This window comes from Amia ocellicauda, chromosome 17, assembly GCF_036373705.1.
Source record: "Amia ocellicauda isolate fAmiCal2 chromosome 17, fAmiCal2.hap1, whole genome shotgun sequence".
In the NCBI taxonomy this organism is placed as follows: Eukaryota; Metazoa; Chordata; class Actinopteri; order Amiiformes; family Amiidae; genus Amia; species Amia ocellicauda.
Window position 1 is genome coordinate 17,245,359 of NC_089866.1, and position 64,823 is coordinate 17,310,181.

At 38.7% G+C, this 64,823-nt stretch overlaps 2 protein-coding genes across 2 annotated transcripts in view; both read left to right on the plus strand.

Annotated features, from left to right (window-relative positions):
* The window catches only part of susd2 (sushi domain containing 2), a 19,127-nt gene extending 19,074 nt beyond the window's left edge, over window positions 1–53 (plus strand). The window contains exon 15 of the mRNA XM_066689497.1: window positions 1–53. This exon is cut by the window's left edge and continues 1,175 nt beyond it. The gene's annotated coding sequence lies outside the window, so the exon portion shown is untranslated.
* A 14,311-nt stretch (window positions 54–14,364) lies between these two features.
* kremen1 (kringle containing transmembrane protein 1) lies at window positions 14,365–60,668 on the plus strand. Its single transcript, XM_066689276.1, has 9 exons — window positions 14,365–14,761; window positions 35,452–35,614; window positions 41,626–41,717; window positions 52,677–52,801; window positions 53,164–53,317; window positions 54,056–54,388; window positions 56,299–56,466; window positions 57,337–57,421; window positions 57,567–60,668. The coding sequence occupies exons 1-9, from the start codon at window positions 14,686–14,688 to the stop codon at window positions 57,721–57,723; spliced, it is 1,353 nt and encodes a 450-aa protein (XP_066545373.1). The 5' UTR covers window positions 14,365–14,685; the 3' UTR covers window positions 57,724–60,668.
* Window positions 60,669–64,823: the final 4,155 nt, after the last annotated feature.

The window sequence follows — 64,823 nt, forward strand, 5'->3', positions numbered from 1 at the left end:
GTGATTGAAGACGTGTTGAGTGCTAATCATGAAATAAATTCCTGTTCAAATAACTGAAATGTTTTACCCAAGTCCATCCTTAAATCAAATCCAAACATAAACCAAAACGGGGCTCAGTCCATAAAGGTAAGAATTCAAAGAGTTATGGTTCATGGTTCATGTTAGCAGTTAATGTCTAGGTCATGTTTCTTGCATTACAGTTGGTCTTTCCATTATATTTGTTAAAGGTATAGACAGGTTGTATGAGGGTGGCATGTATTGGTCAGGGATGAATTTGATTTGGTTGTATTATGAGAAGAGATATTTCCCAGTGTCTTTGTTGCAAGTGTTGATTTGTTACCTTTTTATTTAATGTAGTATTTACAATTCTGTGTGCTTAAGTATTTATATATATTTGTGAAGAATATATTTTTTCTTGTATGATTGGAAGTACACCGATCAGCCATAACATTATGACCACTGACAGATGAAGTGAATAACACTGATAATCTCGTTATCATGGCACCTGTCAGTGGGTGGGATATATTAGGCAGCAAGTGAACATTTTGTCCTCAAAGTTGATGTGTTAGAAGCAGGAAAAATGGGCAAGCGTAAGGATCTGAGCGACTTTGACAAGGGCCAGATTGTGATGGCTAGACGACTGGGTCAGAGCATCTCCAAAACTGCAGCTCTTGTGGGGTGTTCCCGGTCTGCAGTGGTCAGGACCTATCAAAAGTGGTCCAAGGAAGGAAAAGCGGTGAACCGGCGACAGGGTCATGAGCGGCCAAGGCTCACTGATGCACGTGGGGAGTGAAGGCTGGCCCATGTGGTCCGATCCAACAGACGAGCTACTGTAGCTCAAATTGCTGAAAAAGTTCATGCTGGTTCTAATAGAAAGGTGTCAGAGCACACAGTGCATCGCAGTTTGTTGCGTATGGGGCTGCGTAGCCGCAGACCGGTCAGGGTGCCCATGCTGACCCCTGTCCACTGCCGAAAGCACCTACAATGAGCACGTGAGCATCAGAACTGGACCACGGAGCAATGGTAGAAGGTGGCCTGGTCTGATGAATCACGAGTTCAAGGTGTTGAATCGAGCATCTGTGGGATGTGCTGGACAAACAAGTCCGATCCATGGAGGCCCCACCTCGCAACTTACAGGAGTTAAAGGATCTGCTGCTAACGTCTTGGTGCCAGATACCACAGCACACCTTCAGAGGTCTAGTGGAGTCCATGCCTTGACGGGTCAGGGCTGTTTTGGTGGCAAAAGGGGGACCTACACAATATTAGGCAGGTGGTCATAATGTTATGGCTGATTGGTGTATATTTCACTGTAGAAAGAGGAAATTTTACTTCGGTGGGAGATGGGTTACATACACTCACCTAAAGGATTATTAGGAACACCATACTAATACTGTGTTTGACCCCCTTTCGCCTTCAGAACTGCCTTAATTCTACGTGGCATTGATTCAACAAGGTGCTGAAAGCATTCTTTAGAAATGTTGGCCCATATTGATAGGATAGCATCTTGCAGTTGATGGAGATTTGTGGGATGCACATCCAGGGCACGAAGCTCCCGTTCCACCACATCCCAAAGATGCTCTATTGGGTTGAGATCTGGTGACTGTGGGGGCCAGTTTAGTACAGTGAACTCATTGTCATGTTCAAGAAACCAATTTGAAATGATTCAACCTTTGTGACATGGTGCATTATCCTGCTGGAAGTAGCCATCAGAGGATGGGTACATGGTGGTCATAAAGGGATGGACATGGTCAGAAACAATGCTCAGGTAGGCCGTGGCATTTAAACGATGCCCAATTGGCACTAAGGGGCCTAAAGTGTGCCAAGAAAACATCCCCCACACCATTACACCACCACCACCAGCCTGCACAGTGGTAACAAGGCATGACGGATCCATGTTCTCATTCTGTTTACGCCAAATTCTGACTCTACCATCTGAATGTCTCAACAGAAATCGAGACTCATCAGACCAGGCAACATTTTTCCAGTCTTCAACTGTCCAATTTTGGTGAGCTTGTGCAAATTGTAGCCTCTTTTTCCTATTTGTAGTGGAGATGAGTGGTACCCGGTGGGGTCTTCTGCTGTTGTAGCCCATCCGCCTCAAGGTTGTACGTGTTGTGGCTTCACAAATGCTTTGCTGCATACCTCGGTTGTAACGAGTGGTTATTTCAGTCAAAGTTGCTCTTCTATCAGCTTGAATCAGTCGGCCCATTCTCCTCTGACCTCTAGCATCAACAAGGCATTTTCGCCCACAGGACTGCCGCATACTGGATGTTTTTCTCTTTTCACACCATTCTTTGTAAACCCTAGAAATGGTTGTGCGTGAAAATCCCAGTAACTGAGCAGATTGTGAAATACTCAGACCGGCCCGTCTGGCACCAACAACCATGCCACGCTCAAAATTGCTTAAATCACCTTTCTTTCCCATTCAGACATTCAGTTTGGAGTTCAGGAGATTGTCTTGACCAGGACCACACCCCTAAATGCATTCAAGCAACTGCCATGTGATTGGTTGGTTAGATAATTGCATTAATGAAAAATTGAACAGGTGTTCCTAATAATCCTTTAGGTGAGTGTATATGAGATAGTGTTTGAACCTCAGACCAGGCACAAGTTCATTGCTATAGAGAGAAAGATACCTGGAAAATGTGCATCGTCAGTTGCATCCGTGAGGCAGTAGAGGGACAGCTGAGAGCAGAGCATGGGCTCCAGTCATAGGTTAATTATTTGTGTGGAAAATTAAATCAATAAATAGCTGTTTTTTTTGCAAGCTGTAGAAGGTAAATAAAACAAAGGAACAGAAAACCACTGCTGATCTCTGCTGCAGATAGGTGATTGGCAGAATGCAACACTGCACAATAATTGAAATCATCTGTCTGGTTAAACAGGACATTGAAGATATGGAGAAGGGAAAGCAATGGACCATACCTCCCAATTTCAGAAAACTGGTTCTTCTAACATTGCTTTCAGCTCACGGGCCCGGAGTTTTTAATACATTTTTACAAATAGGATGAGGATGCAAATCGAACGTGATAATGAAGGAATAAAGATCTGCACAGCAAAGATGGCTTTTAGAGATTATTGTTATTGCACTTTCAAATTCATCGGCATCCATGTTATTCTAGAATTTAGATTTCAAATATCTCATTAGAGATCTTTGCAAATACTGGTGTTTCATCTCCTACTCAGGGGGCAGTAGTGAGTAGAAATAAAGACATCAAAATCTACAAATCAATATTCCGGATTGAAAAAATGAAAGGCAATTATTCTATTCCAGCATTCAGGTCATGCTCAGAATTGAATGTAATCTTGCATTTAACTGCTTTGTTAAATACAAAAAGTGAGGGAAAGTAATGATCAAGCAGATATAGTTTGGTTGGCTGTTGGAGCTGTTGTGAGTACTTGTTCAGAACTGCAGTGTTTACAAATGCTTTATCCTACAGCCCTGTCATTAGTGCGATTCTGCTCAAACACTTGTTAATGCTCACTGTTTTGTAGCAGCCTGCCTGCTTAAAGGGAATTTCCAATCAAAAGACCATTTCATCCTTTTATTATAGTAGGATTAAAAATGCATCATTGGTTAGCTTTGACCAAATCTTTGTTTTATTAGTGTGGGATTTTCAGAGTCGTAGAAACAGCTGAACAGGTGAGACAGTTTTGTTTTTTGTTGTTTTGCTTAAGCAAGAGAAAAATATATGAAGTTTGATAACTTAAATATAACATCTGCAAACTTTGCATTTGAATATGTTACACACTTTCGATGTTGATATCTGTAACTTCGCATGGTCATTTACTTCAAAGATAACATTAGATGACTATACATAACAGAAGAGATTTTGCTATACATCTTGTATGACATGAAATATGTGAAATATATGAAACTCAAACCACATGTTTATAATTTATAATTTTAAATACACATTGCTGTGGCGGGTCTTTACATTTCCCACTATGAAATGCTTCAATAATCCATTCTGACGTCTGATGTTGTGCTCATCTAGACACACATGTCCAGCATCAGTTTATATATGATTCTGTAGATGACCTAATCATTTTCCCCAAATGTCTTATTCAGATACCACTAAACTGTATATTGTTTATATTCTACTTTCTTTTTAGTAATGAACTTTTCACTTTAATTTAAATTGTCATCTGTTAATAACTACCAAAGCCCAATCTCAAGTTTCTTACGCCAAAACACAGTCTAGTATAATACACAAAATGGCACATTGTACATTCCTGAATCACAGATGTTCTCTTATTCTTTGCCCACAGTGTGAACTATTTAAATCCCTATCAATCAGACCATTCATGTGAGAGAGCCAAGTATCTATGGAAATTAAGTTAAAGGCGGCGAATAATAAATTCTTCAAGAATTCTTACAAACCCAATCCAGACATAATGCATGTCACAAATATAAGCAAGGCCTCGTGATGCTGCAAATGAAAAACACATGGCAAGACCAACTGTTCCTTTACTTCAATATGATTGTGTTGAAATCATATTTGCTGACTGCTTTACTTTAATAATGTTAGAGAATTTGCTTGAAAAAGTGGGTGGGATAAAAAACTGTTGATGCCTATGCCAACAATATTAATGTTTTTTTGTTTTGTTTATCTTTTTTATGCAAAGCATACATGTATTATAAAAACAACCAGGAAAATGCAATTCTCCGCCTGACTTCCCAATACAAACTCAAAATACTGTAAAGAAAATGTAGATGAATATATGGTCCTTTGGGCGGTTTGGTGACAAGATCAAATTCTGCTTTATCTACTGAGTAATTTGCTTGTCTTTGGGATTCTTTGAAAGCCTTTTGTTGCTTCAGGACATATGCAGTACCTACTGAACTGTATAGCTGTTTTTCGTTAAATATTTATTGCCTTTAACTCCGCTTCAAGTCAGCAGACAAGTATGGCTCCTTAATTTAATTAAATTATATCAGGTTCCTTTATCCCTGATCTCATATGATAGCTTTGTCATGCTATTGCGTATCTCTGTTTGCAACATTTTGCCAATACAAACAGCGCTTTTGTTTTGCATAGCTTTCAAATGTTTCATTTCACTTATTTTAACAACAAGCTCTTTGAACGCTGCTTGCTCCGGCTAATGGTGATCAAGCTTGTTTTTCAGAGCGAATTGGCCACACATCCACTGATTCATGTTGATAGCAAAGTACTGTTATTAGCACATTGAGTGTACTTAAGTGCTTTTAAAAGCTGTTGAGGTTTGTAAAGAAGTGTTCCAGAAAGGGGACGGTCAAATCCACTGAGTACGTTTCTTCCTTAAAAGACTTTGTTCCTTCTATTACAGATAATGCACAGTGGATTTGGACTAGCTGTGACACTTCTGAATACCGTTATGCTAGGGGTGGTTTTGAAATAGAGTTTGGCGAAATGTGCAGGTTTGAGAATACACACCTTTTTACTGTGCTGAGAAATCGGCAGTTAATTAGGCCAGTAAAATACACAGAGTAAACACACTTTGCTTTCATCAGCCAAATAATACAGACATAAAGCTAACCATAATATTTGTAGAGAAAGAAGAGCTTAGCATAAAGTTATAGGCTGGGTTGTTATTCAAGTAGGAAAGATGAATCTCTTTGAAAAATACTATACGCTCAATTAAATACCATTCATGACTCAATGCATGCAGCAGAAAGTACTTTTAAAAAGCTTACCAATAACTAGTACATTATTTTCAGACAACAGGAAGGTCAAAAAGATGAATTTACTCAACCTGCAAAATGTTTACCACTTCTCAGAAAACACTACATTATTTATTTTACTCTAAGACGTTTGACACACGTTCACATCAATGTTTGTTCTACAATCAATTAACAAAATGTACATTTATTTTTTACACCTAATTCATGATATTCAGGGGCCAAACTTCACAGAATGAGGTTTGTAAGATTAAAAAGAAAGAAAGAAAGAAAGAAAGAAAGAGATCGGGAGCTGGTTAACTTTGGTGTGTCCTTCTGTTAGTGTTTTTGTTTAGTGGAATACACGCTTCAAGGTTTTATTATTGCATAATGCACAGGAAATGTGAATCACACATTATATTTGTTTTACAATGGGATTTCAGTCGGTGGCTGGCTGACAGGTTCATCAATAATACCCTATGCAGAGTTTTAGGTAATCGGGGGGGGATGACATAACCATTTTCGATCTGTGACGGATCACCGATTTGTCCCAGCATGGGCCTATTTTCCAGCCAGTTGATATCAGAATAGCAGTTGGAAAAAGTAAAGGTTTTCTCTCTTATCGTTTTTTATTCTTCACAAAGAATTTTGCCCAAATCTGAATAAAAAAATGTCCTCTTGTGCTTGAAATGGACACTAAAAATGAATAATAGTTTAATCTCTCCTACTCTGGTAATGTGTTTTTCAACATTTTCAACACGTCATACGATAAGAAACGTTGAATTGTGCATTAATCATGTTTAAGTTGATTGTATCCGATGTGGCTGCTTTTCGTGATGCAATGAACAAGCCAGCCTTCTGAAAAGTGGTGTTGAAATCAGAAAGTATTGTCTTTATCCAGAAGTGTATGGTGCCTGGATCGTCTGTTTCAGTTTCCTTTTATTCACTCTTCAAGCTGCATTTTGCCTTTAATCTACAATTTCAGTATATTTCGTTTCTTATAAAAATAAGTATTAAAAAACATTTACACACTGTCTATCATTTAAATGTGGTTTTCATCAAGTTTCATGCTTCAGAAAACATTTTTTGTTTAATGAAATGTGCCATTATGCAGTCACTCTTTGACATCATTTTCAATACCTTTTTAACAATTTTTTGTGTGTATCTTCATGTTTTTGACATTTACATAATAATATAATAAAGAGATTTGCCCCATTTCTTCACACTGTCCTCATCAGACCCCATGATTTGCTAAAAACCCACAGTTTGTTTATTTTTTTTTAAAAGGCTGAGAAAGCCCAGGGCGATAAAAGAAACAGATTTTTTTTAGCATGCTACGAGAACGCTAAAGCTGTTGCCCTTTCCAGTAGAATGACTTGTGCAGATAATTCATTTCCAGAAACCAAACCGTTGTGTAAACCATAAGCGAACATTTTCAGATAAGAGCGATAGACTTGCAGATATTCCTGGCGGATATTTTGAGATGGTGTTTTCCAACTGATAAATATTTTTGTTTGACAAGCTGTTGTTTTGTTTGTAGACTGCAGTTTATAGTTTCTGTATTGCTTACAGCCAAACTGTTGCTGTCTACCATTAAAGAATCAACTTAGTAAGATGAGTCACGCATCCTGGTTATGGTCTGTTCAAATCCCAGCCATCGCAAACTTGGTGGGAGTGGATTTACCACATGCCAGTCAGAGATAACCTTGGGCTCGGTACTTTGGCATCATCTTCTGTCAAGGTTCACTTCGGGAAAAGAGGCTAGACAGTGAGAGCACGGGTCACTATTAACGTATGTTCGATCACCCCTCACTGCTGCGTGATTCATGTGACCTGGTTTTATAGCAAACTTTTCAAATCCGTAGATGGAAAAAGGTTAAAATGATCCACTCTAAGGAATTGTAAGGTCAGAACCTACATGAAGTAAAATACACATTCTTTAATTTAATTAAAGCATGGCACTTTAATTACCGCAGAAAAGACTGGGCCACAGCCAGATACATAAATTGAGTTATTAGGAACACCACAGCTCCAACGAATACCTGGGTGGCTGCCTGTTGACAATTTATTTATTTTATTTTGGTTTCCTACGCTGTGATAAACATCTTCCATGCTATAATTGACGAGAGATTTCAGTGCAGTTAGACACTCTACAGGTTTCCCCGTAATATTACAAAATGCTTTGTTTCTATAGTCTTGTACACTAAGGTCTACAGCACAGAAAATGACTGTACTTACTTGTTGTAGGGACACCTTTAAAAAATGGGAGTAGTGCCTGCTTGCTGGCTGTCTAATCGCTTTTGCAAGCATCAAAGAAATAAGTGTAAATGAATTGCCTCTGGCATGCAGGTCTGTCATTATCGAGAACAGCTCCTATAAACATGCAGTGTGTTGCCAGGGCCACCTAGGTGATCCTTGTTTGCATATGTCTGTGAATTTGTAGGAAATAGTCAGTGCATGTTGTGGAGGAATATATTTTATGATACTGACTCAGGAAGCATGTGATGTGTCATTTTAGTTTTAGTTTTAGTCATTTCCAATTAATTTCCAATACTAACATCTCTTACATGGCATGCCTGGGCAGGTCTTTTTAATAACATGTTACACAAAATTACTATATCATAACCCCATCCCCATTTAAAGTGCATTAACCCTTTTACACTCAAAACTGTGCAGGTCAGTCATTCAAAAGTAATTATTTTAAATAACAAATGTAATATTTTTCGTTCATAAATGTATATTGGTAACTGACAGAACCATCATGACAATTCATCATTTTGGTTGTTGACCACTAATCCTATTTGTATAAACATTTAAATATAACAGTTACAGCTGCTTAACCATGATATAATATATCTTCGTTTTGGGCTAAAGAAAATGCAGTCTTCGTGGATATTGTAAACGGTATTCATGCTACATAAATTGTGGGTCGTTAGTTTGAAGTGCATGCTTAATTGGGATTTGATACATCTGTGGTGTTCTCCTCTAATCTCTGTCAGCGCGTCTCAGAGAATGACAGTCCCCTGAGGGGACTATAGGCACCTTCATCATGAAATTGTTTTGAAAGAAATGCCGAAGGGCTACGTCAGTCCCCACACATCAGACAATCTTCCCTACAGGTCAAAATCACATTTCCATGACAAAATGCCCAATGGACTCAATTCTGTATTTTCTCAAACCAGTATACAGATTCCCTGCTGAATGAAGGCGATCTCCCTGAACAGCTGTACTGAATTATATTGCTCTCAGAAGTGAATTAAACCTCACCAGCCAGCCCACAACAAGACGTATTGATTTCGATGCCAAACTGTTCTAGATTAAACTGGGAGATACAAAATCCAAACTCTTTAATATAATCATATCTTTGATTTGTTTCTTCTCGAATGTGAAATTCGGCATTCTGGGGGCTGGGAGCAGGGGGTGGGAGGAGGGTAAGATAGTGTAATTGGCTGAGTGAAACCATTTAACCATTTTAAAGTCTTTTGAACTGTGCTCTTAACCCTGCTGTCTTTAATTTGTATTTGTACTGGAGATTTACTGGAAGGCAGCATGAATAACACAGAAACGTGTCCATTTTGGTAGCAAGAATGTTCTAAAACAGCATATTCATCTCCCATTGTCTATAAAACCACATAGACCCCATCCCTCTACATTTCTACAGTTATTTTGAGCTAGTCAGTGTTCAGCAAAAGACAGGAATTGTGTTTAAGTGGGTAATAAGATTCTATTAATTGTTTCCTGACCTGACTAAAGACCCTGGAACACGCAGACAAGAATGTTGCCGTGTTGACCTTCTGCTCCATCGGCTTGTGTGTTCACATCAGTTCATTGCCAATCAGATTTGACACGAAGGCTTACAGAGACCTGTTGACATAATACTAAATATTGCTGCTATATTATACCTCCTTCAAACTCCATTTGAGTGAGATGGTTTGCATACATAAATATCAGCAAAAGGAATTGACACTACGCTATTGTGTACTGTCTATGCTCTACACCGAAACCAAATTATAGTGCAAAGATTTGCAAAAACTGTATTTGTAATAGTATTTTATAAACCAACATACACTTCATGTATGTAAGTTAACTCAGCAGTCACAAAACTCTACCCTCAACGAATGTCTCCCTTTTCTGGGGATGCCAAGCCGAACCCCAGAGAAAAACAAATGAAACCCTTGAATGTAATCCTTAAATATCATTATAGTACAATGTTTTGCTAAATATCACTGTAAAAAAAAGCTTGTGTAACTGTAAGTACGTTCTTACTTGTACCTGTATCAAATAATTGTTTCTAACAGTTTCTAAGGTGACAGTGGAGCAGTTTCAGACTTGCAAAAATAATCCGGAGTTTCACAGTTTACAGTGGATGGAATATGTTGCACCTGCCTGAGAAGCACAGATGTTTGCAGATGTGTGCCTTTCCCCTTGTCCTACCCAGACTGCCTCTTGGCTTGGCCTTAAAGTCAAAAGGAAACTGATGAGCAATAAAGTTAAATGTAGCATTCCACAGGGTGTCAACATTCACTAAGTAAAGACCACAGACGTAGGACTAACGTGAATAATCCTGAGGCTAAAGGGGATGATTTATAGAAGTAGTTTTAGGCACGTGATCCTTTTCTAGACAAGAACAAAGGAAACTTTGGGGAAATTTGACTAAAATTACAACGGGGGTCAATACAGTCACTTCCCAGTCACAACTTCAAATGAACTGGATAGACCAGACCAGACAGCATATAGTATGGAAACTGTGCGAAGACAGATTTATGAGACAACCCCTTATGGGTTTTTTTTAACACCGAGAGAGTGGCAGATGTAGGAAACATGCTGATGATGACTCACTGGGATCCTTCAAGAACTGGCTTGATAAAGTGGTGTTAGACATCAGAGCAAGTTCTCTTTCCCCAGATCATATTGTGTCATGCTGTTAGCAAAGTCAGGAATACAGGTGTGTGCATGAATAAATCCTTTGTAATGCACCCTTTAATTAACAGAACGTTTAGTATAATTTAGTGAAACATCTGTACCAACTTCTAAGTTTTAAGGAGAACCAAGATTGTGCCTTAGCATTGAACAATATATGAAAAAACACTCTTATAATGAGCAGATAATCGCTTTTATGTTTTTCTTCAAGTCCTCTTGCTAATAATCCCATAGTCAGCACCCATCTCCTCTTATTCCTTTTGACGTGCTGCCCTGGAGTAAATGAACAGGGGCAGGTTGGACCAGATGGCATGGAGGAAATCAAAATAAACATGGAGAAGTGGGTCACAAAAGAACAACACAGCATGCGGAGGCAATCAGATACCATTGAAGGTGAAACCTGATTAAGGAACAGCCTGTTTTGAAGTGGGTGTATATATAATATTTCCACAGGAAAAGGCCCGGATGCGATACCACAGGGCCCTGTAGACGTTGCCATTTTTAATTTGTCAGTCAGAATGCTACAATGCAATCTGTAGCTAATTACCGGACGCAAATGGAAATCAAATGGCTTTCACCTCTATAAACACTTTAATGTAGAATCCAAACTTCGGTTTTACTTCAACAAAAGCAACCCTAGAGGAAAACGCAGACTGGATGAAGAAAACCCATCTGGGAAACAACTGCCTCAATAACTTTATCTGCGGAGGGTTACAGTTTTTGCATTAGCACAGTGAAGAGAAGAAAAAGACACATTGGGCACCAGGAAAGTTATATACCACATAAGAATGCACTTACCCAGACGTGTTCAGACACATTTGGGAGGCAGATACACTGTATATTTGTTTTGTAAGTAAGAAATGTCCCTGTCTGTGCAGCAGAACTTTTGACATTAAGCAGGAATGTGCCTCTGTGCTGAAAGTCGAAATGTGATGAAGTTTGAATCTCCTCTTCTAAGTGACATTCCTCACAGTGGAAAAGAACACATTTGAGGTATGGTGGTTCCTCACATAAGTAATGAACATTTAAATGAGTTCATATTTTCTGGATTTTTCCATTCTTTCCTAATTGCTCCCTCTACTACTTTGATCTGGCTGATTACTGTGCTGTTTTTGCTGAATATATTACTACATTACTATTCGCGATGCAAACTACGGCGGACCAAAGAGGTTTTAACGTCTGATTGTGAGGGCATGTGAAGGAAGTTCGAAACTCAAGAAGTCGGAAAGCCCACTGGTGCACTGTGAAGTACTTTCTGCCAATCAACTTTGTGATTCTTTTCATAAGCTTTTTTTCTGATGTGGAAGAGTTAAGCAGGAAAGCAAATTATCTTAAAATCACACATGCGCACTCACACACATATTAATATATGCCACGAGTAAGAATTGCAATAACAGGACAATACAAATTACATACTTCCCCTTTCAAATCATGAAAGCTGAGGCCACCTAAAGGCGAATTACGAACATGCCCAGAAGACTCCCAGGTGGCTCTTACAAGTAAAACCCCCCAACACACACACACACAGTGCAGGTCAGTCCAGAAAACACTGATTTGAATCTGAACTTTGTTATTAGACAGCTGTAACTCAGTTTCCACAAGATAGTTCTGACGGTTGTGAAGGTTTGAAGTCAGGTAGGGCTTCCTTGATCCCTGGACTGGGTGGACAGTTGGGAGCTAACCCTTAGACAATGAAAAGGACCTCTGACAAGCAAAGAAAGTGTTGAAGGGTGTCTTCACCGTGCCTGCAAATTCCCCAATTTCAGCAACAATATCGACAACCCAGTTTCTTGCTGACCGACATGGCACTCTAAGCTCAGAGATGTAAAACTTGAATGGTAAAGTACTTTGTCTGTGATGGGATAAAAATGAAAATAAAAATACGTAATGTGTGAAACCACCCGCCATTCTCTCACAGTCATTCTTGTAAGCGTGTTTTAAAAAAGCACTGAAGTGGATTTGGGTTTTTACGGGAGTCAAATGTTTAGTTTATTTCCCCCCTCAAGGGCTCTGTTACATAAGAGCAGTGGGAATACCTGAGCATATTTTATTCAGTGCGATTCAATTTTCATCAGGCTTTAAAACATTTTCCTTTGTCGTCATTTATGTGGCCGTCTGTTCTTTGTATATTTTTAAAAAGTACATCAGTGGAAACAGGCCTCAAGCTAGCACATCCCTCAGAGGTCAGTGGAAAAGAAAGCACTCTCCTGAAACAAAGAATTTGAATAAATACATTAGGCCTAAATATATAAATCATGTTCTTAGCAAAGCTATGTTATGAGCTTTTTCATAACTCCAGAAATACTGTGCATGTATTAATATTCAAGGTATTTTTTATTATATGGAGCTACTGGTAATGTTTTTCAATTACTGCTTTCTGACTTCTTACAGAACTCAATTCCAGAACAATGAACAGCAGCCCAACAAAAGGCCAATTCCTGTCTGTGTTGATTTTTTCACAATATGTCCTCCTACTAGTCTGTGTTTTGACAGGTTATTAGTTCTGTGTCAAGAGAGGAACGTAAAAAAACAAGGAGGCTATTATTAGATTCTTTAAGGTTATTAATATTTTGTTAGCAAACATGTTATAAAGGCATGCCATTCATTTAAAGAAAGTTGAGTCAGTGGAACCATATTTTAACATTTATTTATTTTAAGATCAAGTTAGAAACACATTACAGTGATTTGTATATTTCTACATTGTCAAGCATTTATTTAAACACTTATGTTGAGTGTGTATCTCTCCAATATTGTCCTACCGCAGCATTTCCCAGAATAATTATTAAATGTCTCTTATGACTCTTTGAATTCATGAACCATGCACTTATAACACCAAAATGACCACAAGAGGGCATCGTATCTGATTTAAACCTTTCCTCAGAGCTCCACAAATTGCTTTTAAAATCCCAAAACACTGTAATTGTGCCGCTTTATTATAATTCATTACCTCACGCAAGGCTCTGATAAATGGGATTCTTCTGATTGTATACAATGAAAGCTGCACCCTGTATTGTGATCATACGTAAATCAAATCAAATCAAATCAAATATGCAATTGGTCACATCACAATTGCAGTTTATGAAATCACAAACCAGGGAACAAAAGTGCATGTTATCCAAGCCGAATACGATTGTCCACGTTTGATTTGGCATGACACTTTGGGGGGATTTGCATGACACGAAACTAAAAAAGTAAATGCTTTCAGTCAGATGTGGGATCAATTAGATCATGTCTTATGTCACTGAAGGACCGTTTCTGAGACCATTGCTGCAGTAGGTTCATCCTTAGCATGGAAAGTAGCTAAGGTGGGCTACTGAGTTGTGCAAAGCAGCTGTTCTTCTCATAAAAAAACATTATTTTCTACCTCTAATTAAAAGCAACACTATTTCCACTATTACACCAGTCAATGTAGGTCCCAAATCTGCATTTTGCAGCCTCAAAAACGACCTAATTTCCACCAACATCAGACAGCACTACATACAGTCTCCTACACAGCCCATGCATTGACGCAACGATCAGATTGGGACCATATGCGATCAGTCATGCAAACAGCAGAAACACAAACCGTACAGCGCAGACCGTGCACACACAAACATACAAGAAACAGACAACATGTGAAAGTGATGGACATGCTCAAGCAGCCCAGTATGTGAAATGCGGTCAAAAACGGAAATCCCTGCTTTCCTCAGACTGACACCCATGTGCACGCCTGTAACGTTGAAGCTATGACCCCCCCCCCCCGCCACACACACACACACACACACACACACACACACCAATAGCGCTAAAGCCAGTTTGACAGCCAGATCCCCCCCATTAATACCACCAGCGAGCACCCCGCTCTCTCTCCAGTCTCAGTCCGATCTCACAGGTTGAAGCTATTGCCCCGATTTCCTGTCACATGATCCGCAATAGGATCCCCGCTGCACTATCTGTGCTGTCTGTGCGCTGCAGATCTGCCGTGTAGGGAGAGATCAGACGCTGCCGGGGAGGCTTTAACTCCAGTCACTCGCAACTTGACTTTGCACATCGGCGTCCAAACCCCGTCTCATCCCTGCTCCGGACCCCAGGGACACAGATCCCCCCTGTCGCCGGCGCACAGCGGCTGCTTCTCCGGTCCGGCGATGGACTCTTTGACAGTGGCCGTGCTGTTCTGGGGAGGATTTCTCTCCGCCACAACTTGTGCTCAGTTTCAGACGGGTAAGTTGTCCCGATCGCACTTTCTGCTGCTGCGGAGCGGGGTCCCGGTGTTCAGTGTTTTGCCCACGATCGGCGCTTCGGCTCGGTAGACGGTGGGGAAACTTTTCTGGACACATTGTTGCCCAGGTCGGTGACAGCGCTTCGGGGACGCGTTGACGAGAGGACCGACACAATGACACAATGACACAATGACACAATGACACAACGCAAGAGAAGTGTCACATGTGGGGCATTGGTGTCCACCATCGAGAGCAGCGATGGATGTAGACGGGGTTTAATTTGATATTATATTTTTGGATGGGATGTGCTTATTGCGCTCTTGTGGTTCTCTATTACGTCCGCGCTGTGTACTGATAATGGTAGTCGCAGTTCAAGTTAGCTCGCACATTTACGGGGGTGGGTTTTTAAGACATTATGCCGTGTATAACATATTGTATATATATATATATATATATATATATATATATATATATATATTAAGCACATCTATATCTGTCTTCTCTTATCTTTGCAAGCTGTGCATGCTGTGCATACAGACCGGGATAGTTAGGTGATGCAGGACGCAGATCTGATAGATATGCAGTGATCAAACTGGGATAATTTAGATTTTAACGCACATTTTTACTAATGCTTTGGTATACCATGCAACTTTCACTGCTTGTGATAGGGAAACTGGGAGCTGATTGCATTTTATAACGCATGGCTTCGCAATTCATTTGCAACAAGTTGCCTTTTATTAAGCTATACAGGTGACAGTATATTAGCATTCATTACAATTTGACCCCGTTGCTGCAAAGGTACCCCTCCGTCCTCTGCTTTCCACAGCCCACATGTCATCTTCAATGCATCTTTTGTTGCTAGTGAATCGCAGAGAGCTCGGATATAGTCTGTCCAAATTGCACATATGGAGCGGCATGTCTTTCCTAAAAAACGAGGCTTATTTCGAGAAGAAAGAAATGGTGCATTTAAATATTTAATAACGACCACATAAACCAAACTGCTCTTGCTGTAATTTGTGTTGTGTTTCATGTTTAAAAAGCAAATCCCCATGCTATGGTTTTTAATTTTTTGGTTCTTAATTATAGCCTTTGATTCAAATGAGAGGTTTCGCCATCTGGGCCGTGCCTAAGTGCTGCCATCTGTACCTATGTATTAACGATGTATTTAAAGCTACGGCATTTAGTTTTTAATGCTTATATATATATATATATATATATATATATATATATATATATATATATATATATATATTTCTCTGCAAGACTGTGAGGCTGCACAAGTTTCAGAGGACAACAAAGATCTGTGTTTCTGTGACAGCTAAGGATGCATTCAAACATGGCCAATGTAGTTTTCTGTTTAAAATCTTGTACAGCTGTGCTAACTTTAGATACAGATATTTCTTGGTTGGTTGATTTGCTTCCTTGTATTGTAGTTGTTGTTGTATCACTAGTGCAAAATAGTTGTCGTTTCTGATCATACATGATACATATCGTTAAAGCGACTGCACAAAAAACGTTGGACAAAGTCATATGAGTGAGAAAATAGATACAACTATACTATATATTTATAAATGCACATACTTAATAACATAATATTCTGTAAGACATCCACTAGAGCTAGTTAGATATATCTTTCTGTTTGGTAAGATTATTGTACAGTACACATACAATACAATATTGTACATATTATGAGATGCATGACTGTATTCAGAAGCAGCATAGGTTTTGTTTTCTTGAATGTATTCTATTTCCTAATCGGATTTAAACCCTGAATTGCTTGTGCAGTGCATAATTAGATGTGAATTTGTGTCACTTCTGTTTCTGTATTTTTTTTTTAGCCAGTTGTAATTGATGGGTGCATACAAACGTAATTCTATTAGCGAGTCTATTGTGAGATTTGGAGGAGCTTAGTAGGGGATCTAAATATCTTGTACTCTGTTAATTCTTCCTTTTTTAAACCCAAACGGTTTGCATGTGATTTGGCAACTGTTCAGCGTTCAAGTACTGTATTTGCTTTTACTCCAGATGGAAATTTCCAATTAAATCTTTTATTTTTATTAAACTACAGAAGGATTAACCACATATGTGCTGCCATCCAAGATCCTAATGGTAATGCTTTCTGATTAATAAGAGAGGGAAACAGAAAAAGGGCTAAGCTGCAGTAGTCTGGTAAGATAAACTAAGTCTAACCAAACAAGGACTGATTAAAAGATTAAGGATCATATTATACTAAAGTAAGTCATTTCTGCTTGTCCTCAGTGGCCAATCATGTGGAAAATAACTCAGACAAATTTTGAAATATTTTAGATTCCCACTGCTATGAGATAATGTTTCTAGGACCCGTCTGTCTGTCGTCACTTTGTTCAAAGATATAACAAAGTAAAGATCAATTTGGGATTAGGGGTTGTATTGTTAAGGGAGCACTTAATCAACGAAATAATAAACAACAACTGCTCCCTCGTTCTAAGAAACTGTCTTGTTTGTTTTAGGAGCAAAATGAACACAGATAAGATGTTCCAATAGGCAGCACAAACATTGTGAAGGCAAATTAGATTTTAAATTGTTAGATACTTAATTTATAGCTTGTCTTTGTACTATTTGAAGTAGTTGTGTGTCACCTAAAATGCATTTGCATTTGATTTGCATCTCTAAGTCCACCACAGTGGCAGTTACTGATCAGGTAGCCAGGTAGACATGATGATTTTCCAAAGACATAGGGTTTACCTGAAGGATCTGCGTACAAGATTGAGTCAGCAGGCATCCATTTACAATAAGTGCTCCTTCCCCATGTGTACAGGGTAGCAGAAGTGAACAGAGAAATGCATTCCTCTTGCGAAAAGGCCTTCCATGTCTTTATAAGAGGGGTTTTGACCGATCAAGCAGGGAATTGCTTTCTGGTCGTGTGCTGTGAGCCCCCAGAAACAACACCAGGATTCTCTTTCCATGCATCTAGCTTGCTATTGATGGCACCTGTTAAAATATGTGATCAAAAGGCTCAGGGTGATCAAAAGGTGCCGATTCAAAACAGCAGAGCCATTTTTAAGAAGTGTTTGTCAGGTGCATCCTGATTGAGAGCTTTACGGTTTGTGAACAAGCTGGAGTTGCTTATAGTGTTTGGTAGGAGTGAAAATTGCAGTGGATTTTGATGTAGTGGTTATTGCTTTTCGAAGAGGACACCCTGTTCTGCCGATTAGAGATGGCTATCATTTTTGACAAAAGCAGCTATTGCAGTAAATTCTCCATGAAGAGAGTCCCACAGAAGAGCGTCTTGTAAACCTCGCTGTTCAAAGTGCCCTGGAACGCTGTGCTGTCTGTTGAAAAATGAGAAACAACAAAACAATGACTGTTTATGTATCATGTTTGTACCAAGAGGCCCTATATTTCTTTTTTTTTTATTATTGCAGATGCACTTAGTAAATAGTTTTCCAGATGTTACTTTTAATTGCTTTAAGCTTGAGGACTTTAAAGATCACAAGAATCCTTTTTTGTTTCTGTAATCAAAGAACCAAGTCTCTTGAGATATGAAGAACAAAAAAAAATCAAAAAACAAAAATAAAAATCCCAAAATGGGAGCCATAGTCAACCAAGCATTATGCCTAATTAAGGAAATACACGGCTTGAAAGATATTAATGTATGTTTTTAACAGCTGAACATCAGAGAATGCTAAATGTGCAATGGGCAATTGCCTTTCAAAGCACCACAATATGGGCTAAGTGTAAAATGTTTGGGAAAATCTCAAGACACTCCACTCAATTTTCTATCCCTTGATCTCTTGAGCAATTCCCTGCTTCTTTTACAAACAAATAGCAAAAAAAAAAACATGAGAAACATAGCAACAACAAATAGATAAAACTGTTTTGCACAGAAATAGTTTAACACGAGCAAACCGATGCTTATCCGGTTGTATTTATGGTCAGTGATGTGGACACGGCGATCTAGCAGAGGTATCTCGCCGTAAACAAGCCCAATGTTTCTCAGTGGTCAAAGAAAGTAATACCAGCGATGCCTGCTGTCTGACCTTCCGCAAATCCTGTGTTGCTTGGCAGATTGTGACTCAGTTATTTAAATAAAGGGCTTGGCAAAAACATTTTTAAGACACGGCATGAAATTAGAGTATACGGATCATAAATTATAATTTGTTTGGTATGATATATTTATTTCCTTATTTATATGCATACAATTTAATCCTCACCACATAAATCTCAACCTAATGCTGGTCCTGTGAGTTGCTGATATGAAATTAATTCAAAACTAGAGCACCGACTTGCTGCTAACACGAACATGGTCCCAGTCATTCTGAGCTGTTATATGCTACACATTTTCTGTCCCTTTTTTGTGTTTGTGTGTGTGTGTGTGCGTGCGTGTGAGGACAGCCGGCTAATGAAATTGGCTGTGTTCTTTTCTCCAGTGAAAGTCACTTTGAAACTCACAGGCAAGGGGTGTAAAGAGTGATAAATTTCCTCAACTCATAGTGATTTTCTGTTGCTAAAAGCACATTGAGCACTGCAGCTTTTGGCAACCTTTCCTGTCTCACCGTCACTCATCCACTGCAGTGGAATGAACACATTTCATCAAGTGCATCCCAGAAAATCAGAGCTGACAGTGAAATATGACAAATAAATGTAGCAGGAAGAAGGTAGCTAATGCTCTCTGGGAATTCTGGGTAGTCCTCTGCTACAGAGCTCATTTAGTGTTTGATGTAAAGGCCTTTTTCTCAGTGAGATTTATATTCTTCTTTATATTCGGGATGACATAAGCTTTTTCATTGGTTAATTTGCCTATTATTACTCTTCTCTAGTTGTCTAAAATTAGGTAGTAGCGGAGTATTCCAAATCCCATTTGACGTTGCTAAAGTGAATGGTCAATCCAGCCAACCAAGGATTGTGTATCAATGAAAGTTTAAAGTGGACATTGATAAATTGATCTTGGGAAGTGGTTGCACTTTCCTGGGAGATATAGTTTTAGGAGACATTCAGATGGATTTTTGAGGCTGGCAGTAACCTGTTGAAGTAGAAAAAAGCTGCAACTCAGCCTTGAAACAGTGTTTCCATGTTTTCACATCCTGTCTTTTATTGGACATGCCATGTTCCTTCTCCTTTGTTTAAAAGTCTATTGTAAACCCTGGAGTTCCTTGTCATTTAAACAGACCAAGCCCCCCAGGAACATTGGCAGTTTAGATTTATGGGAAATATCCGCCGAATCTGTCTTCAGTTAAACATCATTCTGTTTTTAATTACAACTCATAGTTGCGAATGTCCTCCTGCAGAAAGAGTGCAACGAAAACAGAGATATCTTTGTTTTCTGAGACGACAGATCTTTGGAAAATAATTACAGGCCATCTCACATGAATGTGTGCGACGTACAGGCTGAAGATTAAGGGCAAGGAAGAAGTAGGTCCTCAGTGACAACAGGCAAATGCCAGCAGACCACAGAAATCACAGATGTTAACAGCTTACACAATCACAAGGTCTGTGGCTCATATGTGGCTTTCATAACATTGTGCATTACAGATTTGCCTGTGTGGCATTCATATTTTAGTCCTATGTGAGTTTGTGTTTGTGGTGAAATTGTTCAATTTATAGGCACATCGGGTGCTTATATAATGTACTGGGATTTAGGTTGAAATTGAATCAACAGGATTTGCCCAGGTATAAACCACTGATTTGTGAGGGGTGCTGGGTCTGTGGGAATTCACTGGTATTAGTCCTGGCCCAGGAAATGCTGATCTTAGTGAGGGAACTAAAGACAAGCCTGGCGTTCGTTTGCTCGGACTCGGAGGGCACTGTGATTGTGATTCATTCAACCGATTGAGCCACTATGACAGCTATGTATTAAGCTCGAGTACGGATATTATTTTCATTAGATCTTGGAATCTTTGGTTATTTGGATTCTGCTGAAAATCCACTCAACTTTGGCTTAGCCCAGATTCAAACCAGTAATCTATGGTGTTTCGGGCTCGAAACGGAGGCCTTATCTGGTTGAGTACCCCAGGACCCCTGACTTTTAAGGAATTATTTAGTTTCTTCTCTGTTAAATAACTTTTCGCACTTCCCAAATCATGTTTAGGATAATTGATCAATAAGAGGATCTATAGATAGGGAGAATACATTGATTCTTGTTATCCTCCATTTGGATGCTATTCTACACATCTCTCAAATGTGGTATTTTGTTTCTGTGGTATGGTTGGTTATTTTGGTGTAGATTAATTTAAAAATGGGTCAGTTTGTTCATTGTATTATAAGGATTCTGAAATCGACGCCTACCCTTTCCCATCTTTGACTTATTCCCGATCTGATCACAGGCTTCCAGAGGTAAGATCTTGACTTTCTGGAGTAGCAACCGAGTTATTTTAGATTCTTCATATCAGGCTGAAACTGTGTGCTTGCCAGAGAAGTATGACTTTGATACTATTTACATTGCTCTCCTGTTCTGTCAGTTTTATTTGATCCCATTAGAAGTGTTCTCCCTCTCCTGACACTCTCATTTGCTCCTCGCCGCAGATCATTGACAAGCACCCGGAGGTTTGTGACTGCCGTGCATAATCAGTTTTCTGCCGCAGCCCATATGTAGCATGAATGAATCTTTAATGGAATGCCAAAGTATGTTAACATCGACAGAACAAACATCCATATGGTTCCTGACATACCCATCGACAACATCAATTTTATATAAAGTGTTAAAGGAAAGCGATCCCCTGTCAATGCTCTAGGGATTCAGTGTCTCGGTACTTCCTTACAGTGTCACATTTAAATTTGTTTGGATTAGTGGCAGTGTAGGAAGAGCTGGGGGCTGACCCTCAGGAAAATGAGCAGAGAGAGTTCTGGCTTATGTAGTTCAATTGATTACACAGAGCTGTACGTGCTGTGCTTCTCATTACTGGATAACTGACTGAAATGAAGCAAGACTTTTGCACGGATTTCTGAACAGAATTGGAACTTTTTTGTCTAACTTTTTTGAGCAAAGTTTACCTGGAAGATGGAAATGGACCTCCTCACAATCTTCTGTTAGCTACCAAATTCACACCACATGGCCACATATTTGGGGATGAATCTGGAGAAAGGAAGGAACGATACATTCATCCATATTCAGTTAATAGGTCCCAAAGACTTTGCTTATTAATATGTAAGATGTAGCCAAAAGGGAAATGCAAACATAATATTGTAAACCTTATTGTTTGTGGCTTAAAATAGATCAATGTTTACAATCACAATATGCATTCGCAGGGAATTGAAATAATTGTTGCGCACATTCTAAACTTTAGAAGGAAATTACTGGCTCATTTTAGAAATGTGTCTTAATGCCTTTCTGGGAGGTATTAACGAGCTCTAGTAGATCAGTGCAAATATGTTGAATGTTAAAAAATAAAATAAATGATTAATTCAATAAAGACAACCCTTTGAGGTGGTCCACTTCAGACACTATCATATTCACACAAAAATCCCACACTGTAATGAACCCAAGACATCCTGTTTGATGTGAATGGCAGCCAATCTTCCACTGCAAGGACCCACAAAACATTTCTCCCCATTGACAGCACGCTGAATGATGAGTCTGATATCGTTCGGACTCCAGATTACACCTGAACACAGCCTTGATAATGGATAGTTTAGACAGGTTTTGGCCTGGAACCAACGGGATTAAGCCGATCCATTCACCAGAGTCACTGGCCTTCACACTTGCCTTCAAGCTGTCAAACTCTGTTATTTTATTTAAACTGTGTCCTGTTCGTCTTGGCTTGCAGCATTCAGTTCTCAATCCCTCAATATAAACCACTGGAGCCCTCTGCAGGATTGCCGATGCTGTGATTTGCATGGTTTGAAGACGTCTGGAAACAAATTGCACTCTTCAGACAGAAAATATGAGCGGGGACCATAGGAATCAAAGACACCCATATTTAGCAGTTTAAGATCTCTTGACCTCATCCTTAAAAAAGTCGCGGAGGTTTTAAATACCATCAGGAAACCATTGATATGTTTTCTGTGTACAGCACTATGTTGCATACACAATTATTTGAACTTCTAAACCACCAAAAGGACATTGACAGCTACATAATGCATTAGACATGGAAAATATAAGCAAAGGGACTTGGCTTTTAAAAAACGTATTTGCTGAGATGTAAGGTTTCCTGAAGCACTGTCTGGCAAATTATTTTCTTTCTAGATTGCTATTATGTAGCAGCCATACACTGCAGCCTTGTTGTTACCGTTGACATTTTTGTTGGCTGGGAGATGCATGTAGAAGCAATTTTCAAGTGACATTCAGTTTGAATGTCTGCCTTTTCACTGTCATGACTTGATGTGAAATCATCCCAAAGCTACCAGAAACTGAATATTAAAGCACACACAATTTGATGCAAGTTATTTTTTTGTTTCCAGAATGTGTAATCTGTCCAATTGTATATTTTTACATTAATTGAATTTTTTAATGAGCCTGCCATTTCAAAAATAAATCTTACTGAACATGAATAAGAAATCTGTTGTTGCGCCTGATGGGGAGGCAGTAAAGAGACGGAAAGGCAGCATTGTTGTACGATTACACAATACTTTTGAAAAATACCAGCTCTGATGCATTAACCTTCCACACAAATGTATAAATCACACCCCCATGTTGCTTTTGTCCTTGTGCATGTCTTTGTTCATGAATGACATGCTTCAGACCAAACATATTTCAGTGGTTGATTATATTTGCAACAGATTGGTTTTCAAAGGTTACGACCATGCATGATTTAGTCTCAAACGTGTCACGGCATAATTTGGGAAAATAAGTCTGGGAAAACATATAAAATCTGCAAATTTGAACTGACCAAACTTAAATCTTTTTTCAGCAAACATGTACTTATGTGGTGTTACATATAACTTCAGTTTTAAGAGCCATAACCAGTAACATAATGTCAGGATATTGAATTGCTACTGTGCAAGACATGACCTATTTTGTGAACTTTTTACGTGACAATTCAGCTTGGCAAAAGCAGTGGTTTCCCAGCTCTGCATTTTCTGCCAATCTAGTGGAAAAATGACAAGTTCTCAAAATAAAGAAAAGTAATTTAGTTACATTTCTTCAACCTTGATATGCATCCAGAACCACTTTGTGGCTTGAGAAGCTAATTGTCGCCTTTCCTTTACTCCAATGGTTAAAACACCCACTACTGCTGAAACGTACAGCATCGTTATGCAGAGCAGGATCGAGCATGTCTTAATTATTCTTATTCCACTCACAGGCAGCAGTGTGGAGTAGTGGTTATGGTCACGGGTTCATCCCAGTTAGGGAACACTGCCGTTGTTACCTTTGAGCAAGATACTTTACCTAGATTGCTCCAATACAAAAAAACTGCTGTAAACATGGTCTTATATATTGAAACAATTGTCTAAGAAATATAATAATATTTTGTTTGACCTGTTTATGTTTTTATTGATTGATTGAAATTTGTACTTACAGAACAGTTTAAATCACATGCATGCATTCTGTGATTTAGCAGTGGTAATTTAGCATAATTGATTACGTTTGATTGCGTTACAGCTGAAGACTCCATATATCCGGCCACCCCTTAAGGGATCTTACAGAGGTATCAATACCTTCCCTGCTTTTTATTAGAAGCAATGGGCTCCTGAACTTAAGATAAAAAAAAGAAAAAGAAACAGAAAGAAATGGCAGACGCATGCACTTATGTTTGTGAAATCAGTGAACAAATCCCCAGTAATTGCTATTGGTTTCAAAATTCAAACAAGGTACTTGTTGTGGGTTGGTTCTCTGGGGAGTCAATTGGAGATTCCCACCGTAGCCAAAGAGTTTGGGAGTTTTGTTGCAGAGTGTTCACTTGTTTGTAACAGTAGAGAAGTGGTAGATTAAAAGGAACAGGGCAGAGGACATCTAATTGACTTTCAGGGAATCAGCAAGTCATAGAGACATGCTGGAAACAGAGTTTTCTTTCACTGAAGTATATGCTCTTTAAAACCACTTGAAATCTTTGGACGCTTTTCAAAGAGACTTCATCTTTCATTTATTGATATTTCATGGCAGAACGTCAGGGAAAAGCATTCTTTTCTTGAACATGTTAGTGACCACATAAATGGTTTATTAAAAAAAAGATTATACCATTTTTCCAGTATATATGCTTTTAAGGTTTTTTCATCTTCAGGCTGATTTTGTTTTTCATTCACTTCAGACTATTATTGCAGTTCGGTCCATGTAGCATGAAATAAGAAGTGTAAACGAAGCAACTGTATTATTCTCTATCAAATGTAAAAAGCTACCAGGACATGTATTATTTGTTGAAAATGTAAAATGTTACAATACATTACTGTAATCATAAAAGTATATAATACATACTCAAAAGAATGTGAGTACAGACTTCTTCTGCAATACTGTGTTCTTTGATTTGCGGCTGTTTGTGTTTGTCTGTTTGTTGTATATGACTTGCACATTAGCGCTCAATGGGTTGAAATTCAACCTCGCCAGGTCCAAGATTTTGTTGTCAGCCCGGCATTTGTGGTGAATATCCCAAAGTAACGGATGATTGAGGTCGCGTATTCGATCCTGAATATAGACCAGTTGAAAGCTGATGATTGCTTGTAACCAGACACATTTTCATTCAATGGATCTTTGTAATTGATTCAGTTCTTATGAATAGTAAAGCAATGGCTTCCCATTGACTGAAACCATCTGTCAGTCCACAGCTCACGCTTTTCAAAACCCAGAAGTACATTTAATACATGCGTTCTGACCTGATTGATGATGTATTTTGCCATTGGAGAAACATCAGAGCACGTTTATAAATACTTCAGTTTATTTTATTATTTATCTGTTAGCACTGCTATGAAGTATCTCTTGGTTAGTAATAATGTTCTACACTATGTTTAGCCTAAAACTTAACTTAATTTAATGAGACAATGGTTTTGCTCTTTCATCTGTGCTAATCTCATATATGTTTAATCAATTAACAAAACTGATCAATAGGAACTGCTTTAGGTAATGCTGAGTAAGGCATACTCAGTTTTTTCATGGATTGTAAGATTCATAGACCACAGCAGGTTACTTTGAGGAAGAAAAAAGAGAGACTTAGAGCAAGTAAGATTCCAGAAAACTTTGCCAGTTTATCTTTAACGTTTTTGTATGCTGTGTTTTTCTTCTATATGATATAAATGTACATGTATATACAATACGAAGTTTGCATCAGACAAAAACAATTTGGTAAGATTTACAATGTAAGCCACTTTGTATTGACTATGGAAAAGACATTCACATATCATATCAGATCAAATGTATATAAAATCTGATAGCACCCTGGAATTTGGATAGTTTGCAGATGTTGTTTATAATGCTAGACAAAACAAACATACAGGGTTGATTGTAATCTGTAGGGACGTGCCTCAAAAATGATTCCCATAAACATAACGACTTAAACCATAGCGTGAAGAATTGTGTTTCAAGCAGTACATTTACACATTTTAACATTGAATTATTGAATTTTGCCTGTGATTACTTATTTAAATCTTAACAGCTAGTACAGTACAGAAATGCAAAGAAGAAAAATGCACTGAACGTCACTTCCAATGACTTTTGTTGCAAACTCTTCCATTGTGGCATCTATAAGATTGGGGATACTTTATTATTATTATTATTATTATTATTATTATTATTATTATTATTATCTGTAGAAGTAGTAGTAGTCATAGTAGTAGTAGTAGTAGTAGTAGTATACTTTAAAAGGTAATGGTATCATCTGTCAAAAACAAACATGGTGGAATTTCCGTGTTGTTGGTCTCAATGGAAACTGTGATTTTGCTAGTTAGTATTTATGGACAATGTACTGTAAAAATGTCTCCTCTGTAACTTCTCATTGACCGTGAAAAAATACAGAGGCGTAGGCATGTCACAACAAAATAAACTCCTGCCCAACGCACTCTTGTAATGGGTTCGACTCTTATAAAGAGTGTTGACTTAAAAACTGCAGTTTCTCTACATATTGTCCTCCTCTGGGCCCCACAGTGTTATCTAAAACCCTCATGGCAGGCAATCTATTCTGCATGTCAAGAAAGACGTACACATGCCTCAAATGTACTGTACACTAGCTTTAAACCATGAACAATTAACATTCCTAACGTGCCAATAAACCTGAAAAAAAGGGATCTAAAACAGGTGTGTCGGCACAAAAATAATCATGATAAAAACCCTTAGCAGTTCACCCCTTAGAGGTGTTTTAAGTAATCAGTTAACTTTGATCCAAAGCAGAATTTCTAAATTAATGCGATATCTGTAGTGTATGATCTCTCTCTGTGAACTCTTAGGAAGAAAGTATCTGGATTAACATTAAAGCAGAGCCAGGCCTTTATTGTTCGAACTAAAAGGTTTTCAAAGTCTGATACCTGCCACAGCGTACATCCTGATTTGATGCTGGTTTTATTTGGAGCTTCGTAAGCCACTCCATTTTAACATAACGATGCAGTTATCTATCCCACTGTGAGCTCAGACTACTAGTCTAAAATTATAAAGTAATTATCCATAATAATGAAGAGGCCATAATAATAATACTAATAATAAATGGTTATATATATATATATATATATATATATATATATATATATATATATATATATATATATATATATATATATACACTCACCTAAAGGATTATTAGGAACACCTGTTCAATTTCTCATTAATGCAATTATCTAACCAAACAATCACATGGCAGTTGCTTGAATGCCTTTAGGGGTGTGGTCCTGGTCAAGACAATCTCCTGAACTCCAAACTGAATGTCTGAATGGGAAAGAAAGGTGATTTAAGCAATTTTGAGCGTGGCATGGTTGTTGGTGCCAGACGGGCCGGTCTGAGTATTTCGCAATCTGCTCAGTTACTGGGATTTTCACGCACAACCATTTCTAGGGTTTACAAAGAATGGTGTGAAAAGGGAAAAACATCCAGTATGCGGCAGTCCTGTGGGCGAAAATGCCTTGTTGATGCTAGAGGTCAGAGGAGAATGGGCCGACTGATTCAAGCTGATAGAAGAGCAACTTTGACTGAAATAACCACTCGTTACAACCGAGGTATGCAGCAAAGCATTTGTGAAGCCACAACACGTACAACCTTGAGGCGGATGGGCTACAACAGCAGAAGACCCCACCGGGTACCACTCATCTCCACTACAAATAGGAAAAAGAGGCTACAATTTGCACAAGCTCACCAAAATTGTACAGTTGAAGACTGGAAAAATGTTGCCTGGTCTGATGAGTCTCGATTTCTGTTGAGACATTCAGATGGTAGAGTCAGAATTTGGCGTAAACAGAATGAGAACATGGATCCATCATGCCTTGTTACCACCGTGCAGGCTGGTGGTGGTGGTGTAATGGTGTGGGGGATGTTTTCTTGGCACACTTTAGGCCCCTTAGTGCCAATTGGGCATCGTTTAAATGCCACGGCCTACCTGAGCATTGTTTCTGACCATGTCCATCCCTTTATGACCACCATGTACCCATCCTCTGATGGCTATTTCCAGCAGGATAATGCACCATGTCACAAAGGTCGAATAATTTCAAATTGGTTTCTTGAACATGACAATGAGTTCACTGTACTAAACTGGCCCTCACAGTCACGAGATCTCAACCCAATAGAGCATCTTTGGGATGTGGTGGAACGGGAGCTTCGTGCCCTGGATGTGCATCCCACAAATCTCCATCAACTGCAAGATGCTATCCTATCAATATGGGCCAACATTTCTAAAGAATGCTTTCAGCACCTTGTTGAATCAATGCCACGTAGAATTAAGGCAGTTCTGAAGGCGAAAGGGGGTCAAACACAGTATTAGTATGGTGTTCCTAATAATCCTTTAGGTGAGTGTATATATATGCTGGTTTTCATTCTAATTTGAAGAAGTAACTTAATGCCTGTCCACCATTGATAAAGTAGTAGCCTTGTTTCGAAACTTGGTGATGCGAGGAAGCTTAATAGTAATATTATTATTATTATTATTATTATTATTATTATTATTATTATTAATAAAATGCATGACTGGGTTCTGCATCTGCTGATAAATTATAATAGGGGAGACAACTGTAAACACTATTACAAGGAATTAACTGTTTTGTTATCAGCAGCTGATATATCGCGCTCACTTAAACAGAATAAAATTACTCCACTTTCATTTTAACACGCAGGAGGAGAAGAAATGTACTGTAAAGCAACAAAGAAGCATGTTTTGGGGCAGGCTTATCGTTGATCTTCAAGTGGCAGTTATTATGAAGATTGTTTTTCAGGATCACACTTTATAGCAGCACCCCCATGGTGTGCTTAGGCTCCCATTAGCAACTGCGAACCTGTATGTTTTTCACTCTCGCCCTTATGACCTGTAGCTGTCAAAACTGTGACTTCACATCAGTCCTTAAGAACCATATACCGGCTCTCTCTGTTTGAAATATTATGAGATCACATTGTTGTTTGTTTGTTTTTACGAGGGTCCAGCAGGCATTTTAAATATCTCGACACACCTGAAGTCAACTGTCGCATTGGTCTCATCTCTGGTTGGCGGTTTATTTATTTGATCTTCAGATTTATGGCTTTTCAATTACAAAAGAAGATGTAAATTTGACCAACTGTTGCTTCGCATCACTGGAAAAGTGCAACATTAAAAGGAAGCCTAATAGTTGGAGACATTAATAAAGTAAAAGGTGGTTTTATCTCTTGTTTTACAAGTTCAATCTGTGTCTATACTGTTGTAGGTATATAGGAAAGGTATTTATATGAAGTAGATCAGCCCCAAATGCATTTGGTAATTTGGTCCGTGAGACCCCATTAAAAGTGCTTCACAATGAAGTAATTTATACTCCTTAACCCCCTTTTTCCTGTTTGATGAATACACTAGATTACTTGCATTATTAGAAGTGAATGGGATTAAAATGAGATTACTGGAGTATATTGAGTGTGCAATCCTTAAATCTGAAGTCTGTTTCCAACCTATAACATGTCCCTTTTAAGAAAAATGCAGCCAGGAAAGAGGTTGGGACCATTTGAGAAATATTTGGATTAACAAGGATCAGAAAAGTGAATTTAAATTCATTTAGATTGTGGGTGGGGTTCTCTGAAACTCTCCATTAGATAGGACAAGTTGGATTCAGACCATATAGCATTCAGAATTAGTTTCCCACCTCAGCGTCTGTGTGTCTTTGACTCTCCCCCTGATATCAGAAGTGTAATGACACACAAAAACATAGGAAAGGTAATAAATCATTGGAGGTTTTATGGCATGTGTTCCCTCATGCTTGTATAGTTACTAGTACATTATTGATCCAAGGCCCACAGTAGCTCTCTCCTGACAGAAAGACGTGGGCATGCTCAACAATGGTCAAACTGTTCTGCACATAAAATAAATAAAGCAATTCGAATTACTTGAGACAGACAGACATGTTGCCAAAGAACACACAGGGCTCTGATAGTTTTGACACATTTTCACAATATTTCATAAAGAGGTCTGCATCAATCAAGTATTTAATTGTGGGCCAAGTAGCATCTTGAGGCATTTTTCTCTTTTTCTTTTTTTTTCCGAGGTAAAAACATCAAATGTCCGGCTTTGGCAGTCGTGCCCGTGTGCATTAACTGGAGTTTGGCAACATTCAAGTTTTATTCTCTTTCCATTAAAGAGGGTATGTGGGGAGGGTGGGTCATGGGGGGACGCAAATTGGACTTTGGCATTAAGGCTAAATGAAATGCAGTAATGTTTTATATGGGCTACTGAACAATTTGGCAATCGTTCCAGCTGGGCTCGTGGCAAACCTGGCATGAAAGTGAACTATTTTTAAACCCACATGGGGCACCTCATCTTTATTGCTCAGCTGATTCAGCTGGCGTGCCATCCGAATTCCTGAAAAAGCACTGAAACAGTCAGTCAGTCAGTCGGGTGAGATTACGTGGTGGGGTCAAATGAGAATTAAAGGGGTGGTAGGAGTCAGGGGGGCAGCGGGGGGTAAGAGGGATATTAAAACATGAACTATTATCCAACCACAAAATATGATGTTTCCCTTTGTTGTGGAGAGGGTTTCCCAATAGACTGTTTTTAGTGAATATTTAGTTTAGAGTAGATATATGATTTACAACCCCAGACTGGTAGTTGATCTATTTGATATTGTCATTTAGATTTAATAAGAAGGGTATCAAGATTAGGCTTCTGGATTAAATGTTGTGACACCATTTATTTAGCTCATTTCATTACCAGCAATGAAGAGATATCCATGTTTAATTTTCTAATTTATTTTAGTATTTGGAATGGAGCTGCAGACTTTACCAGCAAAGGAGATGACCTATCTCAAGTGTATAAAGGTAAAAAAAAAAAAAGAAGAGGATCAAAATCAAAGCCTAGGAGGACATCATATAATATAAACCTGCACTGGGAAGACTTTACAATAGGATACAGCATCCATCCATCCAAATAAGAAATATTGATTCGTGATTCTTAGGCCAAGATCAAAACACTGATGATAAATTACACTGTGATAGAGTACAGGTTTGTACAGGATTTTCGGGTAGGTCAACGTTTTGATTGGACTGCCCTACCTACAGTGATTTGGTGTTTTGTAGTTACGTTTCAGAATTTGGCATAGATCTCTCCTGCTCTTAAACCTGAGGGTACACACTCAGAGCAATGCTGGACAATCTGTGGAACATGTTAGAGAGTTGCTGTGCCTGTGAAGCACTAGTCCAATTCTCTGATTATTTGTGTTGTCACACAGAGACCTTATAGCTGTGGCCTTTTCCTTCACACAAAACAAAAGCATCCGAACCTGTAATGTGGGAGTAATTAGCAATAGCCCCCCTAAAATAGTGTAGATTGAGTAAATTTAGTATTATTTTGTCTTTTTCTGTTTGATCGTGTCCAGTTCTTTAAAAACACAGGAGCGGTGAAGGCATCCCTCGCATTTTTTCTTCCTTTCTTTATTTCTGGCCATTTGTAGCTTTAAATGCATGGCAAGGATTTTGCCTTTCATGCGGTAGTGGCTCTGTTTTCAATCAAGGCCTCTGATCAAACCACAATAAAGCCATCACATTATGACAGAAGGGAATGATCGGAGGCACGGTTATTACAAACAGAGCCTGAAAAACACCTCTTTTGCATGAAGATTGGGACGCTCTGGGCTCTGTCAAGAAGCTGTTCTCTGAAAGGACATACCATTACCAACCTGAAATCCGTAGACCTGTACTATCCTCTATATTTTTAAATGTCATTTTCCTTTTCATCCCGTGCGTCCAACTGCCACCACTACAGACTTGTTTCACGCTGCCACATCTGCTTTCATCTGTTTCTAGAAGCAAGGCACGCCATTTTATCAACTCGTGCCATTGCAAGGCTTTGGGTTAGCACCAATAATTCAGTCACTAAGCCATTGGAATCACAGTTTCTTAGTTTTTAAAGAATGCATTCAATAACTAGGCTTTGATCTAACACATTCAACTTGCATTTGTTTTTCATTAATTAAATTACTTTTGCAATCCAAATTCCATTTATTTTCAGACTTATTGCATTCAGTATATTCAATTATGAATGAGGTATAGTTTCCTTCTGTTATGTTTTGAGCATATCTCAACACACAAGCTGAAAACTCATCTAAAAGACTTAAAGGCCATCTTAAATATTTGATAGCTCTTGCCTTTTATAGCTTTTCAGCTGGTATATTGACTGACTTCGTGATGCAACTGAAAATACCTGCTTTGTCACTTTCAGGTATGCAACTGTCAGCATGCACTACAACCATAATTAACATGAAGACAAGTAGTTTGCATTGCATTGTGGACTTTGTGGAATTTGTTATAGCAGCCTGTAGCTGACTGATTTAATTAGTCAGTATATCAATACACTGTAACCGTGTCTGTATTCTGTACAGTTAATGCTAGCAACAGATACAAAATTTAATATGAGCTATAATAAACATGTGTCCCAGTGTTGTTGTTTTTTACATACATTAATTATGAATTTCATGCTGTGAATGATGAGCTGTGCTGAATTTAATATGTATTTTCCATCCATGGAGTTCCATTAACATGACACAATGCATTAATAAATTAGAGATTATCTTAGTTTGTAAGAAATTGAATGATTTTAGGAGAGTGTCAAAATCCTTTTGAAAAAACAAACATTTTAGACACTATCACAAAAATAGCATAATCTTGTACATGTATATATAATGACTGAAACACGTCCCGATTCTCATTAGCAGCCGACGATAAATATTCACTATTACTGGACTGATGTGGGCAGAGATGTGAAACCAATGCAAAAGTCATTTTCGGAGAAGAGCAATCATTACTCAGTAATGGTATCATAATTAGGGAAATTAAATACCTTTGTCTCAGTGACAAATTTCAAGGACATGCCTGTCAAACTGGAGTAAAGTCATTGTGAGGAATGAGGGACAACACAAAAACTTCCATTACTTTAATTAAAACTTAATTAAAGTACTTGACAGAGGAATTGTTAGCAGTAAAAGTAGCATGTCACTCACAAAGGTCACCGTGATTCATCGGTGTGCTCGTTCCTGGGGTGTTCTTTTATTGTTTTTAGTATCAAATCCTCCAAAGAGCAAATAAACCAAATTAAAAATATTATTTAAATAACTTTCAAGAAAGTATGAAACTTATAATATTTAATATTTATCTTTTTTCATTATTTGTATATTATCATTTTTATTTCATGGATTGGAGTCACTAAACATTAATCATTAATAGTATAGTTCTGGCAAAACAGAAAATTAGACCATTATATGTAATTTAGTGAGGAGTTGGACTGCTGGCTGGTCACGGGAGAGCTGGGGTAAAATTGGAATACCTTGGCATCCTATACCCACAAGCATGTCGTTTTTGGATGTTTTTTTGTAGCTTTTACAACACTGAGCCCAGCCTGCCAAAATAAATGATTGCAGCTTAAAAGGCTAACCAGTGAAAATCTCCTGTTCAGTTATATATACTGTTTCAGACGGGACGGCAAGGCTACTAATTACTGTTTGCTGCCTGCAAACGCAAGGAAAAGCTTGGCTTGGAGGCAAGAAACAAACCCCCCCCAAAAAAAACAAGGGATTGGTGAACGTTGGCAGCCAGGGTAGCTTATATTTTGGGACTCTCCAGGAGATCTGTAAACAGCCTCCAGGTAGGAGTTCTAGCCCTGTGGCTTTGTGAAGGATTTGCATCCATCAGGTATCGCAGGTATTTGGAAACCACAGAGGTAATGTTTACTGAATGATTTGCAGAGGTGGTGAGGCAGTGCTAGCTGGTGATGACTGATGCACACGATGGCTCAGGACAGAAGAGTGGAAAATGTAGGAGTAGTAGTGACAAGGAGTGGACTTTTCTGAAGCTGGATAGTGGTAGTAATAATATTAGTATAATAATAATAATAATAATTCAAGTTTTGTTTACAGTACCTAGAGGCGTTTTCTTGCTATTAGTTGTCAGAAGAACCTTATGTATTTAATTTGCCTAATGAATAAAATTGATATTTTCAAAAGAAGCTCTTTCCAGAAGGCTTGTCTTCAAGGTGCATCATTTTTCCTAGTTCAAGTTTAATGACATTAAAGGCAATCTAAACATCAGAACATTGTGTTTTAGTCTAGAGTGCTTCTTAAGTAAAAAAATGTGCGGTATCAGATAATAAATATAACTGATAAGTTTCATTTATCCTTTGATACATTTAATTATGCTTTTTATATTTTTGTTTTTTCTCTTCAGTTCTGTTTTTGGCTTCTGGATAAAAAATAAGGGGAAGATTATTGGAATAAACACAAGGCAAACTGGTTTTAATTTAGCACAAAATATGTTGCGTTACAATCTTTGTGGAGAATCGCACAGCCAAACCCCCCAAAGCCTATCTTCCCCTGATTAACTTTATAAGCCTTCAAAGAGAAGGCAGCTAAAAAGCTTTGGAATATCATTATGCAGTGATCTAACCTGTAATCTGATTTTGGAACATCTAAGTCCGACTATGCGCAATAAGGAACATTTTCTGTCATTCTGTTTTCAGAATAGTTCCCACAGTACAAAAGATCTATCATGCCTCGTTTGCAAAAAACTCCCACAGAGTTCTTTCAAAAAGAAAGAAGTCTGACTAATTAATTGTCTTCAAAGACTGTTTGTGCCGAATGTTTATTTTCTTAACAGTGAGCACGGCTTCGTGTGATTTGGTTGTGCAGCTGATGAACTATCAAGTAACCATGTGGTTCTGTTCTTTTACATTTCAAATGCAAGGATGCAAGCATTCTTTTTTTCTTTTTGTTTTGTTTCCCATTTTCTGTTAAATCAAACTGGCAGAGGGCACAGAATGAAAAAAATGCTAATATTTACCACAGTATTACATGTGCAGTGTTGTTTAGTAATGAGGGCAAAGTAAAGTACATATATAGTAACAATAAGGCAGACACAGCAAGCTATGTATTCAAAGCAAATGTGCCTAACTATAATATGAACATCAAGTATCGCATTTCATTTTAAGCTGGTATGTACAATAGTATCTTATTTGACATAGCAGATGTGGTTGAGATCTGCTTTCCCCTAAGATTCATGGTTTTGGAGAATTGGCAAAGGAAAGTTAGGAAAGTTATTTGCATTCTTGAGTCAATAAGCCCATGTCTCCGGCTGTACAGCTGAGGACTGTCACTGTGTCACACACTGGAGCCCTAAATAGACAGGTGTATTAAAAGAATGCACTTTATTTTTTGCAGAGTGTTACACCGCAAATGGAAAAGACTACAGAGGCAAGCAAAACCAGACATGTCTCAAGGCAGGGAAGCCTTGTCTATACTGGAATGAGACCTTCCAGCATCCCTACAACACCATCAAATATCCAAATGGAGAGGGGGGCCTTGGCAATCACAACTACTGCAGGTAAAATGCCAGCCATCATGGCAAAGCTGTAAAATTTAAAACACTGCTGCCTTTAGAGAGATAAAAGGATCACGCACGGAAGCGTGTTGTACAAAAAACACACCTGCAGCATAAAAAAAAAAGATGAAATGCCACATGAGCTCTGCCGGCTTATCGTACGTCAGATAACTGCCTGCATGTAAACAAGGTCTTGGCTAAAATACACCAACATAGGCAGTAATGCTAGTGGGCTCTGGTATTGGGATTATGTGATTTTCACAAAGGCAAAGGGTTAAATGCCTCAGAAATGATTTGTGATGAAAACAAAGAAAGTGTTGGGTTAAATAATCTTATTGATTGCAGTAACAGTTACTTTTTTCAGCTACTCGAAATGAAAGTTCATTCTATATACAATGTCTTCCTAACAATAAATTAGGAAGTCTTAGTTTTATTAAGCTATTCCTACCTGTGTTTCCTTTCTTGTTTGGTTTGTGATTTTTTTTTTTTTTTTTTTTCATGAGATTGAATTTGATTCTACGATGGCAGTTTGGGGTGAACAGGGTTTTCCTTTATGCTCTGGCTTCAGCTTTCCTTTGTAGCAAAGTAGGACAATGTATTGTTCTCAGATTGAAAAAGTTCAAATGGAAGGATTCCTCTCAGGATTTGGGTATAAAAGCTCAGAGATCTAGCACACTACACCTAAGACTGCATATGTTATAACTATTATTATCATAATTACATATATGAGGGGTTCAAAGCATATTCAACCTCTTTTAAAGTCTGAGCTGTATACCTTTTATTGTTTATTAAGCAGGTAAGCAGCTGTTATGGAAATATACCTTGTAGTTTCATCTGCTGTATTTGGAGTATTTTTTACAGGAGTATATTTGACTTCTTATGTATGACTGCATGAAAGAAAGCCATGAACATCCAGTTTTTAGGTTTGGTTAATGAAATTGTGACCTTGGACTCTAAAACTGTGCAATAACTTTGTGGCTCAGGTTCGTTGTGTTGACTTGCTGCCAAGTCCATTCCTCTTGCCTATTGTTTTTAGAGATTCGGAACTAAAATAACAGGAGTGATGAAAGATTTAAAAGAATAAGCGATATATTTTTAACGGCTCCTGTGAAAATCACACTGGTAAGTCATCCAAAGGTTGAAACCCCATTAAGCCAGCAGTTCCTACTGCCTTAAAGAATTCCAAAAAACATGCTTTTCTGCTTTGCTGTCTCCTAAAGATGTCCAGTCTTATTACACATATGGCTGATTTTCTCCACACCCAACTTGTCATAATGCCTGTGATGTCAAATGGTATTTTTGTTCAATATCTCGACTGCATTAACACAAATATAGCAAACTCTTATTAAAGGGGTTATAAAAGGGGCTAAGGCAAGCATAATTTCTCATCAGATCATTTAGCATGTAGCCATGGGTAAGATAAAACATTGCATCTTAATGAATAACATAATAATTTCAAAACATCTGTTTGTAGTGTGATTGTGTTCAAAAACAGATCTGTTTAGTTGTGTTGCCAAGGGAGAGATGACATTCTCACTGTTTGAGCTTTGCCGAGTGAAGCAAGGCAATTTCAAAACAATAGAAACTATACATCAATCTCCCATATGTAGATAATCTGAAAAGTATTTGTGGTTTTCTAATGGAGGTTGTAAGAGTGACAGTAACTGGGTTTCACTCAGACTTGACTAAACAAACTGTGCTTGACATAAGTTATCACCTTGTTTGGCAGGATTTTTTTCTCGGGCTGTAACTCTTGACAAACATTGGATATAAAAAATCAACTCCCAATCAAAATCCATTTTCAGACGGGGCGGCACCTTCGAAATTTCTTGACACGATAAATCCACAGCCTCTGAGATCTATCGTAAATTCTCACTCTCTTAGAAGTTCCTGTACGATGGAATGGAAACTGCTACCTAACGATAACGAGATTTATTCACTCATTGTATGCTGTTTATTATTATTTTCCGTTAGCTGGTCCCTCCCTGGACGTTCAAAGAGGGAGAAGGACACTGCTGGAGTCGTCCCATGCTCTGCAGCAGCTAGCGAGCGCTATGCAGAATAAATATTATGTAAAAATGAAAGGGCAGGCCTGTGAAAACACAATGAGATTAGCCAGTGTGCCGGGTTAGTACAGCGGAACAGAGCCGTCCTGACCTTCTCCCTCAGGAGGTCAAAGTCTCGTAGCTGATGGTGTCTGATTTACAGCCTGGGATCAGAGAGTTCCCAGCCCAGCAGGCAGGCAGGCACTGTCCCATGTTATGGGGTGATAATGACCATTGGTCTGAGAGACACTGGTGGGCACTCTCCCAGGAAAAGCTGGGATTAGAGACCTACTTTTACTACAATCAATCAAGGAGTCCATCTGAACATTACATCCAAACCACCAGGCTGCAGCAGAAGGGGCTCGTATGGTCCAGAGTGGTAATGAAATGGATCTAATTGTTGGTTAGCATTCATGGAGCCATCCCTGTGCCTTAATAAGAGACTGCTTTTCCCCCAAACAATGTCAGAGCCCTCCTCCTTGTGGCGCTGCTTTTCACCACAAAGCCCAAGCTTTTGTTCTTCCTACGCAGTTCTGTTCTGAGTAAGCCTTTCTGGATTTACGTTTCAGAAGAATACAGTAATGTATTCATATTGCTGTCGAATGAGCTCAAATTAGCCTCCGCTGCAGCAGCACAAAAAAATGTAATTCAAACGTATTTTGTGACTTTAGGATTAGAAAAATATTGACTTCAGCAATTTCCTTTTGCTTATTTGCTCCAGATTTTGTAATTTAAGGACATTGATGGGAAATCTAGTTTTCCTATATATTGTGTTTGAGGTTGGAAAGCCAAAAAGCAGTCGAATGGGACTCTATGGATGCTTTAGACAGCATTAAAGGTATTGTCTGGCCTTAGATCCCATGATCCTTTGCAAGGCAAGATCTCAATTGGGGGGGTGCTGTGCAGGTGCTTTTACAGAAAGTGGGCGTCTCTTCTATTGGAGGTTTACAGCTGAGATTCTCCAAGGAAGGGGGCCTGACCTCCTCAAAGGTCTATTGTTGGCTTCCTCATACTGTTTGACATGAAAGGTCTGGCAGCGTAAAAGGACTCGAGCTGCCTTCACATTTCATCTTTATTGCACGCCATAAAATACCTAACTGAAAACACTGAGAAATTGGACAGAGAAAAGAACACTTTAATCCAAAAGAATAAGCCATTAAAGGGCAAGAGGAAATCCTTAGCCTTCCACCCCAATTAAAGTGTAATATATATTCCACTCGATGCGTGCTGAAATGTGTCCTCCATCATTTGACGTCGCTCCCATATTGCGAGAGCATGGAACATCTGTGGTGTAATAGCACTGTTATGTTTTTTTTTTTGTATTATTAAATTCCAAAACCCCGCAAGAGGGGGCGGGCAGCGGAAAAAAAAACCCTACTGCTGTTACTCGAATATATACAAAAGAGTTGGAGCTCTGTAGAGGAATGAGGTTGGAATCGTGTAACCCATGAGGATGAAATTGAGTTAGCATGTGGTTTGGTTCTGTCTTGATGAATAGACTCAACGTTGCCTGGACAGGTATGTTGTTAGCGATTTCTAGGCCCCTCTGTGATTAAATAAATGTACGAGCCTGTGTTTTAATACCTGTTCCGTCATACTCAGCGTAAGTGGATTGTGTCAAGATGTGACACAATAGGACAGGATAGAGAAATGTCTGTTCCTCGCTAGCACTTAATAAAAGCCGGATCTGTGTAAGGAAAGTATGGGGTGTGATCATCCATTGAAGCAAAATGAAAAAAATGACAAGATTTGAGAATCTTGGCCAAGATTTAAAATCTTATCAATGTCCTAATCATTTTAGGGTTTATTTGTCTATGTGTGAATGAGAAGGGTCTTTCAAAAAAACCTGGATCACAGTCCTTACTTTAAAAATTCTGTTCAACCCCAACATTAATAAGTGTTTCCTTAAAAGGCTAGATTGTCTGAAAACAAAACGCTGTTTTTTGTCCAAATATAGTACCTCACCAGTCAAACATGCTTACTCACTGATTTTTACAGACCTCAGACACATTTTCAACACTCTTGGTACACATCTTTCAATCCATGTTTTTGTGTTGTTTCACATTCAAACCACAGAGGTGCAGGTGAGTGAGCTGTCAATCGCTGAGCACCCATGATCTGAAAGGTCCCTCCCTGAGGAAATCAAAGAACCAGTTTTTCACTGACCTTTCGGCTAACTCAAGGACAAACTTTTAAAAGCATATTTAGTCAGCATATCTGTCAATCGACCGCTGCCTCTGCATTTGTAAATGATTGAATGCGTCTTTTTGCATTTCTGAGGAACATTTACACTTGTCAGAGGCAATAAAAGTAGGATGCTCGGCTACAGTAAGTGATTGGGGTGATTGTTACAATTTTGTTCACTTAATAAATTCATTCCAGAAACATTCTCGTGGACTATAAATGGGATAAATCAGCCTTTGGGGAAAAAGTAAACTGAGAAAGCACATGGGCTTTTAGATCTTTTTTGGTCTGCTTGTTTTTTCTTGTATATAGTGCTGACTGCTTTTATTTTCTTCTTCAACTTCTTTTTGTTTTAAAGCTCTTAAATACAAATCCCTATAAATAACCTTCACTACAAGGTGATAGGGAGGCTGATCATGTCTTGGAACAACTGATTAACAGGCTCCCAGGTCAACCAGATTATAGTTACCCAACTGAATGTGCTAACAGCCTTTTTCTAAATTAATTCTCGAGAAATAGAAAACCACGACTCAGCAAGCCTTCTGTCCAGTCCTATTACTCCCTGTCTCTCATATACCTCCAGAGATCACACAATCTCCCACTCAAGCTCAATCTATGAACAAGGTCATGCCTACCATTATAAACGGATTAAGCTGGAAAATCTTTTCTCTCTCTCTCTCGATATCCACATAAAACCGAAGCCAACCTAATCTGATCCTACCCAAGCTATTCCTAAAATTGCCCTGCTTCTCGTGCCTGAAGGGACAGAATAGCCTCTTTCATCCGAGCGTATTCATTCTGCCATTATACAATTTTCCAACCATTTATGTAATGTTAAATGTAGGCATATAAATATATTTACCTCTCAAAGCTTGGGTGTATGGGGTTCTTTCTGCTTTGCCATTCATATTATAATACATTTCTAGTAATCATACCAAAACAATGTTATGATCAAATGAATTACTTTTAAAATGTAATTGTGTAGCAGAGAATTGCAAGCAAAAAGAGATGCATAACAAAAAAATAACTGTCACACTTCACATCAGTTATTGAGGGATCCAATTTCAAACTGAAAACACTACCATTCATAAAAAGACAGCTGGGCTCACCGGCCTTTCAGTGTAATACTTTTAAAGGGAAAGAGACGGGGAGAGGGACAGAGACGCTGGAAAGTGCTTTTTGAAAGAACAAGGAAAGAAAAGGAAACACCCTTCAAATTCCTCACGACAAAAGGAGGAATCGGATCTGAATAGCTGCAGGGGATTTTCTAGTTACTACAATATTATGGCAAGGAGCAAAAAGAGAGGTAATGAATTCTGTGGGGGGTTTAATATGAAGAGCTACCCATAGGAAGAGGTATTCCTGCAGTTCGCAGCTTGTTGAGTTAACCTCTGAAAGGGGGTGATGTTCCCGTGCGACAAGCCTCGCCAGTGAACTCTCCAGATTTGGAGTAGTGAAGGCCTTATGATTAGTAAGGGTTAAGTGTGCTAGAAAACTCAAAGACCACATTGACAGGCTGATTGTAATTCCTCGGTCCCCCCGCGTCACTAACAAAGCAGCTCCCAGCTTGATGTGGCGGTCTTTTCTCTATGCTGTCCGTCCCGTGTTGGCCATGGATGGCTAGGCAGCTAAGAGCCAGGAGGGGAGGCTCATAAACGAGATTTGCCCCTGGGGAAACTCACTGGAGAATTGCAAGAGATAAAGGATTTTTTTTTTTTTTAACGTTTTAATTACTGCCATTATTTTTTTGTTAACTTTTTGTGGTTGTTTGTCCCCTGTCCTCAGAAATCCAGACGGCGATGTGAGACCGTGGTGCTACATCCCAGATCACGAGGATGGCGTTTACTGGAAGTTTTGTGACATTCCCACCTGCCAGAGTAAGTGTCCGACGGATCTCTGTCCTGCAATCACACCTGTTTTTTTTTATAGAAAACAAACAAACTAACAAAAAAGGTTTCTATTGGCCAAATGCACCTGATGAATATAATTTTGATGAATATATTTAAGGTCTTCCATTTACAAATATAGCTTCTGTAAATGTTTTAGGATGGGGGATCCTAATTGCACCATCCCTATTTAAAGGCTTGTGTCCCAACATGCCTGATTTTACATTAGCCGTCGAGGTATGCGTTTTCCATGCAAGCTAACGCAACGTGTGCATGGCTGCTTTTAAGATTGTTCCACACTGAAAATGGAAATTAGAGCTGAAAGCATATTTGCCACAAAATACGAATAGTTCTCTGATTTAGCATGGCATGGTAGGGAGGCCAACTTTCCTTCCCTTGAAGTGTATATTCAACTGTTTTTTATTCCATTTATTTTACAAAAGGTGTGTGCGTGTGTTGCGAGTAGAATCTTGCATATTGTTACAAGGAAAATTAACTTTTGTTATGAACTCTATTCTGATTCTCTGACAGTATATCGGCAAAGACTAGAAAATAATTCAAAATGTTTATTAAAGCAAGGATGTGTATAACGATCGACTAAAATCTTAACTCTTTGTTTTGAATCTAAACTCTATCCTGTTCAGTGAACTTTTGACCATGTTTACACACAATCCCCCTCCCACACACATGCGCACGCACCTCCTTCATTTCAGCAATGACTTTCCATTTTCAAACTGCACCTGTCTGTGCATTGTTCTGAGGAAAATAAGGCCATTAATTTATATTTGCAGTTCATTCTGTAGTCTGACGTTTAGTACTCGAAATAAAGACTCTTTCAGGATTGGGGTATAAGGCCAGATCCCTAACAGGGTTTCCACGATGAGGCTGGCAGTGGAAAAAAAAACCAGGCCACACAACGAATCTAGTGCTTGAGCTGGGTGATTCTGCACCATTTCTGTACAGGCCACCCTCATAAGCAGAATTAACAGTGCTGCCCTCTTGGGTAAGACACCAACAGAGCGAACGTGAACAGCGCTGTCCATTTAATGCGCCACACTGGATGTTTTCTACGGCACAAAACCGCACCAGCTGGCAGACAGGCAATGGCAGAATCTTTAATGAGAGTACGGGCACACAGCAGCCAATTTTAATTTTTAATCAGAGTTACAATTGACCTACTTCACACAAGTGCCCTTTTCATTTGGGTTATGAATCCCCCATGTTAGTCTGAATTACAAGATTAGCCCCTAAGGAAAGTGGCAGGAGGCATTCTGTCTCTCTCCGTCTCTCTCTGTTGGATTAAATGGAATCCTTATCTCCGAAATTTAGGCCATGCATTATTAACAGCCGATTACAACTAAGCGTTTTCCATGTCGTTTTCAGGTTCCATATTGTCCCTCCGCGCCAACAGTTGTAAATGTGCACAGTTTTCTTTCGAACAGTGACTAAATGCCAGACATTCGTTAGAAGTAACTCATCTTTTTAAAGCAGTGATATCTAGAACCGCCGGTACGTAGACACCTTTTCTTGTGTGTGTGTGTATTTGTTTTTTGCCAAATTATATTGATTACAACATCCCATTCATTACCTTGACCTTAATCTCTTATAGAATGCTGGTGTAATTACATAATCCGGCCGCCTTCTCCCCACTAGACAATAGAGAGCATGTTCTTCGTCTTCGAGGCAGTCCGGATCTTGAAGAATTGCTCTGTAAACAATTGCCAACACGATACATTGCTTTCTCGGTCTCAGTGGGATCCCGATCTATTTACAATGCACTACAACAGTGGCACATTTATCTAGCCCACGTCTAGCCCATTAACAAATTACTCGCACAAAATTGCTGTCTCTTGTTTGGTTGGCCAATCAAGTGAATTGTTCCCCTGGAACGGCAGCGCACTCTTTTAAAGGACACTGAGAGAGATCGGAGAGACTGACAGAGCCATTGCAGTTTATTGGAGTTGCTAGTGGTTTTATTTGCCGTTTGTCTCAATAAAACTACTTTGTTTTCATTCATTCTGTTTCTGCCTCCTGCCTCCTGGGTGCCAGCTCACAAAGAAGTTCAAATCTCACTGTAAAAAAACTCCGGGAACAAATGCCTGATTTTGTTTGTTATTGTTGGTTGGCTCAGTATTCTTTCTTGACATTGTCAGCCCTTTGGGGGTTGTCTTTTTGCCACCCTCTTGGAGCCAGAACAGTCATTGTCATTCACTTGAGATTCCCGGCAAGACCAAGAGGGTCAGCGGTTGGTGACAGCCAGGCATTGCTCTGTTTAAATCTGTATATTCCTTGACCATCTTCAAAGTTAAAAAAATTGACATCCATAAGTGTTTTTCTTTCCTCCCTTTGTTGTGGCTACTTTTGTTCTCAATCATTGCTTTGCCAGATCCAACACATCACAATTCCCTGCGGCATATTGCCTAGCATCCCGACTCCAGTGTTGTTTTTCTCCATCTTGTTCTACATGTCTGCTGTGTGCTCTGTATCCCCTATATACTTGTGTCTGGACCATAGTTTGGAGGGAAAAAGAAGGGCGTCCCTGGTCCCTTTGGATTTTCTCTCTAATTTTGGTTTCTGCTCATACCGCAGGCTCACGAAGGAACCTTTGGTGGTTTCGTCTGCCCACTGTTGTATGTAATGGGAACCGTAAAACAGTGTTTCTTAAGAAAGACTTACCCCTCAGTGAGTCAATTGTGACCATAATTTAATTGTAAATAGCGTGTTTATGTAAACCTCGTTGCTCCCGTAAAAGTTGAAAAGTTTATGTCTTTTATTATTTCTGGTTTTGTTTGTTTGTTTTTCTTTCATTTTTGCTATTGTCTGTTTTCTTTTATTTGGTTTTATAGAATCCACAACCATCTAAAGAGATCTACAAATGGGATATCTCATATCTAATTGATGAATCATGTATTTCCATAAACATATATATATATATATATATACAGAAAATAAAAAATAAAAGGACTGAAAAAGAAGCAGCTTGCACATGATATTTAAAACATACTGTGTTGCTTCAAGGGACAACTTAGTTCACCATTTGATTTATTAAGATGTAATTGTTTTCTTTTGTCCTTTTGAGAGATATTGGATTATGTCCCTCTCAGACATCTATGGGTAATGGGGTGTGAAGAATGTCTAGAATCTGATAAATCATTGTGCAGCACAGCCAAAAATACACAAGAAGGTGGTCAACACGTAGCCTTGAATTGTCTGCATATTTGTGTGTAGAATTGTTACAAAGTTTAACCTATCTTTTACGGAAGTTCCTCTAAAGAAATTGTATTTTCAGTAAACATCTTTAAAAATATACATATATATCCATCAGACTTCCATAATTTTACCCAACCAGTTCTATTCAAACCAATCATTTGATGGATGGATGAAACCGGTTCCATTTAATTTGAACACCTCAAAAGTTAATTCTGTTAAGACCTGAGAAAAAAAATCTTTGTCAAGTTGATAACTTTCTTAAAAGTGTTCGTAGCATCCAGCAGATTTATAAAGCCCACTTTCATGTACTAAATGCGGGCAGTTCAATTAGTTTGGATTAGATGAAAGATCAATTTCCTTGTACTGTATCTTTGCACAAAAAAAAAAAAAAAAAAGAAAGGAACAGGTTTTGTTCCTTTTTTAAAGCGCTTTTAACTTTTTTGACAGGGCCGTTATTGAAAAACATATCAGGGCTAGCTTGAAAATAAGCTGTGAGGAATGTAATAAAGAGCTTCGGGGTTTGACACAAATAAAAGGCAAGGGCTGAAGGATTAACCGAGTAAAGAAAAGGAAACGAGCGAGGTGCTATCTTTTGAAGAAGACCTGCAAAAAAAACTTGCTACACGACTTTAAAACATTCCATCTGCATAAAGATTTTTCCAGGTCACTGCGCTGCTAAATTATAGAGCTCTAACTGTATATTTGTAAAGACAAACCTTGGCAAATATCCAGTGCATTCCACCCCCCCAAAAAGGTAAAGATATAAAGTGTTTATAACAGAAAGGGGGATAAAACATCTTGTTTGGGGGTTATCTCCAACAGTAATTCTGCAGAATGCCCCAACGCTGAGAGTTTCAGTAATTCAGTGGAGGTGTAGTCTTTCACTGAGGCTTTTTTCTATCAGCCAACCTCTGGTTCACATTAACAGTTGAGCATTTTCTAATGTTGTCATTCATTTCACTGGAGTTTTAGTCCAGAAGCAACAGGACTTTTAAAACGTGTCGTTTTTCTCTTAGTTGTCCCTTGCACTATATGATTGTTTGTTTGCAAATACTTCGAAAATAATTATCCGCCAGAGGAAACTCAATTATCAAGTCATCACATAGACCGAGAGTGTTTTTAAAGAGCAGGTCACTTCACACTGCTTTGTTCCGAAGTAAAACAATTCCCTCTTTCATACACTGCGATAACTCGCAACACATTTGACATCCGAGAAGCACGGAACAGAAGAGACTGCTCTGACCAACTGGACACGCTAGGAAAGGTAAGCGGAGAAGTGTTGTTCATCTGTGGGCGACGGACACATTTCCAGCACTCTAGCTGTATATTTATGCATGCTCAAAGTCATTCTTGTAATGGAATGGGGCAAGCCAGCCTCTGCCAGAAATGAATTATACCAGAGGTCATGTACTTTGCAGAGATTTTTGTTTTACATTTTATCTTAATTTACATTTTTTAAGGGCACGGCGACTATCAGTATGCAACAGTGTAATACGATGTTTTACAGTGGATAGCAGCCAAAAGAAAAAACTCTGGGGGAGACTGAAAAACGAGTGGCGGAGTTACAGGTTTCATTCTGAGCAGAGATGTATAATCACTGATACTGAGCAGTGGTCTATCTGATTGTTTTTCCCCCCTCTGTTCGGTCTTGCAAGCGTAGTCAGAAGGCGGCAGGTTACTGTGGGACTGTGGGGCTTTTGTTTCAGGCCAGGGAGATGGGATGAGGTGAGCTGAGATAGGAGCTGAGCTCAAAGCCTATGAGTCTGACTCTGTTTAATGAGTTTGAGTCACCTGTCTAAATTATGCCCTTTCATTAGTGCACCGAGCTTGTTTCAGACAGGATGCCGTGACTTTAACTACAAGCCTAGAGGTGGAATTCCACACAGTGTTCACGTGCAGATACAAAGGAGAAGCCAGAAACCTTTTTCACCTCATAACCTTTGGTACACTGGCCTAGCAGGGGGCCCTGAAGCTAAAGTCACACTCCTCTGTAGACTATAGGCTGTAGAAAGTGGACTAAAACTAAAAATGTGTCACTTATGGTTTGTACATTGTTTACTTTTGTCTGGGCTGATTTTCTGGTATTCATGGGATGCAGTTATCAATGCCAAAGAGTAGGAACTGAAACAGTGGGAGCCTCCTTAAATTGCCCACAAGCATGCAGAGTTGAAGCACAAGAAAGACCTCGTGGTTGAGATTCCCATTGCTCCCACTGGTTCCACTAACCGCTTTCCCATTAGATCTGCAGCCTGCAGTGTCTGCTGTGAGCTAAATTAAACAAAGGTTAAAAAAACACAAGGGAGTTGTTCTGTTTTTTAAGCGGTGGGATAAAACAACAGTTTTCTTAATCTGTTCTGCCTGTTGAATTGAATTACTGCTTTAGGAATGAGACTATTGTGACACTTTTTTTTAAGAGCGCACAATGGGCAGGGCTGTATACAGTTCAACATGGACTGTCGAAAGCAGAAGTTCTATTCCTCGTGTAAGAAAAGACCCCATTCAAGTTGTTTATGTAAGTAAATCAGACGAGACAATGGCGGAGTTAAGCCAAGGCTCAGATAATTAAGAGGTGATACCTGTGAGCGAGTACACTTGACACACGTTGCCCTGCAGCATTGCTCCACCGTGTTGAAATAAGAAGCCAGCTCTTCAATCGTTCGTCTGTGGTGCGAGGTTGTTTAACTCTTTTTTTTTCCTCTTCTGTTTTCGGTTTTTACTGTTGCTCAGACGTCCTTGAATGAGGAAGCGTCTAAATGAACAAACAGACTCTCAAAGAAATTAAGCATCAATGGGATTTTTGTGGTTAAACGTTTTTGAAAAGGCTATGTGTACAGTATTGCATGTGTATGTTAAAAAAAAAAAATGAGGAAGGCACTCCAGAGGATTATTTTCTTTTGATTTGTCAGTGACATAATTACAAATATGCCAAAGAGATGAGTAAAGAAATACGAGATATAAAGTTAGCTATATATGACATATATACACACACAGACACATTTGAAAGTCCTTAAGAAGCACCGAATCCGAACAAATTGTGTTTACCAGTACAGACTGTAATCAGGAAAGCTGAGAATCCAGTCTCAAAGCTTTTATACACTTGTTCATCACTTGTGTTCTAGGCAAGTTTCTGTAGCCTTCTAATTATTCATTTTAAACAAATTTCATACCCTCTCTAATTAAGCAGTTAGTCATCCTCCAAACCCTGGGGCAAATGCATTGATCTTCCTTGACATGATCATGTTGTAACACAGCCCACCACACATACTCCACTGAAGTGAGTTCAGAAACGTTGTACTCTTAAAAGATAAATGGACATCGCAAAAGTCTGCTTTTCTGTTTTGTTTAATCGCAGAAAAACTTAATTTTGTCTATTATGATGACAGAGCAGAGATAATAGAGTATCTTCATTTATCATCACTTCATGCAATGCACTTTTTCATGTCTTTGACGGTTGTCTCTATAAAACATAGAGCCAGCTTGTAACTCAAAATAGAAAAGAAAAAAGAAAACATTTTACATTTTGTCTTCAGGAAACTAAACCAGACGAGGGGTAGGTGGTAAGATTGTACTCCCGCAAGGTAATTTGTGTTCCCAAACACTCATTACACTCCAACTACTGTCATTTAGAAAAACAAAGGAGCTCGTCAAAGACCTGCAGCCTCACCCTGCCCAAGAATCTCCCTGGCTGGTATTGTTGAGGACGAGCTTTTCACAATTAATGAGAAATAAAAATCGGCGCTCGGAAAACGTGCACGAGGGCTGAGCACAAATCGAGTTTTCATCTTGGATTTCTAAGCTGTTATGAAACACCGTTTCACTGCCAAACGTCGACTCGCTAGACGGCTTTTATTCAATGAATCCTCTCTTGAATTAAAAAGTCAAATCAATGGCTGACGAACACGACACACATGATTTTATATGCAGGGAAAGTTCTGTCATTTTTGTTTTCTACTCCCTGTTCGGTTTCAGCTTCATAGTCGAAATACCTTCATTAAGATAAAGCATTCAAACCCAAAATGATTGTCCATAGATTTTACACATTCAGTAGGAACGATCATTGCCTTTTGCAAGCATGATATGCATACATATATTGTTTTTCTGCTGCATTATGAGTATTGAGACTATTTTGGTGAGTGTGTTCTGTGGCTTTTGCCAAAAGTGTGACATTAACATGTAAAACGAAACAACAAAAAAAAGTCAAATAGGATGGAAAATCATAATGCATGTGAATTACTGGTGGACAAAAATGTCTCCGGCTGTGCTCGGTAGACCCAAACACTCAGACTCCACACAAGTGTAAATGAATCTGTGTTATTTCATCACATTTCATTTACTTGGATAAGCAGACTAACTGACTGTTTTTTCTACTTTAATTCATTCAGACCCTGGACTATGTGGAAATTAAGAACAGGAAATTCGCCATTAAAACACTTTTGTAAAGAAAAGTTCCATCATGTCGCCAATACTCTGCTGCGATGTATTATGCATGAACGAGCCAAAGGTTCATTATTAGTCTCCAGCTATTTTGCCGAAAGGGACACATATTGTTTTGGAAGATCCGGAAGACAGTCTGTCTTATTAACCATGACAAGTCCTCTTCTCTTTTTTCTTTTTCTTTCAACTAAAAATGTCTCTGGCAGCGCAGTCTGGGCGTGACTCTGAAGAAGCCGCCTGCTTAGCGAAAATGTATTTTGAAAGAGAAACACCCACAGCCCTCCACAAAACTCTCTCCAGATGTCATCGCAATTTATGTCTGTAATTACCTTTTTTAATAATACACAGAAGAGGCCGACTGTAGACATGTTAGGCCGGTGATGTTGCCAAAAGCACCAGTGCTCTTGCCAAGTCAGTGTTTTTGATGTTGTTGTGTTTGTTATCCTGGCTACGTTTGTTTTTTTCCCCCGCTCGTCCTTTTTTTATATTACAGGTCTAGTCCTGACATTTTTTTTGTTTGTATCACTTTTTTTTATGGACACTTTCCCTGACAGACTATCGTTTTCATCGCTACCAGTTTGTCTTTCTCAGCCAGAAGGAGGGATTATTTTTCTTTTTCTCATGATTCAGTGCTAATGAAGGGACTAATATCCACAAGTGTTTGTTTAGCTATCACTTTTAACCTGCAACTACATACATCTTACATAGATATCCAGGACTAAAAGAAAATTGAAAAATGAAATATTCTACTGTGGCATTTTGCCGCCCACCAAGAAAAAACGAAAAAAAAACTTCTCTTTAATGTCACCTACCCCCAAAGTGGTACTTCCCCTGCTTTGAAAATGTGATTGAAGTCTCATACCTAAATGGCTTGAGGCTTCCTTTTCTTGTCGCCAGGTGTGCAGAGATAGGAACATTTTACAGAGACCCTCCTCATATTTAATAACTTGCGTCATAGTCCTAAACGATAGAAAATACATCAAAAGAGCAGGTCATAACATTTAATGTAGAACTGTCACTTTATAGGGAAAGAAAACTCTCTATTACAGTTGTAATTTTTGAATATCATACTTTTAAATATGATTATGTGGTAGTAAAATCCAGAGCGTGTTTTACACCTCTTCAGTAACAAAGCAGAGCACAGTGTGTCTGTGCACCAGTCCGATTACTGTCCAAGGGTAAATGTGTTTATCGAAGCGATCAGGAACATAAGGTGGATCCCTCCATTATTCAAGGACAACAAATAATCCTGAAATAAAGGCTGGCATGCAAACAGACGTATGACCGAGAGAATGGGCCTCTGTGTTCAGAGTGGTTATAGTCATTAGCAAGCCGGAATCAATAAGACATGTTCCAGGATACTGTTAGCTCAGTATAGGATGATCCTTTTGAATCGGGCCACCCTACTCTGTGAGTGCGTTGCAGTCTTGTGCATACAACAATGCCAGCGCCCTGTGGGATTCACATAAAGAGTGTATTGTATTAAGAGAAAGTTTACATTGGCAACTGGCAGCCAACACACGTCATGCCTTTATTAGCAATATTATAAACATTATAGAAACAAGGAATCTCACACAACAATAATAATAATAATAATAATATTATTATTATTATTATTATTATTATTATTATTATTATTATTATTATTATTAATAATAATAATAATAATAATAATAATATGTCCAAGCCTAGCCCCAGTACATAATAGTCAATGTCATTTCTATGCCATTTATGAATTCTCTCCATTCTTACCAACTTTGGGGGTCATATTTCTGTTTTCAACTAGAAACAATTGAATGTTCCTGCCCCGTTTTTATACATTTTAAATAATTCAGATTGATCACAGTAACATATGTTTCACAAACCCAAAGCAGGTTTATAATTGCTGATATTTTTCCAAGTTTTAGTTTTGTGTGTGTGTGTGTGTGTGTGTTGTTTTTTTTTTTAAACATGTTGGTCCAGGAAACCATTTGGATGATATGCCTTATCACAGCACTTTACACAATTTAGGCTGGTAACATATGCCAAGTTTCAGATCAATCACTTTACCAGTTCCCAAGATGATATTTGTCTTTTTTCTCCATTATTCCCGTCATGTTAGAACTTGATCAGTAACACAGCTTCCAAACACATCAGTATAAAGTTTTTTTGAGAATAAAATTAAATAAAGAAATTATAAATCCTTAGAATAACAACTGTTGATTGAATTGCGGAGGTTGATTTACAGAGACTAGCGAATAAACTACACTTCAGCAACTGCTTCTGCTTAATCACCTACAACTGGTCTGCAGGTTCGGCTCTGAATCATGCAAATTAAGAGAGATTGCACAGCCAGGAACACCAGAGGATTAACTTTGCTAGCTTTGCTTTTTTCCTTTCTTGTATTTTTTCCTTTCATTACACAGTAATGTGTTGGATGAAATTGAAATTGCAGTCACCAACTACCCATGAATTTTTATTTGAGTTGCTGACATTTTAAGTCCACTTTTATTTAAGTGGTGTGACTGATTGTGTACTCTTCTGATCGCTTGATTGGTTTTGTTTGTTTTTATGCATTGAGGGACAACGTACGGTTATCAAATTATATTCTTTAGCCCTGGATTCCTGTCCCTTGGATGATCTTGTTTAAGTGCTACATTAGGCAGACAGGTGCTCGTGTCTTGAGATTATTCTCTAAAGCAAACACCTCTAACTCAAGTTCGGTTAAATGCTTCGGGTTTTTAAATGTCACTGTCTGGTATTGATAACGAAGCAGCAGACTGGCCTTGAAATCAAATATTATAAGACGCAGAAGGTGATGCTTAACCATACACCCCTCTCCCTCTGTCTCAAGCACAAACACACCTTTCTTATGTGGCGATTCTTCACTTCAATGGAGTGTCTAATTCTCTCTGTTCAAACACTCCTCTCACATTAATCCAGTCCATCTGTGGAGAGTGCAGGGCTCCGTAATGTTTCAGATGCCTTCCCTCGTGGTGCCAGCCAGTAGGGCCGGGAGCGTCTCAGAGCTCATCAATATCTGTCTTGCTTTAGGCAACAATAGTATGTCTGTGGGTGCTTGGCAATCCATGCATCTTGTCTGCATCGCCCATCTGTTGGCTTCCTCTGTCCAACTGACTGCAGCAAGTACGTGAGGAAAAGAGTCGTTTCAGAGTAATCTTCCCCTGTCAGCACTTTCCAGAATGAGCTGATTTGTTTTTTTACTTTATGATAGCATCAAATTATAAGAACTGAAGAAGTGTGAACCAAATCTGTGCTGCATATATATATTTACCATCTCTTCCCTTTTTCCTTTTGTTTTTCCAGTGCCAGGAAATCTAGGCTGTTTCAAAGACAGTGGCCATCCTCCAACTTTGACAGGCCCAAGTGAGACGTCAAACAAACTCACCATTCAGAACTGCATTAGTTTCTGCAGAAGACAAAGATACAAGGTAAACATATAAATTGGGATTTATGGGATTTGTAAACCAATTTAGATCTACACAGATGAATATGTAATATGTGCTGGATTACTTCTTCCTAGAGGTGGCAGGAATTGTAGGTGGAGGAATTAAAAAACAAACTGTGATGGGTATATTGGATGACCCTGCATTTCCAAAGTTTCCAGTTAGCATATCAAGTTCCTTCAAAACCGCTGTGGAAAAAACGTTTTTGAAGTTACAGCTGAAAAAGATTGTCGAAAGGCTCACAATTCTTTGTAAATGAGGACTGAGAGAATTAGCGGCTCAGCATTGCTCGCTTGTTTGGGGTCGCTCCACCTCGCGTTGTTGATGTTATGTGTGGCTTGCTGCAGCTTGCAGGAATGGAGTCGGGCTATGCCTGCTTCTGTGGGAACGATCCAGACTACCGTAGACACGGCGAGGCAGCCAGCACCGAGTGCAATCACGTATGTTTCGGGGATCACACCCAGCCCTGTGGAGGTGATGGGAGAGTCATCATCTTTGACAGTGAGTGGAATGTTTTCTACCCTTCTTCTCACTAAAACAACCATTTCTAACTTAACTTAGACTTTAACTGCATAGAATTTTTCATCTGCCACTTATTTACATTAGTATTTATTATTATAATAATAATAATAATAATAATAATAATAATAATTATTATTATTATTATTATTATTTCTTGGCAGATGCCCTTATCCTTATCCATTTATGTTTATATGTAAGATACCCAGTGTTTTTAGTCAACCTATTCTATCCAGGGCAGTGAAGATTGATCTTGTGCCTCATAACTCAGGAGTGATTTAAAGCATGTTTTTTTAATCACTGCCAGTTTTAACAATTATTATGACACTTTTTTTTTAATCAAAAACGCATTTTTGTGGCAGAAATTTCACAGTGTTTGCATAAGTGTCACATTCATAAGTGATTAATAGAGACTTCACATCATATTACACTAAATCCTGAAGAGAAGGGTACAGATTTATCCTCTGCTGTTTCATCTCCACCGTAATTCAATGTTGTCCAACAGTGCTGTCATGGAAAAACCCAGTCCTTCGTGTTTAATAGGCATTTTCAGTCAGTGGCTTTAGGTAATAATTGATGTAAATAAGTAATTGAGTTTTTGGTTGGAAGGTGAACTGAATGTCAAATAGCAGGACTGGAGACTCCTATGAAAATGTAAAATGTTTAAGTGTCTAAGTTTCTTTTAACATTGTTGTTGGTGTGTGTGTTTGTCTCTTCTAGCTCGGGTGGGGGCCTGTGGTGGGAATTACACCACACCATCAGGAGTCATCTATTCTCCTGACTTCCCAGACAACTACGGGACCAGCCGTGTTTGCTACTGGACTGTCCAGGTACCGGGGGCGTCCGTCATCCTCTTCAACTTCACCTTCTTCGACATTGTGGACTCCACAGACATGGTGGAGCTCCTGGATGGTTACAACAATCAGGTGATCGCCAGGTTCGATGGCAGGAGCCACCCTCGGGACATTATCAACGTCACTACGGACTTTGTCATCTTGTACTTCTACTCTGATCGGACAAACCAGGCCCAAGGATTTGCGGCTGTATATAAAGGTATGACCGACGGAGCATTCTTTTTCTTTCTGTGTAGCTCAGCAAACAAGAAATGGAGATCATATATTGGTTTTGTGGGCACCACTACAAGTTGACTGATCTCAGAATGAATAAGGTCCTCTAACTGAAAAAAATATCCCAAATGATCACCTAAAAAGAATTGCGATTCACAAAATTTCCAAATCTGTTGCTGAAAATTACACTCAGATGTAAAACCCTTTCGTTATTACTTTCAATTCATTTCAACATTCCTGTTGTATCTAACCTGTTTTATTTGCCCTTAATGACACTAAATGCATCCCTGATTCATCTGCAGGCACAAAAAATGTTCAAATAACACAAATTTGGAGCGGGCAGATAGGGTTTAGTGCTTGTATGTAATTGTTATTGGAAACATTACCTTTGATGCACTTGAGCAGGTTTGGCATTAAATACTTTCAAAAGTAATGGGGAATTAAAAGGATTTGCAGAGTACACATAATTATAGAAATTGTTTCTACTCATTATGGGTGCGTTATTAAAGAATAAGTCCTCTGCCCATACAGAATTAAACATGTTGATTTAAGCATTAGGGACTGCAGTTACATTGAAATATCTAATTTCCATATCAGGCAGAAGGGATAGAGAAACACCTATTACGAGCTGCTTTTAAATATGTTCGGCAGTTGGGGTTTGAATTACCAAAGGTCCTTTTGAAATGTTGAAATATGGAAAAAAGGAGAAGAATAAATGGATATCGCTCTTGTGTTCCTGCCAGCATTAATCACTGAGAAAATAAGTCTTACCTTAAATATGTAACATTCTTTTCCAGAAATGCCAGAACTTGCACTTTAATTAGACCAATTACAGTCCCCTAATTAGAATCTTAAGAATGTGCATTTGTTTGGAGGCAGTATATCATAGGTGGAGTTTTCTTCTCTCCCCCCCCACCCCCCACACTAACACTGTATATCTGTTATATAAAAATGCTTTCAAATATATTCTAGTCTGTGTTATAGACTGCAGCAGAAACCACCTCCAGGGGATGACATTTGTTCCACTTCATGCTTTGAGAGTTTGCTTCAGCGTTCTCACTTTAAAATCACTACATTATCTGAATTGGATAGACACTGAAACAAAGTTTACTTAATGCTCACAGAAAAATAAAAAGTGCCGTCTTTAAATGCACTTTCACTGACCTTGTTGAAGACGGTAATCCAGAGTAATGCAGTAAGTGTAAATGATTAGTGACAGGTTTCGAATCCATTGATTAAAGGTGAAGACACCTCCAGCCTTTTTTTTCGCCCTGAAGCTTGGGGTTGCTCATTTTACCTATCAGCATAAATTCAATGCTTCAGTAAGGCCTAAATGAAAACAAGTGTCAGTTTCAAAATCACTTTTAACAAGAATAACTCCTTGAGATACAACACACTTGGTTTTCAAGGCCATCCTGGCAGAAAGTAATACAAATTGGCAGCACGGAATTACTTATGCAGAGCTGGATAATCAGCAACAATTTCCCATGAGAAAGAGGGATCGTATGATGGTGAGCTGGGAATGGAAAATACAGTTGAAATGAAAAAGTATTTTTGATGTAGAAAAAGGTGTACACTTACAGTTTATCCAGATTTCCTGTTTAAATTCATAGAGAAGTATATCCGTGCAAACCGGAATTTTATATTACAAGTATTATTAAATTATGTTATCAAAATGATTTCTGTAGAACATACACATGCATGCACATGCCCACGCAAACATACAAATATAGATAATCACATTCCTCTGGACTTAAACCATTGCTGCTATCAATGTGAAAGGGTCACAAGGACAGTTTTAAAACCAGCAGTGTTGGGCTGGCAGTCTGTGTTGCTGTGAGATGCAGTGACGTCGAATTGATTTGTGTGTTGTGTTGTTTTGCTTTGCTTTGTCAGCATTCAAAGGTGAGAAGCCGAAAGGGGTTGAGGAGCCTGTGAGTTCGGTGTCACCCGAATCCGAGGTGGTAACAGAAAAGGCTAACATCAGTTTAAATGCTGTCAGATCCTCTCAGATCTTGTATGTCATCACATCCAGCCCGAGCAAACCAGACCACAACATGCCAGGTTAGTGTTTGTGTTTGTTGGCGTTTTATAATCTCCTGGGACTCGCATGTTCCTCTGCAATCTACGACACTCTTCAGCTAAGAGTCTTGGAGTCGCCCTTGACCCTTGACCCCATCTACACCCAACACATCTCCACTCTGAAATGCATCTCGATTACATTTAGATTTTTAGCAACGTTTAATCATTTTACTGTACCTACTTCAGTAATATTGATGCCTGCGCTACCCCTTTGGCACACAATGAAGATGGAACTCTGTACTTTGTACTAGGATGTATGTCTGTCTTATTGTTTTTTGTGAGAAATGTGAGTATTGATCAGCACTTATTGAACTAATCCATATAGTTACAGGGCCTGTGTGTCTGTAGGAGACAGAGGCACTCTCTCAAACTATTTAATGTTCTTTGCCTTCACATTTTCAAGTTAAATATATTGGTGTATTGATAACTCATTATCTTTATAAAGGATTATGCTGTAGCCAAACTCATCTACTCAGCATTTAATGATTATGAATTGAGTGTATTCATTTTCTATCCCATAATTTGATGTTTCCAGGTCTTAACCTAAAAACGATCACACCTATTTGTCTCAGGGCTCAGAATCTGTATCTCTGTCACCTGTTTCTCTAGATTATTTTATTTCCGATTAAACATCTTATTAATTCAGAGTAATCCTGTGATTTACAGTAATGCTTTGAATTCGATTTTCTTTGTTGTGAAAACGATGTCGACCTGAATGAGGACATCTGCTAAGAAATAATAATGCTAATAATATTTGTGTACCTGTGGTACTTTCTACAGGGAGATATTATTACAAATGTAAAAAATGGGCTTTGTTGACATTGTATAATGTATTGTTGCCTCTTCCAACAGTGTGGACCATCTATGTTTTAGCTGCCCTTCTCACACTGACTGTCATTGCTATGGTTGCAAAGTTCCTCCTGCACGTAACCGTAAAGTAAGCATCTCCCAAGGTTTAGCTTAGTTTAAAAGAGAAAAGAATGATTCTTCTATAATTTTCTGTTGGTCAAAATCTATGTTCTTCAATTACACTTTAATGTGATTTTGAGGCCCCTCATAAAAAAAAATCTTGTTTGTTTTAGATCCCCAACAATCCCCTCAATCAGCGGCTCGGAGGCCTGCAATCAAAATGCGTCGTCTGAACCCTGGATCATCTTCTACAGACCTTCCACCATTTCCTTCTTCAAGAAAAAGCTAAAGAACCACCATGGCGATCTCAGTCCCTTAGTGAGAAACTAAGGAGGCACCCAAACCTGTGGGAATGTTCTCCCCAGGAAACGAAACAATACTGGGTAACCACATGCAGACTTTTGAAACAAGTGAGCTCACACTTCTCAGACTGGCAGCCAGCAGAGATCCAGCACGGACCAAACGCAATCAGTGACAAACTGAAACAGTACACTAGTCTACGGAACTAGACCATGTTTGGTTTGCTTTGGCTTCCTGCTTCCTGCTTCCTGCTTCCCGCTTCCTGTAAGAGTTGCTGCCCTTAAATACTGGTGCCTTAAACGCTGTTGGAAAATCTCCTCCAGGGTTGAAAAACGGGCACACGCACTTATCACAAAAGGTCACATGGAAAGAGCTGGAACTGTGGACAGTTGAGGAAAATGGACAGCTTCTCTCTGTGTACCATGGGGTGGCACAAAACAGGAGACAACTCCCTGCGCAATAAGACAACTATCATCAATTACATTTACGGTGTGAGCTACTAGTCGGTGGTTTTAATGTGTTACTAAGGGTTGTTAATCCTGCCAGTTGCAGAAGGAAGAATCTGAGATGGGATAAGACAGATGTTCGACCATAGAACTACCAAATGGAGCAATATGTTTGGATAAGCATCAATGGAAAAGAAACGATGCCCCTAAAAAGCAGGAAAAGGGATCTGTTGCTGTCTTTTTCATATTTTTTTCCATCATAACCCGTTTTATACCCATAATTCCACATTCCCAAGTGTATGCACCTGTTAGGATGAATTATTATTTTAAAAAAACTGAAAAAACTGGATGAGCTCAGATAGAAGAACCAAATAATAAGGGTGCTGTGGGTATGAGAATGTGGAAAATCGAAAATACTGCTTCAAGGGTCTGTTTAAGGGGGGGCTTAAGCTCCTCCTCCGATCTCTAGAAACATTTCACTCTTACTGCTGGGGGCTCTGATCTTTCTGGTCGGATCACTTACAAGTGCCTTAAGTATGACTAAAACTGGGCTTTCTAGGGAGTCATTTTGATTCACCACACACTAAACGCATCATCCTTCTCTGTGACCAAAGCTTGCCAAATTGTTGTCAACAGAAAGGAGCTGATTGTCACAGATAAGTATGCATTTACTCTAAGGTATAAAGCCAGTTTATTTCTGCTTTTAAACCAGTACAATAGCTCTACCTCGAAGAGCTAAAAGTATGCCTAAAGTATCCATTATGTTCGGTGTGCTATAAATATATGCCCTCCATACATTTTATTTTTCACATTTGAGCGATTGGTAAATAATACTATATATCGCAACAACAGGCATCTTTGACTCTTGGGGTATTAACTCTACAGTCACCTGTCAACAGCCCCGCCATTCAGTCAACTCGCACACAATGGTAGACAGCCATAGCGCTGTCATTTAAATTTAGAGCAGGGATCGCCAAAATGCCATGGAACTCAGTGATCACATGGTAAATTAGCAACTGCAGATGAAATTCCCATCGAGTCTTTCGCTGCATCCTGAAACCTCAAAGCACTTTGTGGTAAAGCCCCAGCTACATCAACAATCAAACATGGAAGTGCAATCTTGTGTAAACTGAACATGGCAGCCATTTTGAACTGTCAGCCCACTCAACAGCGGGACCATTCCCCATTGGGGGAATCTAGGGAGGATGTCTAAACCTCACATATCCCAGCATGTTTTAAAAGGGCATGCGATCTTACATTTTCTGAATCGGGAAAGGATGTTGGTAATGCCCAAAGTATGGCACCTCCTTTTTGACCAGGAATAAAGAGCTCCTACTCTCCGCCAACTCTCAAACCAACGACATTCCTTACGACCGTCTTATGAACTATGAGGGAAATCAGACAGAGGAAATTATTATGTATGTGGTCTCAATTCACAGAACCAATGAGGGCGAGGAGGGGATATATTATTAAAAGAAAACATGTTAGAATGATGAGATTGGAAGTTGGAAGCATTTTTTCTAATGGTGTACATGTTGACAAAAACAAACTTATGCAAGTAATGCCAACTTACCTGTTCTTTACATGTTTATTAGCACTTGTGTGTCAGAACAGTGTTGCATGTTCCATGTGAAGCTGATCAGACCTGTGGCTCTTCGAAGAGACTCTAAACTTCAATGCAGATTTGAATAAACTGCAAATAAAGAAATGCACGAAGACCATAGAACTCTTATGTACCTGACTCTGCATGCACTCTCGTTAAGTGCACTCTTTCAGTAGTCTATAGGCCGATCAATAAGAGGGAATCTATTCTTTGTGGGGTTTTTTTTGTTGGTTTTTCAGAGCACTTCACACACCTGTCTTTACCTATTGTCCAGATCCATTCACAGCACAATCCCCACACGCGACTCTGTTTGTAGACAGATCTGTTGGCTTGTTTTTGTGTGTGTGTGTGTGTGTGTGATGTAATGTTTTACTTTGGTCAACCAATCAACTGTAATGTATATTGTTGAAAGAACAAGAGGAAAAAAACGGTTGCATTTTAATTTATATAAATTGTTAAAGAAATTGACAGCCAAATATCCTTGTGTATAATTTATGTATACAAAGCAGTCGTATATTGATGAATTGACATCGTTTATAGCTCGCATACTGATTAAGATCCAAATCCCCTGCTGAAGTCTGCTCCTCTGCATTTACTTTAAATTGACCTCTTCATGATCTTACCAGCAAGAGAAATGCAGCAAATATCCTCTGCATCAGTGATTTGACCTTATCTGGATGTCACAGATATTCATATTCTGCTAACAGGGATTCTAAGAGGTTGGGGAGGGGGGGTTAAAATATTTTGTTGTTCTTTCTTTGTTTTCCATTGAATTGTAAATAAAAAAATAGTACGAATATTAATTTATACAGTAAATTATTCAGTTATTTTGGACGTGATTGGGATATCATTTTCTATGAGTTAAGTTAAATTGTAGTTTTTATTGAATGTGTCCCGACTGTAAAATAAATATGCATGTTTCATAAGTTGTTGTTTTGTGCTCTTTCTTTTCCCTGGGTCTCTTAGGCTTAGGCAATACAAATAAGGTTGTTTGTGAACGGGAGCTGGAGGAGAAAGCACTGTTCTGAATGTGAAAACTGTATTTTAAGAGGATAGGACAGATAAAGTAAAGCGTGTATTTTTTTTTTGGAATGACACAAATTTGAGATACGATCAGTCGGTTCAGTTTAAACATTTGCGATAATAGTTTTCGTCAGCCTCTGTGTAAAGTGTTTTTCATACTTGGAAAACGATGTGAGGAATTTTCAGAGGAGAATTTCACTCGTGCTGTAAGATCGCTGTCATTGTAAGTACGTATTGTAACATGTTTCAAAGGCGGTTTCTTAGCACAGAGGTTAGGAGCAAATTTTTTAAATGTTGGCAATGTATTCGGGTACGATTGCAGCTGCAGGCTTCATTCCAAGAACTACTTTCCAACGAGAGGGGAGTCAGAGTTCTCCTGCCGCACAGATCAGGTGTTTATGTTGCAGCGTTTTCGTTGCAGTGTCCAAATTCAGTGAAGCGGAGAAAAAGAAAAACCTTTCATCCCAACGAGCTAGACTCTAATAAATCACTTCTCGATTCACAAACAATTGAGACGTCTCTGAAGCCATGTGTAGTCCATTCCCTCTATGATTCCATATGTTGAATCGCAGGGAGGTCAGACACACAACCTGCAGTCAGGGGCGTACAGGAGTGTGGGCCATATGGCTTGGATTCGAATTCCAAAATAACTGGAAGGAGATGTTGTAAACTGAAACACTTGTACGTGGAAATTTATCAATTAGATATTTCTCCACGTCCACCGGACTCCAACATGTGAATTTCATTAACTGCCTTCCAAGTCTGTTCCAACAGCTGCCCTCTGCATGGAAAAAAACAACAACTATATTACAAAAAAATCAAAATAAATCTCCCTTAATCTTCCAGGGGTTTGCCAATGAGGAGGATGATTCATATTACGATCATCACCATTTGCAATATAGATTTTCAGAAGACCACTGAACAAGTATGACATCGAGGCTGACAGAGATCCTGAAAGCTGAGGATCACCCACCTGGCGGACAAGTGTGAATTTTGGGAGTCTTGACATCCAACTGTAGTTTTCTCCATATTTTGATTTCTCAATAAATTATTTTTTTTGTTTGTTTGTTCTTCACAGCCCTGTTGCATATTTTCCAGTCAGCATTGACATAGAATCAGCATTTAAAAAACAATATTTTCAGAAGCGATTTAGTTTTTTTTCGTATTTCAGACATATGACTGGCCAGGTGTTTGTTTTCATGCACAGTTTCTCATCCCCCTAGTGGTGGGTTTCAGAGAGCAAAGGAGTAAGCATCCAGAAAAAACAACAATAAAAAAAAAAAAAAAACAGAAACACTTAAGTTTTTCTCCACTTTCACAGGCCTAATCCTTACATGTCAGGATCTGCAGTTTAAAGGGAAAGTGGGTCTGAAAACTGTGTTTGACCTTTCTGTATCGGTGTGCTCCAGTTAAGCTTAAGTGGGCTTAGACTGGTTTGGTGAACTTTTGAGAAGATGAAAGGCTTTGATCTTATAACCAGGAGGTTTAAAAAAAAAAAAAAAAAAAAAAAAAAAAAGGGACCTTTGGATATTGTGCTGCACGAATCCCAGTGGATTCAGCAGCTCTTCAATCCTCCCTCATCTATGTTTAGCAACCTTTCAATTATGAACAATGAAAGTGAATGTTCATTGAGCACAATTCCTCATCTATTAATTTCCACCATAAGTCCAAAGGCAATATCTCTTGTTATAAGACTGAAGACAAGATGGGATCACTCAAAGTATGTTCCACCTATTGACATTGATTCAGTGGCCACTCATTGAGTGCTGTCCACAGAGGCCCACTACCGTGAATGCGTAACCGGAGATCTCCAGCCTGTAATCTTGAATACCTGTAATTCTGAGAACTGTGGGACCTTTTGTAAGGGAAGCTGGTATAATAAGTTCCCCTCGGGAGCATTAGGATGACTGAGGCTTCTGTTCTCCTTGGAGAAGGCCAAGAGCAAAGACTCGGGCGGCCGACAGCGCTGCCTTTCCGTGCTGGACTCAAACGCAGTGCAATTACCCTGACAATATACCTGGTTTCTGGTGTCAGTCAGGAGTTAAGGGCCAGACAATCAATGTTAAAGGAAGAAACACAACCTGTTTCATTGAGCCAATCACTGGAACCATGTCATTAGGTCAGAAACTCACAAACCCAAGAGACAGAGACACCTTTGTTTTATTTCAGTTCGGGAAACTGAACTTAATTCGATCTTTTGTATTGATCTCGGCTCTGATGTTTTTCAAATTGTATGATAAAGCGAGGATTGGGCGGAGCAGTTTCTGACTTCAGCTGGAATTCATTTAATGGACTTGCAAATGTCAAAAGAGTGAGTTAGAGTGAGGTAGTTTAAAGGTGCGTCACTGAAATGGGAAAAGGAAAAGGATTTTATTAGAAAAATAAAAACATGGTTATGGCCCTTTTTGATGATGTCACTATTAAATATCCATATCTAACTGATTTGAGTGTATTTACTTGTATTAGAATGATATTTTTCATCAAAATATGGTGCTGGTATTTAAATAAGAGTTCAGTATTACACTACTTGCCATCTTTCAGCATTCCCTATATTTCTCTAAGACTATAAACACAGGTCAGTTGTATCGTCTGTCCAGTATCTATAAATGTATTTAAATTATTATTATTGTAGTGTATTTCAGTACAGCTAACAGCCAGAACCTCCAGATGATGTAATATGTGCACAAGAATAGGTGTTTGTGTCCATGTAAAGGTCAGAACAACTGCTGTGGTTGCTCTTCAGGATGCAGAGAACTATCCTTCCAGCAAAATACCTCCTATCAGATGACATTTAAATGAAAGCAAATGTCCAGTAGTATCACGTTTCAAGCCCAGATGCATCGCAACTAATTATCTTGATGGCATTGATCAGCACTTGCACGGCTCCTAAAGTGGCCTTTTTGGACATTAATAGGCTGACGGTTGGTATGATTACTAATTATAAATAACTGCGCAGACGATTCGACCTGACAGAATATGATATAAAGAGCATTCAGGCTTTCCTGCAAGAGATAACCCGCATCGTTCACAGTTAATAATAGGCACAGGTGACGGGAGTAGGTTGCAGTTGGGAGTTTTATTTTAAAGCCGTTAAGATTTGTCTTAACTTCAGAGAACACAAGCAAGGTGATTTCTGGTGGCACCTTCTCCCGAGATAAATGGCCATTTGCTTCATGAGAGACTAACCCTGAGCTCTCAATTGAGATAAATTGCCATTAGGTTTCAGGTATATTAACCCCAAGGCTTCATTCCAACTTGTGGCAATCGTCTGGAAATTTCCAACACAGACTTGCGACTAAACTATTTATTATTCTGTCAAGAAAGGTTTTGTTTTGCACATAGAGATACTGAAAAGAGAAATCTATTCCACTGCACAATTTGAGCTCTACTGCTTCCTAATATGTCAAAATATTTAAGACAAAATAAATATCATGCTTTTATATTGAGCGCCTCATAGTGCATGCTTTATTATTTTTTTTTTCAAAATAATTATTTCACTTTTCTGGTACAATATCTGGACATGGATTAATTGATTGACTTGACTTTATTGATCAATTGATTGATCACCCTTTTCTTTACCCATTAAAAGTAATAAACGCATCTTCTCTCAGCCCCAAATCTCAGACAAAGAAAAAAACAACAAAAAAACTTTTTAGCATTAATGTTGTAAGTCTGACACCTTGTGGTTCAAATCTAAGACACTTTGCAAGGGTCTGCGGATACACACTTCACTTATAAACTGATTTTATTTACTGATGTATGTTATATGTATGTATGTCGTCAAATAATACATCAATAATAAATATAATCTCCGTACCTTAGACAGAGCGAAAGAGAATGGCGCCCTCTTGTGTCTTGATTTTGAATTGCAATCTTACCCTTGTATCGAGGAAGGTGTTCAAGTATCCATCTGGTCTGTATGGGGGGCTCAGGGCAGTGCAGAAGTGGGTGGTATGCTCAGTTCCTGGTCACACAACTCCATAAAAAAACTATCATACCTTTTCTATATAACTTAATCACGCATTATTAATAATTCTACTACTACTTCAAAAAGTAAG

Excerpts from the sequence above, each read along its gene's own strand:
- kremen1 (XM_066689276.1), top strand. The coding sequence starts at position 14,686 with ATGGACTCTTTGACAGTGGCCGTGCTGTTCTGGGGAGGATTTCTCTCC. Across the intron at positions 35,615-41,625 it reads GGCAATCACAACTACTGCAG|AAATCCAGACGGCGATGTGA; the intron begins GTAAAATGCCAG and ends CCCTGTCCTCAG. Across the intron at positions 54,389-56,298 it reads ATTTGCGGCTGTATATAAAG|CATTCAAAGGTGAGAAGCCG; the intron begins GTATGACCGACG and ends TTGCTTTGTCAG.